This window comes from Salvia miltiorrhiza, chromosome 7, assembly GCF_028751815.1.
Source record: "Salvia miltiorrhiza cultivar Shanhuang (shh) chromosome 7, IMPLAD_Smil_shh, whole genome shotgun sequence".
NCBI lineage: Eukaryota > Viridiplantae > Streptophyta > Magnoliopsida > Lamiales > Lamiaceae > Salvia > Salvia miltiorrhiza.
In genome coordinates, this window is record NC_080393.1 from 19,578,097 (window position 1) to 19,639,665 (window position 61,569).

The window sequence follows — 61,569 nt, forward strand, 5'->3', positions numbered from 1 at the left end:
ACGCACAAAAAAACAGGGAGCCCTCATCCTCCAAAATCTGATCGCCGCCGCCGCTGATTCAAGCTCCGACGAGGCCAGGCGAGGCTGGCCGAGGGCGCCGCCCCTTTCCCTCTTTCCTGGGCCTTAAACCCGGAGCTCTCTCGGCTGCACACGCTCAATGTCAAGGGCGAGCCCTAATAATTCCCCCATTTTTCGTCCGAAATTGCCGCCGCGATATCCGGCAAACCGGCCACCTACCGCCAACGACACCCACCGCATGCTCTCTATCTCAATCTGTGACAGATCGCGAGCCCTAGCTTTTCTCGATGAGGAGTCGCATCTTTCTCTCAAATACGGCGAAATCGTCGCCACCGCTGCTAAAAGGCCGGCAAGCAGCCAATCCATGGCTCCAGTGCAGCCGCACCCGGCCAGAGAGCCGCCTCCTGCTCGATTCTCCTCTGAAGAGGATGAAGGATTGAACCTTAGCACCGGCCTGCCTCCACCGCTCGAATTTCGAACAAAGAGCGCCGTGCACGCTCCCCATCACCACCGGCTGCTCTCTCTCAAACTTGCGGTTGTCCTATGTGCTTTGCTTCAACAAAAGACAGCGCGAAGGTCGCCCCCAAATCACGCCGCAGAAGCAAGCCAGTCTCCTCGAAGCTTCGCGAGTTTGTGATGTTTGGCAAGGCGTCGGTGCCATCGCCAAATTTGACGCCTCTCACAATGTAACGATCATAACCTCCTTATTTTCGCTATTTCTATATAATGTCGATTTGATTGGAATTGGAATTGGATTAATCGTTTGTGTTGCTGATAAAAGATGATCCAACAACTTGGTGATTCAACCACCGTTAGCGGCGGTGCAATGGCCGAGAGAGAAAGAAGGCTGAGTGAGAGAGATGAGAGTTAATTAAAATAGGGAAAATGTGCAGATTAGCCCCTGAAGTAGTAGCCCCTATAGCGTAATACCTCCCTTAGTCACTGTGTGTGCAACTAAACCCCTGAACTCCGAGAAAATGGTGCAAATTCCCCCCTCTGACCTAACGTCGTTAACAGCCGTTAGTAAGATGGGGGAATTTGCACCCTTTTCTCGGAGTTCAGGGGTTTAGTTGCACACACAGTGAGTAAGAGGGGTTATACGCTATAGAGGCTACTACTTCGGGGGCCAATTTGCACCTTTTCCCAAAATAGTTTTTAATTGGATTTCAGACGAGTATGGATATATACGTTCAAAACGGGTTTGGGTAGTTAAATGATCTTAGTCTGATTATTTTGATTCATTGATTGAATTGTTAGGAAACTTTACAAATTAGAGATTGTAGATAAAGTGGAATTTCACATATTTTTAAACTTATATTATTTCATCCGTCTTCAAAAAACATGTGATACTTCTGGTGGCACGTGTTTTAAGAAATATTAGGTGAATGTGTGTGAGTAAAAAATGGGTCTCACTTTGTAAGTGGAGTGATGTTCAAAAATGAGGAATGTGTTTTTGGGAGAAGTCTCAAAATGAAAAATTGTATATGTTTTTCGCATATGGAATGAGTATTTATTATTAAAGTCTATTTTGTAATGTTCGGATTTTATTGAGACATATAGTCAATTATTATAGCAACTTATTTTTCTAAATTCAAATGAGTTTGGATAGTCAGTACGTTACTATACGATTTTGAGATTAGAAGGGCAATTAATGAGTTATTATACTTTGCAGTGTTATTAATGCTTACTCTGTAATATTCGAGTATTATTGATACAAATAACAAGCAACTTATAATTAATTATTTATATATTTTATAAATTTAAATGAGTTCGGATATTTAGTGGATTTTACTACTATACGAGTTTGTGACATAGTTGATAATAAAATTATTTTTTAAAACAAGTTAAAACATGTACGTGTATATAGATTCTAAACTATTTCTAACATTAATTGACATGCCTATATGATTTTTTATTTAATTTCGGGTTAATTGCCTGTAAATTCATGTTTTCTCGGAATTGGTTTTTGCTCCTAATTTAAAAAATCTACTTTTAAATAAATAACCTTTTTTTTCGGTGACCGATTTTTTCTTACGCCGGCGCCGAAAATGACACGGTGGCAGCCGGAATTGACACGTTGACAGCCGAAATTGATACATAGACATATTTTTGACATGTGGAAAAAAAATTCAAAAAAAAGTAAGTAAAAATAAACCCACATCATCATCTTCCCCAACCTCCCCCACTCCCAAACCCTAATTTTCCCTCCCCCACCCGCCACTGCCGCTAGCCGGCGCCACACGCCGGCGCCCGTCCCCCTGCCACTGTTGCCTGCGAGCGAGGATTCCGGCGGCTCACAACACAAATCCCCCAACCACAACAAGAAGAAGAGTGCTACACAATCTCAAACCTAAAAGACTACTGCACTATTTCAAATCTAAAGGAAGTGCACGCCAAGATTCTCCATTGATCAGCAATTCCTACAACATATTGTTCATTTCTTCACCGAGAGGCTCAAGGATCTGGAGGAGGAATACATTTATGAAGTAGACAATATGCCTGAACACGACGACGGCCAATCTATTTCCTCAACAATTGGGACCAAGTCTAAGTTGATTGGATTATCAGATCAATTCCAACAACTCAAAAAGGATAATATAGTAGATTATGCAAAGTTCAATTTCTTCGCACTTTCTGGAACTGCAAGTGTCGGGAAGCCAAATTCCCCCAATAGTTCATACTAATTATATGTTGGTGCGGTTTTTGAAGGAGATATCGGCGGCGGCGGGGAGTTGCCGGAATCCTCGCTCGTAGTCGGCGGTGGCAGGGGGCGCTGGCGTGTGGTGGCGGCAAGCGGCGGCGGGTGGGGGAGGGGAAATTAGGGTTTGAGATTGGGGAGATTGGGGAAGATGATGATGTGAGTTTTTTTTTTCTTTAATTTTTTTTCCACATGTCAATTTCGGTTGCGCCACCGTGTCATTTCCGGTGCCGACATAAGAAAAAATCGATCACCGGACAAATTTGAGACAAAAACAAAAGGTTATGGATTTAAAAGTCGATTATTCAATTTGGGAGCAAAAACCAATTTCGAAAAAACGTTATGGATTTACAGGCAACTACCCCTTTAATTTTTTATCTTTTGTTAGGTGTTTTATTTATTATTAATGTTTACTTTGTGATGTTCGAATCGTTAGTGTTATTAATGCTTACTTTTTAATGTTCGAATATTATTGATGTAAACAATTAATTATTGTAACAATTATATTTAATTATTTAGATACTATTATCACCATAACATAATATCAAATACGATACTAATACTATCTTATATGGTAAAAGATATTGTTGTTGCTACTCGTGCTGCTCATCCGCCTGATTTTATTACGGTTCATTGGTGGCATCTGGCTTCCTCGTGGATTAAAGTTAACACTGATGGGTCTGCTATGGGCGCTCCTGGTAACATTGCCGCGAGAGGGGTTTTCCGTGGTTATTTTAGCTGGGTTCGTGGTTGTTTTCACTATAAGGGTGGTGCTGGTTTTGCGTTTGAGGCTGAGCTTTTGGCGGTGTTTAAGGCTATTCTTATTACTCATGACCGGGGTTGGCATTACTGGTGGACTGAATTGGACTCTATGTATATTGTTTATCTGTTAAAGGAAGGGTCTAGGGCTGTTCCTTGGCGTTTCATTGCTATTTGGAATAATATTCTTCCTCTTTTCCATCTTCATATTTCTCATATTTATCATGAGGGGAATAAAGTTGCTGCATGGCTAATTATGAGGGTTGGTGGCCCTATGCTAATGAGGAGATCAAAGTGGTTGTGCTGCTTGACATGGCTACTCATAGTCATATTAGAATTCGTTGATGAAAAGTCTTTGGAGGTTGTGGTGTTGGAACGTCTCATTTGGCTTTTTACAGTTTTCTGGTGCTAGAAGCTGAGCCTTATGAGGACGGGTTCCGTTGGTTACGTCGTGACTTCCTTTTGCCAGCGACATGAGTTTTCTAGTAAGGTTTTTTACCTTTTCTTTTCCTCTGTTGTTTCCTTCGTTGATGATGGTGGGTACGTTGATTCTTGGCTTTGGTCGTGCTGCTGGTTTGCTGTGGTTTTGGGGTGCTTGGATGGTGGTGCTGGGGATATGGAGTTGTTGGAGGTGGATGGGTGTCGATTTAGCCTTCGGGTGCAGCTTGGCCCGGAGTCGCGGTTTGGCTGCTTCGCGGTTGTGTTGGATGTTGGGGTTTGGTTGTTTTCAGGTCATGGCTTGAGTTTGATTACGTCTTTGGTGGATTTGGTCACTCTAGTCGTTTTTCTGTCTATAGTACTTAGTTTTTGTTTATTTTTTGTTTTATTTCGGTACTTGTTGCGTTGCGTCGCTTGTTTTGAGATTAGAGTCGAGACTACTACAGGGCGATGGTTAGGCCGGAGTTCTGGAAGTAGTCTCACTTCCGCTCTTCTCCTTTTTTGGTTTGTTTTTGTTTGTAGACGAGTACTCTTTTTCCTCTTTAAGGTTTTGCCTATTGGGTTTTTCTTAATGAGGTGTTAACAAGGCTCGATCCTTAGTCTACTTTTCAGTGCTTTAAAGGGTTCTTAGGTTTTTTCTTTTTCTTTTTTCAATAAAGTCGTAATTTAGTAATGGTAAAAGATATATAAGGCAAAATATTTAAATAATTACCAATATAACGCATAAAATAAAATTTGATTGAAAATACTAGTTTGAATAAAAAATAGTCCAACCTTGATCAATCATCGCCTTCAAATCCCAAACCCCAAATTAAAAAAATGGAAAAGAAGAAGGGGAGAAAGGGGATCTCCATCTCCCCTACACAACACGCTCTCTCTCCTCTCTCTCTCATCATAGTCCATTATCGTTCCCATTAGGGTGGCTGTATGTATCTGTTGCAGCTTTAAAAGAAGAAGATAGCGACCCTGCATGAGATTATCCGCCTCAACAATTAAACCCTAGATCCCTCTCTCTCTCTCTCTTCCTCCCTTTTCTTGGTTAATAATGATTACTGGGGAGCTTGAGGGTGGGAGACTGGCGGGAGCTGCCGCACCTCAACCTCCTTCTGCCGAAGAAGAAGCGCTCAAGAAGAACACCGATTGTGTTTACTTTCTCGCTTCTCCTTTAACCTGCAAAAAGGTTTCTTGTCAAAAAATTCATTTTCACTTTTCATTGCTTTTTTGTCATGTTTTGTTTATGATATGATATGTACTCTTCTGCCTAAATAGCGTTCTTTGGTTTCCACACGTGGCATGATCGAGTGATAAAATTTCTTGTAATATTCGTGTTGAAGCCTTTTTTTGAATTTAAAGCGTCAATTTGATGTTTTCTTTCTGGCGTGTGAAGGCTTAAATTGTTACTGGTGGTGCAAACAGCTTTAGAGATTAGAGTTTTGTTTATTCTTGGCTTATTTGTTGCTGGAGGTCCTTGCAAGATAGAGTTAGCCTGGATAAACCCTACCTTTTGAATTGATATTTTATTTTTTTCTTTTGCTTTTATCCTTTTGATTTTTATCTTGAAAGAGTGTGGATGGAAAGGTATCTACTACAATCTATTAGGAAAGGTTAGGACCCTGAATTGGTATAAATTGCTGATAATCTATCAACCGTTTCATGTTTTGTTCCATTTGTTGTATTAGCTGTTTCAACCGTTTATTCTGATTGTAAGTTGAGGGATTGCTTCTTAGCATTGTTTATGCTGTTTATTGATACAAATCATTAGAGAAATTAGTTTCTTCCATCCTTCTACGATTTTTTTTTTATGCTGAAGCAACAATTGTACTTGATTTATAACTCTATCCCGATTGATTCAGTTTGTTTAATCAGTTCCGAGCATCCCGAATTAGGTAACTGAATTGGTTGAATTTTAATTGGTGCCTTCAAGTGCACTGCAGCTTCTAGACATGTATTAGTTTTGTATCATCATGCATTTTTATTTGTCATGTCCCTTTTCAAAAATGCTTATACCTAGTTTTATTTCTTCAGGGAAGTGAGTGTGAGTACCGACACAGTGACTTTGCCAGGGTAAATCCAAGGGACTGTTGGTTCTGGTTAAATGGCAACTGCTTGAATCCAAAGTGCGGATTTCGACATCCGGTTAGTCATTTACATTTCTTGATTGTAAATATCATTTACTCCCTCAATCCAATAGGCCATACTTTCTTATTTGGACGTCTCTATTCAATAGGCCACTTCCTAAAATGGAAAATTAATATATAACAAACACCCTCACTCAACTCATAATTTACACCAAATGCCATTGTCACTCACAAATATTCGTTTCACTTAAAAATGTATATCTCCATTCTCTCTCCTACTTTGTAGACAAATATACCCTAAAAAAGATATTTTCTCTCTCCTATTTTATTATAAACTATTAGTTTCTTAACGTCCGTGCCCAGGTCTTATGGCCTATTGAAATGGGCCGGAGGGAGTATTAATCAGCATCAAGTGAGCTGATTGAGATCTTTGTCATGGATATGATATATTTTTCATAAATAAAGTAGTTGATATGATATATGTACAGATGGGATTCTAACTCCAAAATAAGCACTTCGTGATTAGGTTGACATGGTTTCTTTTCTAAAACTATTTCTAAACTTTTGTTCTTCAGCCACTTGATGGGTTAATTGGGACGCAACTACCGACACCCACAGGGTCTGCTCAACCTCTACTGCAGACAGTTGCAATGACTCCGGTGCAGGTCGGGGATGCAAATAGCATACAAGGGGTGCCCTGTAAATTTTTCCAAAGTGGGTTATGTCTAAAAGGTGATTGGTGTTCCTTTACTCACGTACCAAATTCCATGAGAAATAAAGCATCAGTGGTGCCCGTAACAGCATCTGCGACTGAACCTTCAAATCTCAGTAAGGTTGACATCTCTATGCTGGGAAAGAAGATTCCCCCACCAACAAATAAGGGCAAACCAATCAAGGGTCCTGTAGATCAACAAGTAGCAGAAATTGTAGTGAAACCTGGTGTTCATATAAATGAACTTTCTAGAAACAAGAGGATACCTGACACATCATGCATCAATGAGCTTCTAGACTATAGCCATCCTGTTTCTAATGGAGACATGGTCAATCGGTTCATCAGTGTTAAACAGCCTCACCAGGTGGATGACCCTGGGATGATCGATAATAAGAATGTAGGAGATGTTTCAAGGGAACCCTCTCCTGGGTTTGACGTTCTTGTTGACGATGAGGGGAGGAATTCTGATTTTTATCACAGCGAAAACCCATATGGAATGTCAAGGGAATACGAGGGCCGGAATGAATATGATATTGATAATTTGACTGATTACAATATGGTTGCTGAAGCTGATAATGATAGGTATAGGTATCTACATGGGTATGACTCGCAAGGGTACCCCAACGGTAACTATGGTTTGGAGCGGGACAGAGCTTCTTCTGAGAGGATGTCAGGTCACAGGAGGCCTTATGCTAGGGCTGAATTAGATTTACGAGATCGTTTGACAAGGAACAAGCAGCCTCGTGTTTTGAGGTCTACAATTCGTCATGAGCAGGTTCATGACAAGCATGCCGGTTATCATAGCCACGAGGATCTGTGGAGGCATGAACGATATGCTCCCCAGCATGAAAATTCTCTTAGCAATCGCCTTCAAGGAAGAATAAGGCTTCCGCGAAGATCATCATCTCCAATTGATAGGAAAATGATTAGACGAGCTGACAATGGTAGACTGTCTTCTGTTAGGACACGTCTGCCCTCCATCCAGGGACGTATCCAAGACAGAATTAAAGGAAGGATAGAAGGCGCTTCTACTAATGGATTGAAGAATTATAGAGGTCCCCACTTTAGAAGAGACACATCTAGTGACGATAATGATGATTTTGCTGGCCCAAAAAGTCTAGCAGAGTTGAAAAACAGAAAAAATGCTGAACCTAGTGGACACCACGTGATGGGTCAAGAGCAACTTGGTAAGAGAAAATATGTGGTGCCTGATGCCCTTCAACAAAATGGGAGTCTTGTTTCTTTTGATGGGCCAAAGCCTCTAGAGGAGATTTTAAAACGGAAGAGAGGCGAAGCAATTGGAACTGTCAAGCACGGGAATTCTTCTGCAGGTGAAGATGTTATTGAAGATAAGAATCAAAAGGAAGGTAAGTGTGAGCCGGTTTCTTCTCTCTTGGCATCGATGGAAACGACTGGAGCAGAGGAGAGCAGTTACAACGATTCACAACCTGTTGCCAGCAAACTAGAAGCTAATACTGGTATAATTGCTGAGAGCCGGGTGGATGAAGCGTCAGAAGCATATGAACAGAGAGAGGAGTTTACTTCTGAGCTACATGGTGGGGCAGATTTTGATAGATATGGTGGTGATGATGGAGATGGTGAAGAAGAATACCTTGATGGTGATGGCGATGATGACGAATTTGCAAAGAAGCTTGGTGTTATCTACTCCTGAAAGGAAAAAGGAGAAAAATTGATGCTCTGACATTTGCTGATGATTCAGGTGTTTTTGGTTTTCTTTTTGTTTGGGCTTGAAGGGGTTGTAATTTTGGGGTAAGAAGTAGAGAGATGGTTGCCCCTTTTGTGTATTAGTGTCAGTGGGAGTTTTTATTGCTTTGCAACTCCTGACAGGGTAGATTTTTTGTGCTACTCATTTTTTTTGTTTTACTCAGTCATTAACAGCTACTAGCTAGAGAATTTTTCAATTTTGCTGCTGTGCCTTCCTTACTTGTATCTTATTTTCTCTATAACTTCTTTTTTTGTTTTGTTATTAGATTAAAATTTTTCCCGTTGCTAAATTTTAGAATTATTAGTTACTGAAAAAATTTCCAACTTAGTTTATCTTGTAAATTTAAAAATGTGATGGTTTTTTAGCTTTTAAAACTAAAAAAAAGAGAGCTAAGAAAAGTTGATATTAAGGTGGGCAGAATGTAAGAAAAGGTAATAGTGGCAAGAAATAAGAGTAGAAATATGGGAAAAAACTTGAATTTTTATTTCACATTCAACGATGCACAATTTCTCATAAACCTAGATTACAAAATTTCATACAAAAAATATGACACTACAAACAAGGTCCTCAAAAGCGCAAATTAAGGCAAATATAAGACTCAGAATTTGACATTTACCGCTAAAGTGAATTATGAGAAAATCCAAAATCCTAGCTGATATTACTCTCTCCCGCTTTGGATCATACCTCGTACTGCTGAGGAGGCCTTGTGCCATACCAGCCGGGCTCTGCAAAAGAGATTTCAACTTAAGCATTGTTCTTCTCCATATCGGAAGGGAGAAGAAGTCTTTGATGCCGAGACCTAATGAAACTTGATTGTCATGGAAAAACTACATTTCAGTACAAGTTTTCTCATTGACTGGAGTAGATCGGTAAGGATTTCCAACACAATACCATCAAACATCTGCTGTAGAATCCTAACTTGATCTCAAGAAACCCACAGAATCTCTATGATCAAATCAAACTATCCTTGAGAGATTTAGAAAGCAGAGTAGGTCAAGCTTATAAAAGATGTACTTTGAGCAAAATGATCGCTAATCACCGAGAAGCAACTCCATGGTTTTGAAATATCAATCCAAGTGAAAAGACTTTGGTGCAAGCACTGACAATCACATATCTGTAAAATGAAAGGGAATCAAGTGAACAAATAGTACCTGGGCTGGAAAGTCATAATTTTAGAAAATGGTGCAGCCACAGCAGAAACAGATACCTTTGATGCTTCTGGTTGGTGGAAGTAGTGAAAAGGGGGAACACCATGAATGCTTTTCTATGACACAAGCCACATGTCTACCCAAACCTCTCCAGGATCACCACAAAACACCCAAGCTGAAACCTTTTTACTACCACTTTCTACAACATCACCTGTATTCCAAGTTGATCAACCAATAGCTCTACAAGAATCAGTAACATGCAGTATGTGGAATTAAGAACATCAGACAAGATAAGAGAAAGACCATCTTTCTTTTTAACAACTACATTCTTCTCATCCAACTCATAGCAGCTATATCCTTTCATTTCATTACCAGAGCTCCAGAGGAAATCCAGTACACTTAAATAACAAAAAAGGAACAGATATGAATACTTCACCACATCCATCCATCACTTTCTCCATTGTAACGTATAATGCCCCTACATCATTTCAGATAAGTTTCTAAATTAAATCAAATCAAATGTATATGACCTAAAATGGAAAGACAAACGAAAATGGCAAAAAGATCGTGGACGGATGGAGTACAATATATATGAAACACTTTATCATTAGTAATTTAATATAATAATAGTAAATTTTAAATTTAATAATTATAGATTTCAAATAGTAACAAACAACAAAATACAAACATATATAAATTCAAAAAAAATTATGAGATAAATCTAAATAGTTTTGAAATATCAATAATCACAATATAGAGAAACTTGTTTCTATGCCGTCAAGATGATTGTTAGTATGATATAACAAACATGCATTAGAAAATAAAAATATTTCTGAATAAATCAGTAGTGCATTAGAATGATTAATTGTAAAATAAATCACAAACTTATACTACTTATTTTGTAACCTTAGTTTTAAACATTTGAAAATAAAAATTAAATTTATAATTTTTGCAATTGAGATTTCCTAGTACAAAATTTAAAAATGAATTTTGTATTATTTAAATTTTATATTTAGGATACCAAACATAAAACGATATTTTTTAGTTAGAAGTGAAAAGACAACAACGGCGGCGGCGGAAATGAGGTATGAGCGGCCTTTATCAGCTGCCGTATCACATTTTATCATTCTCATCAATCTCAACAACCCAAACCAGAGCTGCAATTTCTTCGCTCACATCACTTCAACTCTACACTAACTATAAGCTTTTCAAATCCCCATCTTCTTCGTCGGCATCTCACATTCAGCGGAGAAGTTTGACGAAAATGGAGCCTCCCAAGGCTAAGAAAGTGAAGCACGAGATGGAGATGTTCGGCGACGTACATTCAGCGGAGAAGTTTGACGAAAATGGAGCCTCCCAAGGCTAAGAAAGTGAAGCACGAGATGGAGATGTTCGGCGACGTTAGAGTCGACAATTACTACTGGCTTCGCGACGATTCTCGCTCCGATCCCGAAGTTTTGGCGCATCTTCGTCGGGAGAATGCTTACGTGGATCATATGATGTCTGGTCTGTTCATCTCTTTCACCTCTCACTCAGAGAGTTCGTTAATTAAGAGGATTTTGGGGTTATATCGATGGTTATACGAGATGAAGTCACCGGCATCCCACTATTTAATATCGTAGAATAATAAACACACACTTCACGTATATTCCAATCTAAGATCCTCCGGAACTACTTTTGAAAGTGTAATAGCTAAATTATTTTATCATTTTCAAATATCCAAGTAAGGTTATTTCTTAAATTACACGCCATGAGATATTTAACTGTTTAGTTGCTTGTTATTCAGGAACCAAAAAATTAGAAGATCAGATCTATAGTGAGATAAGAAGCCGCGTGAAGGAAGATGACATATCAGCACCTTTACGCAGGGGACCTTATTATTATTATAAACGCACCTTGGAGGGTAAAGAATATGCCCAACACTGCCGCCGTCTTGTGCCTGATAGTAACGCTCCGGCATCCGTTTATGACACCATGTTAACTGGACCCGATGCCCCTCCAGAGCATGTCATTCTTGATGAAAATGTTAAAGCTCAAAAACATGCCTTTTACATTATTGGTGCTTTCAAGGCAAAATCACTTATGCTCTCCTCTTAATGTTCTTTTTCTTTCTTCTTCTCAGTATACTGTCCCTAACTGAAAATTATTCATTGTTAATTTAACTGTATTGCCTCTCACTTGGTTATTATGATTCATTTACCTCATTTGTAGGTTAGTCCAAACAATAAACTGGTAGCTTATGCAGAAGATACAAAAGGAGATGAAATTTACACAGTTTATGTCATTGATGCCGAGTCTCAAACACCAGTAGGCAAGCCTCTGTCTGGAGTTACCTCAGTTCTTGAATGGGCCGGCGATGATGCGCTAGTCTACACCACTAGGGATGAAATCCTCCGGCCTGACAAGGTATGGATGTTGAGTTGAACATATGATGGGGGTGATATTCATTGTGTATGAAATGAATTGTATGTTCTCATTTTGATAATAAACAAGCTCAATTCAACACTACATATTGAACAAACTTTTTATGCCATGATATACTGATTAACAAGTAGCTGCGACATTATATTAAGAGATGTGAAAGTTCCATTTGAATTTTAAATTATCAAGTTCCCAAAGTCTCTTATCGGAGAAAGTACAAATGTAAAGTAAAGAACTTGGGGAGACATGACAGGTGGATGCTGAGGAAAAGGGAATGGCAATGCAGGGCTTGTTGATTAGGTGTAACCTAAGATGCTGTAATTGGCACTCAACAAATTGTGGATAAATGAGAGGGTAGTGATTAAGATTTGGTGTAAATTTGAACGGTTGACTAGATTTGAGTGATTGTGGTTGAAGGATGGGAGCGATGCTGCATAGAGGATGAGAAGCTGTCCGATTATGGGATCAGAGTGTTTTGTTTCTCCCTCCCTTACAGAGAAGAGTTGCCTTATCAGAGAGAAGGCATGCGGTACTCCAGGGATCTATTGAGACTTCCTTTTCTTATTTGAGGGTCAAAGCGTCCTGTGATCTTATTTAAGCAGGAGATGGAAATGTTTCTTGGTTTCTTAATGGATAACCTATACAGTAATTATCTTTTGTATATAATGTGCTTATTGTTTATTTTCATGTGTGCCTGCTTGATTTTACCAATATTTCAGACCTATTAGTGATCTTGTGTAGCTTTTGGCAGGTATGGTTGCATAAGCTGGGGACTGAACAATCTTTGGACCATTGCCTTTATCATGAAAACGATGACATGTTTTCTCTTCATCTTGCTTCTTCTGAGAGCAAGAAGTTCCTATTTGTTGAATCTGAGAGCAAAATTACAAAATTCATCTTTTACCTTGACGTCTCGAAGCCTGAAGGTGGGCTAACTGTATTGACACCCCGGTTGGATGGCATAGACACATCAGCAAGTCACCGTGGAAATCATTTTTTTATTAAGAGAAGAAGTGACGCGTGTTTCAATTCCGAAATACTTGCTTGTCCATTAGATAATACATCAGTTACCACAGTCATCCTTCCTCACCGGCCAAGGTAAAAACTTGTGCGGCTGAGATAGCCGTCCTCAAATGTAAATTATGATATTTTCTTATATTTATTGTCAAATTCTCAACTGTTGTGACTTCGAATTATTTCAACTTGACCACTGGCACTTAGAAATATACATAGTAGTAATTAGTTAGAACCAACTGTTTATCCTGTTACACTTAGTTCCCTTATCTATTAAGGGTGCGTTTACTTTGATGGATAAATTTATCTTAGAGGGCTAATATTATCCCACTTTGAAGTGAAAATAAGGAAGGAAAGATGGTGAACTTCTCTTTTGTATAAAATGTGGGAAAAGAAAGGAGACATTTAAAGGCATAAATTTTTGTTATCCCTCATTTTCCCATGATAAATTTATCCATCAAAGTAAACGCACGTGTGGGAAACTATAATCCAGAACAACTAATCATATTATTATACCAGGACTCAGGGATGAAAATTATCCATTTGATTGTTTTGCTTTTGCAGTACCTGGATTCTCATCTGTTACTATATTTTTCCTCCTCATAATTCTATAACAGATGCTAACTGAAGTTAAGGTGTGTGGATTAAAGTTTAATATTTGCTTGCCTTCAGTGCATCTTTTTTTTTTTTTATAGATGATGTCTCTAGTTGATTTATCACTGTGCTTTCAATACAGTTGTTTTTAGTCACTGCAGCAAAGAATTGTTCAAGAGACTGGAATTTATCTCCTTGCTAGTGTTTAAACTTTATTAATTTGTGGACAGAGATCTTCCAAGCTGCTTTTTTCTTTTCAGTTGACATCTAATGATGAATTAAGCTGACATTTTTGTACTTGTACCAGTGTAAATATTCAGGACATGCAACTATTTACTGATCATCTTGTGGTTTATGAGCGTGAAAATGGTCTGCCCAAGATAACAATATATCGCCTTCCTTCTGTTGGGGAGCCACTGGACAAACTTCAAGGTGGTCGGACTGTGGATTTTATTGATCCTATATATTCAGTAGATCCTTCGGAGTCACTGTTCTCTTCTAGTATTTTGAGATATCGTTATAGCTCATTGAGGACACCTTCTTCCGTCTATGATTATGATATGGACTCTGGTATTTCAGTCCTCAAGAAGATTGAAACCGTAAGTAAGCACATCACTATCTGTTTAGGATTGAATCTCCTTGCTCTTGTTTATGCTTTGAATTCATACAGCATTTCCCTCCCTTCTATGTGCACTTTATTTTATGTGTTTATTGGATTCTTCTTTACATTGGTTTCTACACAAAGCTATATAGCTGTTTATGATTCCATTGTCCTCCGTCCTCCCCTGAGTCCCCTCTCCCCAATATTTTTTTAAAAATAATTGTAATTATTATAAATAAATTATCTTTGGTGTTGCCGGGGGATTATCAATTGTATAATGTTATCTCCGTCTTCCTGTTTCCTTTTATAGGATATATTATTCTTCCTTTATGGGGTGGTTGGGGGTTTGAGTGCCCTGGGAGGTCGATGCCCAAGATATAATCTATCCAACCCTGATATAGTTCCCAGAAAGGGTCTAAGATGAGGATAGGTTAATGAGTTGCAAGTTATGCTCAAAAGTAGTGACTTAGGGCTCAGTGAATCTCGTTGTTGGTTCAAGGAAATACTTTTGGAAATAATGGAGTCTCAGTATTGGGATATGAATAATAAAGAAGGGGTGGGTTGATGGTGGTTATGAAATTGAAATTAAAAGGTCAAAATGTTTTGCTGTAATATCCTGCCTCAAGGAATACAAGGTGGCACAATGATCCTCCCATCTTAATCAATCAAAGGATTCCCACTTGATTATTCTCAGGCATAAATTGACTACCACAGCACCTCTGTGGGTTGATTTCATAGTCTTTTAGTTCAGATTAAGGATTCATTAAACCTACTGATGATTTTTTTAGACAAAATTTCTTGAAAATGGTGAATGAATTTCGTTAAAATGATATTTGTGTTTCTCCGATCAATACCACATTTTGATAAAAGGATTTTGATAGGTTTGTCCATTTTTTTACTAATTATTCTCTTGTAAATGAAAGTGATTCTTGATTATTTGTCATGAGCTGTATTTTCCTACAAAATAAATTTACTCAAAGGACGGTTATGAACATACACATATATGTCCTCCGGAAAGGTAAGTGGATATAGAAAGTCATGTATAAGGTCTATCTTTCGTAATTAAAAAACTCGACTTTCTCGTCTTTTTGCCCCTCTCACTGGTCCATTAACTTCAAAAAATCGTGATGTAGGTTTATTGAAATTGTAATGGTTCATATGACACTCTTCTCCTTAGTATGCATGTAATAGCTTAAGAAAATCTGACGCAGAACAAACCAGGCTCATAATTTATTGAAGATTTGGAGAGAGAAACTGTCTGCTCAAAAGTTAAGTTTATTCTGGTGTCGCAACTTATTGTTTGTCAGTTTGTTTGCTCTATATAGATATATATGTCCAAGTTTGATGCCCATTCTTTTGTCTTCATGGTACTCCCCCATGAGATGAATTATGTGACTGCTCCTATATATAGTAGAATAATGATGAAATTCATCAAATGGAGGAGTAAGATGGAGCCAAAAGAATGGGCATCAAATTTGAGCTTAGCATTTTTGTTTGATTTGTCTCTCCTTAAAGTGGATGACTTGTGCACTAAATGTTCACTAATTTCAAATTATCAAATGAACTTGGTTTCATCTTAAAATAAATTTTCCAGTACTGAGCAAAAAATAGTAAAATATGAATGTCCCATATAATTGTTTGCTCACTTTTTTAGGTCCTGGGAGGCTTTGATTCTACTAACTACATAACTGAAAGACAGTGGGCTACTGCTGGTGATGACACTCAAATACCCATTTCAATTGTATATAGAAAAGATCTAGTGAAGCTTGATGGTTCAGATCCATTACTTCTCTATGGTTATGGTTCCTATGAGGTAATTCATCTAAGAGTTAATTTCCAAATAAATTACCACTTTTGACCCATTCTGCAATTTTAAACCACTTTTCAAACATTTCAATCATGATTCCACTTTCTGATTTGTAGAAATTTCGACACTCCCATTATTTTTTCCTGAAACAACATTGTTTCACCATTGAAATTACGTTGCAATGCTTAAAAAATGGGAATGTCAAAATTGCTATATATCAATGGTGGAGTCGCTAATGAAATGTTTGAAAAGTGGTGTTTAAATTTCAAAAATGGTCAAAACTGGTGATTTATTTGGCAATTAACCCATCACCAAATGTTGATTGAAGGTTTATCTGAATTAATTGCATGAAACACTCGGCCCCTTGAAGGGAGATATATATTGCCTTTTATGTGGTCGGTCATCCGCAAATATCATTTACACTCAAAATTATTGGAAGCAACAACCGTCATACTTTCTGGGTGGCAGAATCTGTAGGACTCTCTTGATTCATCTTCTAACCGACTGACTTTTAACAGGAATGCATAGATCCATACTTCAAGCCGCCAAGGTTGTCTTTGTTGGACAGGGGCTTCATTTTTGCTGTTGCTCACGTTCGTGGAGGTGGTGAAATGGGGAGACCGTGGTATGAAAATGGAAAACTGCTCAAGAAAAAAAATACATTCACGGATTTTATTACTTGTGCTGAATATTTGATAGAAAAGAAGTATTCTTCCAAGGAAAAACTTTGCATTGAGGGAAGAAGCGCTGGTGGTTTGCTAATTGGTGCTGTTATTAACATGCGGCCTGATTTATTTAAGGCTGCTGTGGGCGGGGTGCCTTTTCTTGATGTATTGACTACTATGCTTGATCCAACAATCCCTCTTACAACTTCAGAGTGGGAGGTGAGGCTGCTTTTCATGGCGTTGACTTTATTTTCTTTTTTCTGAAGTAATGGCATAATTGATTCTTTAGTAAAACCCCTCTAAAGAATATTTACACAGATGATTTAAGGATAAGATTTTATAATCTAATGTTTTAAAACTAGCATGCACGGTAATTTCAGTATTGATTCATCACTAGCTATAAAACTATCCTAATACTAGTGCAGCATATATAACTCATAGAGCTTTCCCTCCTCTATATTCATCATGCCGTAAGTCTAGACACTGTGCTGTATTAGCCAGTGGGAAATACATCATAAATTGCATAAGTGCCTAGACAAAAGAAGCAAACCTCTTAAAGTAGGGTCCAATAGAGATTACAGAAATTGAGAACTTGGCTGTAATAAGGTTTCCGCTCCTGATGATATATACTATTCTTTGGGTCTTCTTCACTCGTAGTTGCCACCCGTATTCTCTTAGTTTGAATATGCATGTCTTGTTCTAGTAACATGTAAGCTTTCCATGTTTTACTCTGTTATTTCCTCCTTCAAGTTCTCATCCTAGTTGCTTTTTGGTTTAATCCATTATCAGTTCTTCCTTTTGAGAGGATTATAAGTTGCAAATAAAGCATCTCAACTTACGTTTCTTACTCGTTACAGGAATGGGGTGATCCTCGAAAAGAAGAGTTTTACTTCTACATGAAGTCATACTCCCCGATCGATAATGTGAGTTTGAACCTAGATCATGTTTTAAGATTTTCCATACCAACGTGAGCAACTATATTTAACTGGTTTATTTTCAGCTCATCAAATATGATAATTTACATTAATTTTTGGAATTGATTTACTATTCTTACAGATTAAAGCACAAAATTATCCAGCTCTTCTTTTTACCGCCGGATTAAATGGTAAGTATGGGAGCTAATGCTAAGACTTGTGCCTGTGGTCATGAAAGAATTATATCTCTTGTTAGCATACCAAGATAGAAAAGGCTGAAGAGTTCCAGCGTTTCTTCTCTTTCTTCCTTCTACTTCTACCTTTTTGTTCTGCTCTAAAAATTGTTAGCCCTATGTTTATATCATTTCTAAAATCCTGTCACAGTACAAGCTTGAAAGCATGTTATTCATCCAATTTTTTATTAGCATGGATTGGATTTATATGTGAATGGTTTTCCTTCAAGCTCGTTGAAGGCTCCTAGTTACTTTCTGATGAAAAATAGACATTTCCGTAGACTTCTTTAGATGTGAAAATTTCATTTCTTTTGATCCTCTTAATTATATTTGAGCATTGCCTTCGATCTTAAATTAGCCATTGCCTGATGTTCTGCTTTTTAAGTTTAAAATTCAAGACTAAATGAACATAAATGGTAAAACTTTTTTGATTGTCAACAGAACCAAGATCTATTTTATAGTATTACGTTATAACTGGACTCTGCTTATGTTATGCAGATACGCGGGTTATGTACTCCGAACCGGCTAAATTTGTCTCAAAGTTGAGAGATTTCAAGACTGATGATAATGCTCTACTCTTTAAATGCTTACTTGGTGCGGGGCATTTTTCGAAGTCAGGAAGGTGATGATGCATATTCCTTTTGTGCATTATTTGCAAAAAAGTTTTAAAAAGTTATTGTTTAACTAAATCGATACATTTGATGGTGGTGGTCTAGCCAAGTACACATAAAAAGGCATATTCATTTGATGTCAAGTTCTAGTCTTTAAATCAGCCCTTTTGCAGAGTCATATTCTAAAACTGACTTGAAGTAGTTGGCAGTTGATAAGTCGCTGTATGTCGTAGCAATTTTCTTACAGAAACTACCTATTAATTAATTAACAACCAAATCAATTCTTAGATCATCAATGCCCATGATTTTGATATTAATTCTTGGATAATCTGTACCTGCAATGTCAAAAATTTCCCTTACTATTATGTTTAAATTATTTATTTTGGTTTTGTTAGTATGGGGCTCTGATTTTCCATTCTATTGCAGGTTCGAAAAGCTCCAGGAAGATGCCTTCACATTTACTTTTATATTGCAGGCCTTAGACATGATTCCTGCCCCGGCTTAAATACACAGATAAGTTAATACCAAATCGACAAAACATAGCTAAGTAGCTGATGTTCACACAATTTCAAGACTTTCAATTTATTTTTGACGAACGTCAACATTGATTTTACTGTTGTCGATTGATCTTTAGTAAAAAAAAACAATGACATTGTGCTATTTAGCATATTTTCCTTTGATACTCTATTTAGTACTGAGGCTGGAATCTCCCCAAAAATACAGCGACTTCATGGAATCGTAGTATACTGATTCCTACTTTACATAGTTACCTAAATAAGTTAGTGAGCATTTGGGCTGAACAAACTTGAATCGAAATTCTTCTTTTTTTTCGCAAATCGAACCTGATTGATTTAGCAGTCATATTTCAATTTGGTTTGGGTTAAACTGTTTCTATTTTTTGTTTGTTTATTTTTATATATTTGTGTAGAAATTTTAAAAATCTTAACTCATCCGTCTCACAAAAATATGAACATTTGTGAATGGCACGAGTTTTAAGAAATATTAGATAAAAGTGTATAAGTGAAAAAAAAAAAAAAAAAAAGGTTTCACTCTATGAAAGTAGAGATAAAAAGTATAAGGATTATAGTGGAGTAGTGTTCAAAAATAGAAATATTCATGTTTTTATAACACGATCCAAAATAACAAAAAGTTGATGTTTTTGTGAGACAGATAGAGTAATATTGATGCATATCAAATTGGAAGCATACATGAACTTAGAAGTTAATTAAAGTTAGTTCTTATTCTTAGAATTAAGAACTAAATAGAAAATATATAGATATATATTGGAAATATTTGGTAGGTGGTAGAAGTGATTGTGTGGAGAGGGGATTGAAAATAGTTGGCAGCTATTTATAGGGTGTAAATTGAGTGAAGATGTTTGAGTTGGTGGAACTAATACCAAGAAATGAGGGAGATGAAGGTATTGTTTGTGCAAATGAGTGAGAAGATGAATAAGAAGGTGGCAACGAGCGAAAGAGGTTGGAATAACAAATTCCTAGTCCAAACATGAAGTAGCACGCATTGATGGATGGTATAGATGTTGAATGGATGCAGCATTCTTTACACAAGATGCAAATGGTGAGTTTGCTGGTCACATGGGCTGGTCTTCTAAGTCTTAATAAGACTTAGCAAGCTGGAACTCGTTAGTCAATCACTAATGCATTGGTGTTTGATGGAGGAGATTGCTAAGACTCATTTCCAGTTGTAGGCATTTGAATGTTCGTTATGTAAGAAGAGCGTTTATTGAGACGACACATAAATTTGCATATATTGTCACTGATAAAGTTATAAAATTATTTTATTTTTATGTTTTTTAAAAGGTGAAGTTAGTTTAAACACGGAAAGAGAAGGTTTTTTTGTCGTGGCCACATTTTCTAAGCTTATCTAGAAAACTTGCAATTCCCAAAACAATCTTTCAACACAACACTATCCATGGCGCCATCTTCCAACACTCTACAACACGACCACAGCCTCCAACCACTGCTCCAATCAGCCCGCCCTTTCCTGCGCGGCGAGCTCCATCACGTCGACCAACACCTACCGCGCCTCGTCTCCGTGCTTCAGGCCACCGGCGCCGGCGAGTGCTGGCACAAGCACGGCAGCTTCCTCGACCACCTCATCGGCGTCTACCGCATCCTCAAGCTTTGGAACGCCCCCGACGCCGTCTGCCTCTGCGGCCTCTTCCACTCCGCCTACTCCAACTCCTACGTCAACCTCGCCATCTTCCCGCCCTCCTCCACCGGCCGCGACACCGTCCGCGGCCACGTCGGCTCCGCCGCCGAGCGCCTCATCCACCTCTTCTGCATCGTCCCCCGCCAGCCTCTCATCCACGACCTCCTCCTCTTCAAATACACCGACGCCGAGCTGGTCGACCACCTCCGATCGTCCGAGATCGCTCTCCAGAAGTTTCGCGGAGGCGGAGAGCTTGGAGAAGACGAGAGCTGGCGCGCTAAGCTCCAGTCGATCTGCCCCGCGGAGGGGATCAACGTGAAGCACATCAAAACCGGCGAGGATCTGCTGATCTCGAGGCGGCTGGTGGCGATCTTCCTCTTGATGACGATCGCGGATTTCAGCGATCAGCTCTTCAGCTTCCAGGATACCTTGTTCGACAACCACGACGGCCGCCTCGAGTTCGTCGGCAACAACACTCTCACTTCTCTCTGGCCCGGCGACGGCAAGCCGGGGCTGTGGATGAGCTCCGCGTCGCGAATGGCGGCGATCTACACTCTGATTGTAAGAGAAGAGGAGATATACCTAAAAACTGCGGGCGAGGCGGTGGCGGCGGATAGAGACGGAGAGCTGGAGCTGGTGGTTCCTCCGGTGTTCGACGGGTGCACTAGGGTTTTGGATCGGAAGGAACAGATTGCGGCGAGGGATCTGTACTGGAAGGCGGTATGCGGCGCGGCGGAGATGGGGTTGGAAAGGGCGGAGGAGATGCTGGTGGAGAGCGTGGCGAAGAATCCGTTCGTAGGGGAGGGTTATGTGGTGTTGGGGCAGATATATTTAGGGAAAGGAGAGTTCGAGGCGGCGGAGGAGGCGGCGGCGAGAGGGCTGAGATTGCTGCTGGAGTGGGGGAGCCCGTGGGATAAGAGGATGACGTGGCAAGGATGGGTTGCGTGGTGTAGGGTGCTGCTCATGAAGGCTAAGGACAAGTCATGGCCTCAAACCTCTTTTGGTATTCTCAACTTGGGCCTTGTTGCCTAGAATCATACTACCAACAATTATTGTCTATAACAACTTGGGCCTTTTTTGGCTCTCTCTTATTTTCTATAAAATAAATTTCAACCTTTATCATTATTATAATTCTATTCATTCTCCCTGTTTTATTCACTATGACCACTCGTTTCATTTAATAAAATAATAAAAATAATAAGCAATATACTATTTTATCCTTAACATAGCATCTAATCTATATTAAATAATAAATTCATTATTAATCTCAAACGTTTAAATACAGTATTCAGGGGCTCTAAGTGTTCATCGTCTTCTTCATTCCAAAAAAATTCAGAGTCCACTGCAATCGAAATCTCAATGCTAGATTAATCTGACAATTGTGCTAGCCCTGAGATGTGGCAGCCTTAGATAGCAAGGGTAAATGGTGATGAGTTTTTTTGGAACGAAGAAGACAATGAAAACGTATAGCCCTTTGTAGAAGCTAGATCTACAATTGAGGACGACATCTGCATGTCCAGATCGATTGGGCACTAGCAACCTGTCAACATAAGAACACGTAAGAGTTCTAAGTTGAGCACCAGAAGAGAGTATCGACTGTAGAGCCTCTGATGCTCAAGTTAGTAACGGAATATCGAAGCAGGATGATAAATAAGATAGAAAGATGGGTCGGAATGAATGGTTATTCCAAGATGTCAGCTGCGTTCGGAGGGTGGAAATGGTGACGTTGGGTTGTGCTAATGGAAAGTTGGAGGTGAAAATAGACCAGGTTGGCTATTTCCAACTCGTGAGAGCAATGAGCTTGGCGGCGGAAGTAGAGAGAATTCAAGAATATGAGATATTTGCAAGTCGGATTTCATGTCCCCTTTAGTCACCTAGTCGGACTGTTTATATAGAGGATATCCAGCCGCTAGGGTTTTACCAGCTGACCTTATCCAAACCTTCCACTTCCAAGTTGTTGCGATTTGGACGAGATCATGTAGATTCACCCTTTAACTATGTTAGCTTGGCGGATCAGATAAAGATGCCTCTTGGGTTGACATCGGGATCTTTTGACTTCGTTAACTAGGTTGATGGTAATCCTTGGGCCAAACGTGATGTATCTAGCCTAGTTGTTGATTCAAATTGATCCGTAGCTTGTCGGGCTAGATGGGCCAATCTACTTGATTGTTTGGGCTTTTAAGGTCGTGTTAGATTGTCAGGCTAGCTTGACGGGCTCAAGCTGAGTGCAAATTATCCAGCCTGACTGTTAGACAAGTTGGACTTGAAGTGAAATATCCAACCTGGGTCCGGTCCAGATTGATCTTGAAATGAAATATCAAACCTGAATCGGTTCAAGCTAAGTGCGAATTATCCAACCTGAATGTTAAACAGGTTGAACTTGAAGTGAAATATCCAACCTGGGTCTGGTCCAGGTTGGTCTTGAGATAAATCCAACCTGATTATCGGGCTGAACGAATAAGTTTTCTTAAGTGATTGGGCCAGCCTCGTTGTCGATCCAAGTTGGCCCGAAGCTTGTCGGACTAGACGGTCCGATCCGCTAGAATGCCGTCCTGTTGGCGCACCGATGAAGCTCAAGGTGAGCTCTAATTTTGGAAGCATACTTGAAGGCAGATATATAAAGCATGTGCTATGCACACACCATTATTATTATTATTATTATTAGAAAAAAGAAAAAAGAAGGGGAACATGGGGTGTGGGTAGGGATGGCAACGGGCCGGATCTGGACCGGGTCTGGCCAATACCAGATCCAGATCCAGATCCGTTTTCATATACCAGATCCAGATCTGGATCCAGATCCGTGGATCTGAAAGTTTTGGATCCAGATCCAAATCCGTCAGATCCGCGGGTCCACGGATCCAGATCCATGGATCTACTGTTTTAAATTAAATTCAAAAAATAATTCACAAAATCAACATCTAATTTTCATTATGAAAAATATTGCACAAAATACATTCATGCAATAAAAATGACGCCACAAAACTGCCCCAGTTCTTTCTTCCTCTTAGGGGCCATTCAAAAACCATGAAAAGGGCAAATCATACAGCAAGACTCTAATTCTTACTCCAGCTTTATTCTGTTGATATCAGTCATTATCCCTTCAAGCTTGACAATTTGGCGCATAAAGTAATCACCATATTTCTTTGGTGCTTTGGATTCAACAACATGAACCTTGTCATCATCAATGTATCACAACTTCATAAATCAGAATTTCTCACAATTTCAGAAATAAAATCCAAAATCAGAATCTAACACAACTACATAAATTAGAATCAAATCAAAATCAACATCTAACACAATTTCAGAAATCAAAATCTAACCCTGGATTGAGAGCATCATGTGGATTGAGAATATCATGTGGTAGACATGTCTAAATGGCAGCGGCAGTGGAGTTAGGCGGCGAGCTGGTCAGCGAGATGACGGAGGAGGCGAGAACTGGAGTGGGTGGTCGGGTGAGTGAGGCGGCGGCGAAGGGCGATCTGGAGAGGGAGACGGTCGGAGATGGGAGTGAGGCGGCAGGCGGGGCGTGAGGCGAGACAGGCGGCGAGCGGGAGAACTTTAGAGGGGCGGGGCGTGCGGGAGAACTGGAGAGGGCGGCATGCGGCGGGCGGGCGGGAGAGGCGGCGGCGGCCGGCGGGTGAGGAAGTGGCGAGTTGGAAATGGGGGTGTGACACCCAAATCCATTTTAATTTTAAATGAAAACGCACGCGGAAAAACTATGCATATAATTAAATATTTAATGTGAAAAATAACAAAATAAATATTTTATTTAAAATACTTTACTAAACATAACATTTTTCAGAAAAACTAAATTCAAAATATTTGACTCGCCATTCGACCTTCCACGCGCCTCCGGCCTTTAAAAACCTGAAAATGTTAAGTATGGGATGAGCATACAGGGTACACTCAGTGTGGGAACATGCAATCATTGTCCACGTTAATAAAATGAGAATCACATATGATCAATACATTGGTAACTGAAAGTCGCACTGTGGCATACCAAGGACCTTTCCGTCCTGGACCGATTGAGCCGGCCCCTGGCGACTGGTTGCAACCATAACTTTAACATGAAATCACATTGTAGCATACCAAGGACTTTAATGTCCTGGACCCATTGAGCGGGCCCCTAGCGATACAATTTAATGCAACTCACATATGGTAAACACATGACATTAAAATGGACAAGAATTAACCACGGGCATGTACTGAAATAAATCCCACACCTGTATTTGAACTTTAACTTGAACTTCAACTTGTATGCTAACTTGAGTAAATCAAATAAAAGTAACGTCCTAGTCGCGCCGCACCTAGTCAGATAAATTCAAATAATAATACATAAGGGCCTAATTGAACTTTAAAAATAATAATAATAGTTTAAATCTTAAGAATTTATTATCATAAAATCATTTTAAAAAAAAACATTGGTCTAATAGATTATATAAGAGTTTTTCTTGTAAAAAGATTTGGGCTCAATATTTAAGTAAAACTAAGTTCAAATTAATAATCTAGCCCAAATATTGTATTAATGACATCTTTTGAAAAATAATATGCAAATGCAAGTCTTTTGATAAAATAAATTAGTGCAACAGCTAATCAAATTATAGCCCAATCATTTAATAAACCTGGGCCCATTTAAAATATAAACTATCCTAGGCCCAAGCCCAAGTCCACTCTTCCAACTCCCCTAATTTACACACACCCACACCCTAATTGCTCACAAAACTCACGCAGCCCCCACTTCCCTTTTCTCTCTCCCTCGGCCCCCTTCCTGCCGCCGCCACCGGACGGCAGCGCCGTCGCCGGAGGCCGGCGGCTCTGCCTCCCCTTGTCCTCTCCTCAACCTCTCTCCCTCTTCCTCATCTCTAGCTCCCCATCGACCTCTCTCCCTCCTCCCTCGGCTGTTGCCTACCTTCTACCCCTCGCCGCTACCATTTCCTTCCCGGCGTCGCCCTCACCTTCCTTCTCTCTCCTGGCCGATAGCAGCACCACCATCGCCGCCCTTGCGTTGACAGCGGCGCTGCCCAGGCGCCTTCTCCCTCCTCCCGATCAGAAATGCACCGCAGCAGCCGAGTCCATAGCGCTGCCGCCCCTGCCTCTCTCCGCCGGCCGCCGTGGCGCATGCAGCGCACGGCGCCGACTCCCCTCTTCTCTGTCCCTATTCTATGCCACGAACTCCCACCTCCAGTTTCTTCTCCTATTTTTCCTTTTCTGTGTAGTTAGTAAAATCTCTGTTCTATTTGATTTCCTTATGGAATTTACAGAAAATAGTTTCAATGATATGTATGCAAGTTTGGAAATAAAACAAGAATTTCTTTTGTGGGAGTTTTGGCTGCTGCGTTTTTGCAAGACAAGAGAATAACTTGGATTTTGCTGAATTAAAATCAGGAAAAGAACTTATCATACTGTGAAAAAGCAGGGAATGAAGTTACCGAAAAGAGAAATCTGCTTGCTGTGTAAAAATTATGATTTGTAAGTTACAGAGCTAGGAATAAGATGAATAAATATGATACAAAAACAATGGCGGTGATGAAGATGGATGTGGATAAAAAAATAAGTAAGGCGGTTGTTTGATGCTTCGGTGCTACGGTTAATACGTGGGGATTTGAAGTCCACAAAATTAAACTTGAAGCAAACTTAGTTAAATCTCTAACAGAATTAAAATAAAAATTTATATTTAATATAATAGCTAATGTTTTAAAATTATGCAAAGTTACATAAATATACGGCCCAACATCATAAATCTGGTCCAATATAAATAAGCAATAATTTATTGAGGCCCAAATTCATATTAAAAGAATATTTAGGAAAATAAATTTCTATTTTTATAGGTATAATTTATAGTTCAAAGTCACATCTAACTAGGGGCCCGACTAGATTCATCACAAACTCGACTAATATATATATATATATATTAATAACTCAAAAATATACTAATTTTCAAATAAAATTTGCAAAGGAAGTAAATGGTTTTGGGCTGTGACAGGGGGAGGGTTGAGGCGGCGGGTGACTCGTGAGTGAGAGTGAGGGAGAGGAAGTGAGGTGAGGAACCGAGAGTATAGGGTTTGAGTTTGACTATTTTGTTTTTAATGTTTTTAATTTTAAATGTATCTAATATTATTAATAAAATAACATATACTCCCTCCGTCCGCCAAAATTATATCAAATTGCTTGGGCACAAGATTTAATAAAATTGGTGGTGATTTTGATGTAGTGGAGAAAGGGTCCCACCACTTTATGGGATGTGTGGTTGAGATTGAATTTGAGGTGGGTTTTTTGTAAATAAAGGGTGTTAGTAAGGATAAAATATTAAAGAGGATGGTGGGACCATTGCCTTAAAAGTAAAGTGACATAATCTTGGCGGACGGAGGGAGTATTAAATAAAACGGATCCACGGGTCGGATCTGGGTCGAATCCAGATCTCAAATTTTCAGATCCAGATCCAGATTCGTTTGAAAAATTAAGATCCAGATCCAGATCTGCGGGTCCAAGAAATTGAGATTCAGATCCGTAAAATCGGATCTGGATCCACGGATCTGGACCGGGTCCAGGATCCACTGCCATCCCTAGGTGTGGGCGACTGAATTTGCAGAGAAGAAGACATAAATTTTAACAGAAGGAAGAAGATGATGGGTGAGAGCGGCAATGGGTTGGATCGACAGGAGGTATTCTTTGAAGGGTGGGGCGACTGAATTTTAAATTTTGATTTTTTTTTAAAATTTTAAAATTCTAAACTTTTCGATTCTTTTATTTATTTCTTTATCTAATTTTTAATTATTGTAATATTTTTATTTATTGTATTATATTTTAATTAATGTAATATTGATATTTTTAATTTAAAATTAAATGTTTGATTTAAAATTAAATAGGTTAATTTGTATGAAATGAAAATGAAATAATTTCGATATGTTTTTAATACAAAATCAATTTAATTTAGCTTCTTTTTTTACCTAATTTTTAATTATTGTATTTCTCAAATTTAAATTTAATAAAAATTTTGTTTTAAAATATAATATCTATTTTAATATTAAAATATACTCCCTCTGTCCCGTAAGAGTGTATCACATTTTCTATTTTCGTCCATCCCATAAGACTTAAGAGTATATCACAACCATTCATTTTTATATAACTCCACAATCAATTCAACCACAACCACTCATTTTCACTCAACACTTCATCTATCAATTTTTTTTTAAACCCACACCATTCTTTATGTGATATAGAGGTGGCCAAAAAAATTGGAATCGAGAATCGAACCGTGAAACCGGACACTCTGAGACGGTTCCGAACCACAAACGAAATTGTGTTCGGCCGGTTTGATTACGGTTCCAAGTTTATAAAACTGGCGGTTCCCTGTTCGGAACCGGAACTGAACCGTAGAACCGCCCCTAGAACCGACGGTTCCCAATTCGAACCGCCATTTTTTAAAAATGTTTACTATATTTTAAAGTGTTGTATGAAATGTAAATAATGTTGAACCATTTATTTAAGTTATAAATGGTTGGGTTTAGTAAGAATTAGATATGAGAATGAGAAATGAGGATTGACCATTTTATTTAGGTTGTGAATGATTGAAGTTTAGTAAAAATTCGATGTGGGAATCATGTGCATTGAAAAAACCTAAGTTCGTGTGCTTCCTTTATATCCTTTACTTTTATCTATCTCAAATTTTTATTCCCACATCGAATTTATACTAAACTTCAACCCTTTGTAATCTAAATAAAATGGTCAATTCTCATTTCCACATCTAATTCATACTCCCTCTGTTTTTTTATAAGTGTCCCATTTAGCTCATTTTTTTTTGTTTCTCAATAAGTGTCCCATTTCAAAATTTGAGAGTATATTTATGACATTTTTCTTATTTTATCCTTATTTAATACTTGTATCAATGTAATAATTAGTTATATATATATATATATGCATTTATTATGACAATTACTAAGGTTACAAATGTAAAATATCTTATTTTATTGGTATGTGTATTTTGACGGCTGTGGACATTTAATAAAAAACGGAGGGAGTACTAAATTTCAATCATTTACAATCTAAATAAATAGTTCAACATTGTGTACATTTTATAAACTTCAAATCAATACTTTAAAACATAAAATAAAAATAAAAATATACTCCCTCCGTCCCAACTTTTAGTATCCAACTTTTCTTTTTTGGCCGTTTCACAATTTAGTATCCATTTCTATTTTTGGTAAAAGTAGATGAAGCCCTCACTCCACTTTAATTATTTTAACTCTCACATAAAATGTGGGACCTTATTCCACTCACAACACATCAATCACTTTATTAAAACCCGTGCCGTTCTCAACTGGATACCAAAAGCCGGGACGGAGGGAGTATAAAAAAATGGTTCCATCTTTTAGAATCGGGAACTGCCGGTTCAGAACCAAAACTGGAATCGACGATTCACGGTTCGAACCGAAATCATGACACTATATTTTTGATTCGGTTTCGATTCCCGTTTTTGAAACCGTGGAACCGACGATTCCGATTCGAACCCGAAATCGAAAAGTGGGCACCTCTATTGTGATACACTTGACGATGGAGTATTTAAATTGAAAAAGTAAGAAAACTCAAAATCTTAATTATATTATAGGTGGAGCATAGGCTTAAAAGTGGGAACCACTCATTCTCTAGGGCTGGAATGCTCTTATGCCAAATAAATTTACCCCCCGTCCTTGAATTCAAGGCCTACATGAAAAAATGCGAATTTTAAGAAAAATGGTATTTTTATTAGTTGAGTGGAGAAAGGGTCCCACAAAATATACTCCCTCCGTCCCATAAGCTTAGGCTGATTGAGATTTTCACAAAGATTAAGAAAAATCATTGGAAATAAAAATATATAAGTAAATTTCCTTGTATGCCCATATTTATTATTTAATGATGTATTAAAGTGGGAGTAAATTAAAGAATTAAATAGAAATATAATAGTAAATGAGTAAAAAAAATATTACTTTTTATGGAAACAAGCCTATATAAATGGGACATTCAAAAAAGGAAAACAAGCCTAAGCTTATGGGACGGAGGGAGTATTATTTATTGGTTAAGTAGAGAAAGGGGTCCACAAAGTGTATTGTTTATTAGTTGAGTGGAAAAAGTATATTGTTTATTGGGACCCACCAATTAAAATATGAATAAAACTTACTAAAAATAGGTAGGCCTTAAATTGGTGGACGGACCAAAAAAAAAAGTAGGCCTTGAATTAGTGGACGGAGGCGATTTGGTACTTTAATTATGTCACCACTGTCGATTCCTAATCGACAAAATTGATTTGATGTAGTGAGAGAAACGAAAAGTTTGAAAAGATATATCTATATTGGAGTATATGGAATAGAATCAAACGGGATCAAATCTTGGTGAAGTGAAGAAATAGGTCCTCTTTGTAGGTGAATTTCTTTGGGCAAATTGCATGAAAATACCCCACTTTTTTTCAAATTTGATTTTTTGACAAACTTTTTTTTTGTTGCAAAAATTTGAACGAGCTTTCAATTTGTTGCAATGTCCGGCCCGTTAAATTTTCGGGCCAAATGAAATCTTAGTTGGCAGCCCGGAATGCCAACGTGGCATTAAAAATGCCACATCACACTCACAAACCCCCCACGTCACCCTCTCTCCCTCTTTCTCTCTCTCTCCACGCCCTGTTTCCGCCCCCTCCAAACAACATCGCCGCCACTTCCTCCCGGAATTCTGGGACCTCCACAGCAACGGTCACCGCCCCCAAATTCCAAACAACTCGCCGGACTTCCTCCCTCCACCGCCACAGATACCCAACAACCACGCCGTCCCGAAATCAGAAATTGAAGAATGAAGAAGAAAAACTTTCAATTCTAGAAAAAAAAAACTTCAAAAAAATGCTCCTAAATCAAGGAAAATCGAGAATTTCAGGGGGAGTGGTCTCAGAGATGTTATCATCTCATCATCGACCTTTTTCCCGGCGAGGATTTCAAGAAAAATCGAGGGGCAGCGGCGCTGCTTGGTTAGGGTTTACAGAGGGGCGGCGCCGCCCCAAATACCTTTCAACCCCGTCGCGCCACTTCCTCCTCCGCCCAAATCTGTCCAGATTCTCGGGTCTCCCCACATCACCATCTCCGACTCCCTGTTTTCCACCGCCCAAATTCTCGGGTCCACCGGCTTGAGGGCCGACGTTTTCTCTAGCCGAAGAGCGGCGAGCAAGCGAATTAGGGCTCACCCCATTTTCTCAGGCGGCGGCACTGGTTTCCATTTGGACACCACTACCTGTTTTGTTCTCAGAAGAACGGCGACCGGCGATTTGAGAAAATGAGGAAGCAGGAGAGACGACGAGAACCGGCGATTTGAGAAAAGTAGGGAGCGGGAGAGACGATGGGAGAATTTGGAGGGGGGCGAAACAGGTCGTGGAGAGAGAGAGAGAGAGAGGGAGAGAGGGTGACGTGGGGGGTTTGTGAGTGTGATGTGGCATTTTTAATGCCACGTTGGCATTCATTTGGCCCGAAAATTTAACGGGCCGGACATTGCAACAAATTGAAAGCTCGGTCAAATTTTTGCAACAAAAAAAAAGTTTGTCAAAAAATCAAATTTGAAAAAAAGTGGGGTATTTTCATGCAATTTGCCCAATTTCTTTTAAATATTGGTGACGGAAATATGAACTAATTGTGGGTGGGAAGATCTTAATTCAGGCATAAATTTGTGCACTGATTCAATTAATCCATTATAAAGATTATATTTAAAAATTATTAATCCTATAAAAATTACAATCGAAATAGTTCGTAATTAAATAGCTTGATACCTGATAGGATCAACTCGAAATTAACCCGAAATTCTATATGATTGACCTGAAAATAATGTATTTCCTTAAATATATGAAAAAAAAATTGTTATTTGATTTTCAAATTCATTACTTTGGTTATGAAAATTAGTATAGTAAGATGTTTTTTTCAAAAGTTTGTGAAATATATTTTGATTCAATATTAGAAAGTTATACTCATCATTTCACTTCTTTGTATTTTTTATTTGATACTATAAAATATTTAGATGTAAAAATTAAAAATTGATACTTATTTTAGATAAATTACATAAGTAAACAAAGAAAATTGAAAATTGATATTTGTGGGGGATAAATCCAACAATCACGGAAGTGACGTCAGACACGTCTGGATCGACGGGCACTAGCAACCTGAGACCACAAGCAACGTTAGAGCCCTCCGAAGAGCACCGGTGGGGGTGTCGATGGAAGGGCCTCCGACGCTCAAGTCAGTAAATAATTGTAATAAAAATCGTATTGAAAGCAATTGAAAGTAAATGAAATATTGAATCGGGTCAATTTGGTAGACGGAGTTGAAGGCGATTGAGCAATGAGCGAGGGCCGTTGGGTCGTCCCGGTTGATCTGATCACCGGAAAACCTAAGGCTGGGAGCGTGGAGGCAAAATAATGCTAGAGAATGTGTTAGAATGGGAATGATCGTAAGTATTAGTTTTAGTGTTCATGACGGCCTCCCCCATTGTGTTAATGAAGTAGTATATATAGGTATAGGCCTGACGGCTAGGGTTTTGCTGGCACGTCCCCTTAAACCCTGGTCGTTTCGATATTTGGGGGATCGTATCCCTGACCTCGTTCCTTTCTTTCTCTCCACGTCGCTGTCCTTCTAGGGTTTGTTGGAATGTTCTTTGAAACCCTAGCGGCTCCGAATTTTTAGGAAATGATCTTCCGCGACTTTCGTTTGACCTAGTCACCCACGTTTGACTAGGTTTTCGTAAGCGTATAATTCCGTTTGTTTGCTTTCGTGTTGAGATGTTTACTATGATGCCGCTGCCAGGGCGGAGGGGTCACGCCTCTGCCCGAGCAGAGAGATCATGCCGCTGTCAGAGCAGAGGGGTCGCTCCTCTGCCAGAGCAGAGGAATCGTTGATTCCTCTGGCGAGGGCTTCGCTGATTCCTCTGGCGAGGCGCCAGAGGAATCGCGGCGAGCAGGGGAGTCGCCCCGAGCAGAGAATTCGCTGATCCCTCTGGCGAGGGTTTCGTTGACTCCTCTGGTGAGGACTTCGCTGATTCCTCTGGCGAGGCGCCAAATGAATCGCGGCGAGCAGGAAAGTCGCCCCGAGCAGAGAATTCGCTGATCCCTCTGGCGAGGGTTTCGCTGACTCCTCTGGCGAGGCACCAGAGGAATCGCGGTGAGCAGGGAGGTCGCCCCGAGCAGAGGAATCGCGGCGAGCAGGGAAGTCGCCCCGAGCAGAGAATTCGCTAGTCCCTCTAGCGAGGGTTCCGCTGACTTCTGGTCAGTCGGATTTTATCCACTACAGTTTGTCCCCCACTCCATAGTTGGAATTTTTTTAACTATGGAGTGCAATTTAACTTGTATAGAGTGCGCATAGTGAGCAGGGCGTTGCCCTTTTCTTTTATTCCCGGCAGTTCGCATGAAATAGGTGAGCCGGAAAAACGTGGTATTAAATGGTCAAGGTGACATAACGCTGGGCGTCCTAGACCTGCGGCTCTTTCAGAGGCCCCAATGCATCTAATGGCGCTGGGCGTTACGGTGGCGTTGAGCCATAAATGAGTAGATATAGAATTAATTGGTGAGTTGTCGTTGAACCGCGAGTTGTACCTAGTGTTTGATTGGAAAGGTGAGAGAGGGTAATTGGATTGTTGAGAGCACGAGAGTAAATTGTTGTAGTGTTGCAAGCAAAGATAGCGTAGATTTCAGATTACGCGTACATGGCTATTTATAAACCCATGCTGGGGGTAAAATAGTAAATTCGTTGCTAAAACATGCGCCTCGCGTGGTCGAGGGCATAAGAGTAAATTTGCCCTTAGGCGGGAGATTTCCCCGCTCTTTTGGTGATCTTTCCGGCGAAGGCCGTTTCTCTGACACGAGCCATTCCTCTGGCGAGTGCGATTTCTCTGGCGACGGCCATTTATCTGGCGAGAGTCGTTTCCCTGGCTAAGGCCATTTATCTGGCGAGAGCCATTTCTCTGGCGAAGGCTATTTATCTGGCGAGAGTCGTTTCTTTGGCGAAGGCCATTTCTCTGACACGAGCCATTCCTCTGGCGAGTGTGATTTCTCTGGCGAAGGCCATTTCTCTGGCGAAGCGAAAAAAATTTCAGTTTGGGAGATGCGCTCTTTGCGCTGATGGACACGACGGGTCTTTACCTCGGGTTTTGCGTGAAAACGGGCTTGTGCCTCGTATATGTAAGTTCTTCCCCCCCCATTTAGACTTAGTTGTTGAAACTTAAGTCTAAATTCAGGACGTTCGGGGTGGGACGGACTTGCGTCTTTGACATGAAGTTTTCTTCCCCCCATTTAGACTTAGTTGTTTAAACTTAAGTCTAAATTCAAGAAGTTCGGGGTGAGATGGGCGTGAGCCTTTAACATGAAAATTTTCTCCCCCCATTTAGACTTAGTTGTTTAAACTTAAGGCTAAATGCAGTATATGCGGGGTGATACGGGCTTGCGCCTTTTACATTTGAAGTTTTTCCCTCCTGGGTGTGGAGGGGGAGGGGGGAGGGGGGCTGCGCTCCTTAGAGCTGCCTACATACCCAATTAAGGGATCAAGCCCGAATGTAGCTTTGACCTGCATGCAAAGGTCAGTAAACGTGTAGTAGATTGAGTTGGTCTCGGAAGACCTTATGAAATAGAGTAGAAGCGTAGAGATCAAGCGTGATATTGTTTGAGATGGATGGCGTTCCAGCTGTTGTTGATGTCACGTCCGTCTGTCGATCGTAACTTGTATGTTCCACGTCCAATCACTTTGGTGATCAGATATGGTCCTTCCCAATTCGGGGCCAGTTTACCCGCACCTCTGGTTCCTTGGTGTTCTGGAACACTTTTCGTAACGCCCAATCGCCCGGCTTAAATGTGCGGGTGCGGATATGTTTGTTGTAGTGTCTGGCGATGCTTTGTTGGTAGGAAGCTAGTCTGATATTTGCTTTGTTCCGTTTATCATCGAGGAGATCTAACTCGTGGCACATGGCCTCTTGATTTTTATGGCGAGAGCCATTTCTCTGGCGAAGGCCATTCTTCTGGCAAAAGTTGTTTCTCTGTTCTGACATTACCCACTTTATTTCTTTGCAGATGGAGTCCCGAGTCTGGGCGGCCATCCAGTGCATTAATAATTATGATGCATTGGAGAAAGAGAGAGAAAAAGAACAAGAGGAGGTGGCCAAGCGTGACGACGACGTTACCAGCGTAGTAGAGCGCCTCAGCAAAGCTGAGGCTGTACCTGTAAGTACTTTGAATTTCACTGTGGATGTTGTTGAGGGATGATTTTTCCCCTCTGGTTGTCAATATTATCCACCCATCTTTTGATCTGACTTTGCGTTTATTTATCTTTGATGCCATTCTGTCGCTTTGTCTTTGGAGCTTTGAGATGTGATGATTGTTTCCTTCATGTGAAATGGCGTGTTTATCCTTTTAATCAAAGTGCTGAAATTTTTCCTTAGAAATTTTGCTAACTCCTCCTTTGATGATTTCGCTGACTCCTCTGATTGGATTTCTCTGATTTTGATATGGTTGAGGGTTTCCTTATGACATCTTTGCATTCGTTGACTGGTGTTGCCGTAATTTCTCTGACTCTTCCTTTGGCGAACTCCCTGTGATTGCCTTTCTGTGGATTTCTCTGGTCCCGCCTTTTGGGGATTTCTCTGATTCCGCTTTTTGAGGATTTCGCTGACTCCTCTGGCGAGGACTTCGCTGATTCCTCTGGCGAGGACTTCGCTGATTCCTCTGGAGAGGACTTCGCTGATTCCTCTGGCGAGGATTTCGCTGATTCCTCTTGCGAGGACTTCGCTGATTCCTCTGGCGAGGATTTCGCTGATTCCTCTGGCGAGGACTTCGCTGATTCCTCTTGCGAGGGTTTCGCTGATTCCTCTGGCGAGGACTTCGCTGATTCCTCTGGCGAGGATTTCGCTGATTCCTCTGGCGAGGACTTCGCTGATTCTTCTGGCGAGGACTTCGTTGATTCCTCTGGCGAGGATTTCGCTGATTCCTCTGGCGAGGACTTCGCTGATTCCTCTTGCGAGGGTTTCGCTGATTCCTCTGGCGAGGACTTCGCTGATTCCTCTGGCGAGGATTTCGCTGATTCCTCTGGCGAGGACTTCGCTGATTCCTCTGGCGAGGACTTCGTTGATTCCTCTGGCGAGGATTTCGCTGATTCCTTGGGCGAGGATTTTGCTGATTCCTCTGGCGAGGGTTTCGCTGATTCCTCTTAAATTTTACTATCAAATTTAATTGTCATGATTCACCCCCCATTTAGACTTAGTTGTTTGAACTATGGAGCCCATTAGGGGTGATAATCTTATGCATGATAATTTTAGACTTGGGCCCATCGAGGCGATAAGGGCAATAGCTCTTGCTTATAATAAATATGGACTTAGCCTTTTAGGGTCAATAGGGGCGATAGTTTTCATGTATAAAACTTAAGAATCGGGCCCAACAGGGCGATGAGGGCGATACCCATATGTGTAATAAATTGAAACTTGGCCCCATTGGATCAATAGGGACAATAATTTTCATATAAAAACTTAGGAGTCGCCCCCAACAGGGCGATGGGGGTAATAACCCTTAAGCGAAATAAATTAGGACTTAGCCCCATGGGGTGGATAGGGGCAATATGAACTACATGCTTATCATATATAAACTAAAATAAGGGCAAATAGACAACGTAGCCAACACTTTAAATGTATGATAACAAATGATAAGCCCCGATGGGGGTGAATTGGTTGATGACTTTCAAATATGAAAAGTAGAAGCTAAACCTCATTTGGGCAACACGGTCAATAATATCACAATATTCATGGTAGTGTAAAGGTTAAGCATGTTCTTAAAGATGATGTTGGGCAATGGAGTCGTACCTGTTTATTTGACTGAATCGCCCTTGTACGAATGCATTCTTATTATTCTTAACACTACTTGATTGGGTTGGGGCGGTCCTTGTGCTCACATGGCCTTCATCCTTGCTACTTTAGGGGCTGGTGTGGAGATTGGGGCATGGCGATGGTGGTGATTGAACTAACTGTAGTTGAAACTTTGTTGAACTCTTTTTATGTGATAGTAAGTAGGGTATTTAGAATTTGATATTATCTATCATTTTCCCTCCAGTTTGAGTCTATGCCCTTTTGGCTAGGCTTAAACTTGGTATTTGTAGGACATATGATTTTCCGGTATACCCGGCCCGATCAGGGGGTTTGATTGTTCGTCGGGAATGTTCGTTTTGGGTACTCATGGTAGAACTCGATGATTGTTCGTCGAGAATGTTTGATTGCTAGGGCCCCACGGTGGGCGCCAAATTGTGGGGGATGAATCCAACAATCACGGAAGTGACGTCAGACACGTCTGGATCGATGGGAACTAGCAACCTGAGATCACAAGCAACGTTAGAGCCCTCCGAAGAGCACCGGTGGGGGTGTCGATGGAAGGGCCTCCGACGCTCAAGTCAGTAAACAATTGTAATAAAAATCGTATTGAAAGCAATTGAAAGTAAATGAAATATTGAATCGGGTCGATTTGGTAGACGGAGTTGAAGGCGATTGAGCAATGAGCGAGGGCCGTTGGGTCGTCCCGGTTGATCTGATCACCGAAAAACCTAAGGCTGGGAGCGTGGAGGCAGAATAATGCTAGAGAATGTGTTAGAATGGGAATGATCGTAAGTATTAGTTTTAGTGTTCATGACGGCCTCCCCCATTGTGTTAATGAAGTAGTATATATAGGTATAGGCCTGACGGCTAGGGTTTTGCTGGCACGTCCCCTTAAACCCTGGTCGTTCCGATATTTGGGGGATCGTATCCCTGACCTCGTTTCTTTCTTTCTCTCCACGTCGCTGCCCTTCTAGGGTTTGTTGGAATGTTCTTTGAAACCCTAGCAGCTCCGAATTTTTAGGAAATGATCTTTCGCGACTTTCGTTTGACCTAGTCACCCACGTTTGACTAGGTTTTCGTAAGCGTATAATTCCATTTGTTTGCTTTCGTGTTGAGATGTTTACTATGATGCCGCTGCCAGGGCGGAGGGGCCACGCCTCTGCCCGAGCAGAGAGATCATGCCGCTGTCAGAGCAGAGGGGTCGCTCCTCTGCCAGAGCAGAGGAATCGTTGATTCCTCTGGCGAGGACTTCGCTGATTCCTCTGGCGAGGCGCCAGAGGAATCGCGGCGAGCAGGAGAGTCGCCCCGAGCAGAGAATTCGCTGATCCCTCTGGCGAGGGTTTCGCTGACTCCTCTGGCGAGGCGCCAGAGGAATCGCGGCGAGCAGGGAGGTCGCCCCGAGCAGAGGAATCGCGGCGAGCAGGGAAGTCGCCCCGAGCAGAGAATTCGCTAGTCCCTCTAGCGAGGGTTCCGCTGACTTCTGGTCAGTCGGATTTTATCCACTACAATACTTAATACTTATTTAATAAAAATGTTGCATCTTTATATCTCTAACACTTGCATATTAGTTATTATCTAAGTCGATGTTGAAATGTTACTTAATTATTCGTGTATATTTATTTATTACAAATATAATATTATCAAAAGAAATATATTCTCTCCGTCCACGAAAGAACTTCCTAGGAGGAAGTGACGCGAGTTTTAAGAAAAATATTGTTGAGTGTATTGAAAATGATGAAAATGTGTTAGTATTGAGAGTAGTGAAAAGTAAGAGTAATGAGATATTTATAAGTAGTGGAGTATAATCCAAAAATAGATAGGAAGTTTTTTTGTGGACGTCTCAAAAAGGAAAAATAGAAAATTCCTTCGTGGACGAAGGAAGTATTAGTTAATTTTTTTAAAATAAATTTTTGGGGTCGACTAGCCAATGAGCTAGCTCAAACCCGAATATTTAGGGCTAGGGTTAGAATTTTCTAATTTGAATTTTTTTTATCCCTATTAGCCCGTACACGAATAACCCGTAATCTGATAGGACTAACTCGAAATTCGATGGGTTGGTCCGATTGACATCCCTAATTATGAGTTAATTTCTTTTATCCACTCTTAATAAGGAACCTATAAAAAAATCCATCTGTATAATACTTCATAAAAATAGCCATTTTTATGGATTAATACTTGTTTAAATATATTAATTAGACGTATGATATAGTAAATTATTACTTCTCTTTTGTGAAAGAATAAAAATTGAATCATCGTGTAATGGTAAACACAAATAATAGACATTTAACCTTAGATATTATCAATTTACCATTAGACAACACATCTACACTAGAATAACCTTCACAATTATAGTTAAAATAAAATAACAAAGATTTATATAACTAAATTAAAAAAAAAAATTGTTGAATGAGATTATATTTTTTAAAATAATTTACTCCCTTCGTCCAATTTTTATTGTCTCGTTTTTTTTTTTTTTTTTTTTTTTTTTTTTTTTAAAACAGTCTCTTTCTTCTTGTTCTATTCTACAAAAAGTAATAATTGAACTTTCAAAAATTGTGGATTCTACCACTTTTAATCAATATATATTTTCTTCTTAATTTTCCTATCGAAAAGAAATGAGGCAAGAAAAATGAGATGGATGAGTATAATATATACTAGGGTTAACGGCCCGTGAAACCACAAACTTTGGGCATATTATGGTTTTAATCTATAATAAAAGATTCTGCCTGTAAAACCACGAACTTTGGATATATTTTGGTTTTTACCCCTAACAAAAGATTATGTCTGTAAAATCACGACCTTTTAATTATTTCCGATTTCAAATACGTGACCAATATCCGGTCACATATATGGCATTTTAATCTTACACAACTTATAACAAGTTGATGTGATTAATAAATGTTAAACAATGTTAGTTAATGCTTAAAAAAAATAAAAAAATTAAATCTACCCAAATTATAATCACACAGAATGTACCCTAATTAAATCTATGTATGTGGTCGTATACTGTTCCCATAGTTAAAATCAGAAATAATTAAAAGTTTGTGGTTTTACTGACAGAATATTTTGTTAGAGGTTAAAACTAAAATATGCTCAAAGTTCGTGGTTTACAGACACAATATTTTATTAGAGGTTAAAAGCATAATATGTCTCAAAGTTCCTGGTTTTAAAAGCCATTAACCCTATATACTATGTTATAATTATATAACAATACATAATTATGTCACATTAATAATTTTTTTACATAAAATAAATAGAGAAACATAATTACAAATTAAAATATTAAAATTAAGAAAAAAGAAATTAAAAACTATTCTAGTTACAAGAAAATTTATTATACCTCCCGTGCAATGTACATCATAATGCATTGCAAACATTTTATTATGCTGCACATGTGACATGTGCAACGTACATCAAACATTTTATAGTTGGCAATTAAATGTCGTCAAATAAAATTTAATGATGGGGACGTTTCATAAAATTATTGATTAATTTGAGATACTTGTTATTATTCATGATATAAATTTGTAATAGATAGAATATTGGGATTTTTTAAACAATAATGTGGGAAGGTAGACATGTAGAAACGAAAATGAAAAACATCTCTGCAAGTCTGCAACACATTGGAAAAAGTCGAAAAAATTGAACTATTATACATAATTGATTAATATAAAGTGAGAATTACCCATTCCATCGTCTCAGTGTATGTTTTAATTTGAATTTTGAACTTTATGCATTTGATTACTGACAATCGCGTTTGAAAAATATAAGAACACATTTAATTGCTTGTTCAGAAAATTCAATTGATCATTCATGGATTTTACTTATCTTAATGTTTCATAACTTGATCACTTCACGGCGTTTACTTTTATGAAAAATACAAAATATGATATTAGACCTTTTATTTATTTCATGATAGAATTAATGCACATAGATTTTGATTGTAATTTCTTATTACTCATCTTGTTTATGCTAAATAAAATGTCATATACCAAGTAAAGTTATGAAAGAATTGCGGAACAATAGAAGTCTAAGAATATCGTATATATCAAAAGATCAGATAATTTATTTGATATTTTCATTTTTTTATTTTATTCTATTTTTAAAAAGTACAAATAGTTATGATATCTTGAGCCCTATAAAGATCAATTATTTTAATTAAATGAATATAATATTTTTGAATCCAATTATAAATACATATAAATATACAAATGTGTACTCCCTCCGTCTCACTGTATCTGAGACTCTTTCTATTTAAGGCGTCCTAGTGTAAGTGAGACTCTTTTCCTTTTTGGTAAAGATTTTATTCTTTAAACATATTTTCATTTTTCTATTTATAAATAAAATATATTTTTCTTAATTTTCGTGTCTAAAAAAAGATATCACATACAGTAGGACGGAGGAAGTATTTGTTTGGGACCTAAAAATACCAACTTAAATGACATTTTTGATATGGAGATACATGCAAGTACGAAAGGACAATTTTGGGCCCGAGGAAACACTTTTGTAGCGTGAAAGACAATTTTCACAGAATGCACATCTTTTCCACATATTCCAGAGATTCCCACTTTTTCAAACCCAATTTCATTATTTTAAAACCACTATTTTGTAGTACATTTATTGGTTCTTAAACAACATTATGTTATCAAATTGATGAGTATATAAAAAAAGTTTGTACCTTTTGTATCTCGCCGCTTAATCATATGCGGAAATAAGCTTGTGACTTTGGATTTATTTGACAGTCTACTTTCAAAGTCAATCAACTAAAGTAAAAGATATTTGACATGTGAGTTATCTAAATAAAATGACACAACATCTAACCTTTTTTCTATGGCTTCTGAACTACTCGAAACTTTTTTTCCTTTGCATTAATTTTTTCAACTTTTATTTTGTTAACATTTAGATGTCCTCTATAACAATTTTTTAGCGTGTATAATACACATAATAGTCTTTGTAAAAGTGAATAAACGGAAAATGCATAAATTAACTACAAGTACTAAGAGGGTGTTTGGCTAAGCTTATTTTAAAGAGCTTATAAGATGTTTCAAGAACTTATAAGATGTCATTTTTAAGAGCTTATAAGTTGTCAAAGCAGTGGCGGAGCCAGGATTTTTTTTTGGGGGGGTGAACTGTTACGGGGGTTCGGGGGCGGTAGCCCCAGGAATTTTTTTTTGGAGACATTCAATACATTTTAGACATTTTTACTAAAATACAAATATAATAATAATAATAACAACATTTTCATAGATAATATAGTTCAAAACATTTACTAAAAATTTTTTTGGGGGCATTCAATACATTTTAGACATTTTTTACTAAAATACAAATATAATAATAATAATAATAATAATAACAACATTTTCATAGATAATATAGTTCAAAACATTTACTAAAATTTTTTTTGGGGGCATTCAATACATTTTAGACATTTTTTACTAAAATACAAATATAATAATAATAATAATAACAACATTTTCATAGATAATATAGTTCAAAACATTTACTAAAATTTTTTTTGGGGGCATTCAATACATTTTAGACATTTTTTACTAAAATACAAATATAATAATAATAATAATAACAACATTTTCATAGATAATATAGTTCAAAACATTTACTAAATTTTTTTTTTGGGCATTCAATACATTTTAGACATTTTTTACTAAAATACAAATATAATAATAATAATAATAACAACATTTTCATAGATAATATAGTTCAAAACATTTACTAAAATTGTTTTTGGGGGCATTCAATACATTTTAGACATTTTTTACTAAAATACAAATATAATAATAATAATAACAACATTTTCATATATAGTATAGTTCAAAACATTTACTAAAATTTTTTTTGGGGGCATTCAATACATTTTAGACATTTTTTACTAAAATACAAATATAATAATAATAATAATAACAACATTTTCATAGATAATATAGTTCAAAACATTTACTAAATTTTTTTTTTGGGGCATTCAATACATTTTAGATATTTTTTACTAAAATACAAATATAATAATAATAATAACAACATTTTCATAGATAATATAGTTCAACATTTACTAAAAAAAAATTGGGGGCATTCAATACGTTTAGACATTTTTTACTAAAATACAAATATAATAATAATAATAACAACATTTTTAGACATATTATTAATTTTTTTTTTCAAAATGTGGGGGGGGGGGGCTCTAGCCCCCCCTAGCTACGCCCCTGTGTCAAAGTGTTTGGATAATTGACCTTATAAGCTAGAGAGAGAATTTTTTAGAGAGAGAAAATCGAAGAAAAATGAACTTAAATGATACATGATGAAAATAATAAATTATAGTTGAAAATATTTGTAAAAAGATTGTTGCATATGAGATTATAAAAAAATAAGTTGAGGTAGATGAACTTATTTTTTGGGGAGCTTATAAGCTCTTGCAGCTTATATTTGGAGCTCATAAGCTGTTGAGGAGCTTATTTTGCCAAACACTTTGAAGGGACTTATAAGCTTTTAAACAGCTTATAAGCTGTTTTGAGGAGCTTATAAGCTCAGCCAAACACCCTCTAAAAAGGTTGAGCGCTTACTTAATAAAATGAAAATATAAGTTCAAGAACTTAACATAGCATTAATAAACGGTTTAGATTTCAATCATGCGAAAATCTAATGGTTTTAGATGCGGAGATTAAGAAATGTGTTAATTACTTTGAAGCACGGAGATAAAAAAATGTATAATTAGTAAATGAGAGAATATGTTGCCAAAACATGAACGAAGACATTTGTAATGGGACATTCCATTATAAAAAAATGGGACATTTATAACGAGACAAAGAGAGTATATCCGAATAAAAAGTACTATTAGTATTTTTTAGTATTAAATAGAGGAATATAAAAAAAAAATGTCCCTTGTATTGTATTATCCAGCGGAAAGGATAGTGCAACTGGTGAGAAGAGAGCAAAGAAGAAAAGTTGGCAAAAGAAAAGGACATAAGAAAGAAAAAAGTAGGCCAAAAAACAGGGGCCCAAATGAGAATAAATTTTGGAAAAAGGTCCCCTCATTGTTAAATTTTTTCCTCTTTTTAGTTGTGGAAAAGAAATCAGGTATAAAGATGTTGACCTTATTCTCTACATAAGAAAAAAGATTCTTATGCTTATGACAAATTTAAGATAAAAGAGAGTTTTATTTCTACATACAAAAAGAAGAAGATATCCATACAAGAATGGGGCCAACACACAATCCACCCTCTCTCTCCAGGGACCATCTTTATAAAGAACATAAATATATTTTCATCTTCGGCTTCACAGTTTTATCTATAAAAGAATTGTGAGATGTGACACAAACTTATTAGTCCAAATCAACATTATTTTATTCTATAGCATTTTAAGTGTAATTTGCTTTTTTGGGGTAACTTATAAATTAGTGTATAAAAGCGGAATTCATCCGATATGCACTTTAGATAATAGTCACGAGGGTTTCACAATACTTATAAGAGTAGTATATTTTATTTTATTTTATTTAATGGATCTCAATATAGGAATAGGGGGAGGGAGAGGCACCAAATCTAGTCACATGTCTCAAGATTGCGACCAAATCTCAATGTAAGAAACTTTGGCATATAATTTCAACTTCCAACATGTCTACGCACCTTGCCCTATTTATAGGATAGACACTTGCTTTACATAGAAATGATTTAATTTCTACTCCAAAAAGCTGGTTTCCCATTTTTGGGCTTTCTGATTTTATTACATTTGCTAGCTTATAGACTCGTGGATTAGATTTTGACCCATCACAAATGTATTGGAGATACTACTATATTTTCTACAAAAAATAATGTCTCCATATTAGATACTATTACCCTTCACTATGAAAAGTATAAACACAAATTCGCATATAGTGTGGTCCACTCAAATTCTAGTGTGTTTAATTGGACGTACACTTACAAGTTACAATTGTTTTGTTAGAATACATACATGAATTGTAGGCATACATCCATATCAAAAACCTACTCAAAGTTAAAGCTGAATTATACGAGTTATTGCATAATCCCAATATGTGTAATATTTGAAGATGGAATTATAAGTATGAGACAATCGCTGAATTTCCTAGTAGAATATGTCAACTTTTAATTTTATCATTATTTCGGTGTAAATTATCTATTTTATTTGATTTTTCATGAGGCAAGAAAATGAAATTATACACTTTCTTAATAAGTTATGACTGCAAATGACATTTGCATAACACAACCAAATACTCCTTTCATCTTCGATTAAGTGCCCTATTTGAAGATAAATTTTATCCCCAAATAAGTGTTTGATTTCAGAATTTCACTCATGTTATCAATAAAAATTCTTTATTTTTTTGGATTATTGATTGAGAGCAAATAGAGTTAAATTCCCCACTTTTTAAGTTCTAATAATTTGAAGATCATCATTTGTTCAACAAGTCATGATCTTCCTTTAAAGAGTTTAATGCAATGCAAATTATGAGGCAATCATTTAGGAGCAGAGAAGGGATAATATCATAGTATTTCTCCTCCAAGAATATGAATATAATCAAGAAGAAGATTAAGATAAAAGGCAGTTGAATTCCCACATATGAGAAAGTAAGATGAAAAGTTGATAGTATATAAAAGCAAGAAATCTGCAAATGGCAAAGCAGAATTGCAGAATGGACAGAGACAGCACAAAGAGCATCATCATCTGTCTCTCTCACTCCATCTCTCAATCTACATTACACACACAGCTAACTGTACAAATAAAAGTCACTGTCACACTCCCCCCCACCCCACCCCACCCCACTCAACCCACATACACCCTTTTCCTATATCTATCTATATAACCATACTCCTCCCATCATTTTTCTCTCCTTAACAAGAAATTATAGAGAGAGAGAGAGGGAGAGAGCTGTTTTGATATCAAGAATGGGAGAAGGAGGTGTAGGTGAGTCAAATTGTGGGTATGTTTATGGGAAGAAGATGTTGAAGAGATTGGTGCGGAGAGTGAGAGCAGAGATGAGGAAAATGAGGAAGAAGCAGAGGAATGATTTCACCTTCTGCTATGATCCATTGAGCTATGCTCTCAACTTTGATGATGGAAATTTTGGGTTTTTCTGCACATAGATATTCTTCTTTCTTTCTTTTCTTTTTTGGGGGTTGAGTTTAGTGATGGAGTTTTAAGATTATTTTGAGGAATGCAGTTTGTATCACTTGCCAACTAATGCTTCCAGCTTTGGATGTAATTATTTCTTCCAATATATCAATCTTATGCATATGCACTTGCACATCATCATTAATTCATAGTTGCCTAAAAAGTAGATATCTTAAATACCCGAATGTTGTAAATATTTGAACTTTTTAAGTTTTTTTCTTTCTGTAAACCTTAGTATTATGAGTATATGTGGATGATGAATCATATGCTAAATACCTACCTTGCCATGTCGAGAGCACTGCAAACGTGTAATTCACGTTAACATAATTTTTTTATATTATTTTATTTTAATTTTATTATTAATTTTACAAATTATATAAATAAAAACTTTAGTTTTTTTCATTTTTCTTATAACTTCAAATAAATGATAAAAATGAATCAAATAATAAAATGACATTTATTTTTTGTGTAATTTATTAAAAAAATTAATGACGTCTATAATAACTTGTGAATTATAGTACTATTATTCCTCGTTGATAGATATCGAACACCATAATATTAGTGGTAATGAGAGAGTTAATTACGGTATGATGAAGTAGTTCTAGGCCCTGTGTAGGGTGGTGGACTGCACAGAGCTCCGAAAAAAAAAGGGACTCCAAAAATATGTTGATTAATATATGTATTTATAATAATTAAAATTGTGCAATGTAGTGTAGCGATGAAGGGCCCTGTTAAATTTTCTTGACCAAGGGATCAATACTTGTTAGCACCGAATATCATTTTTTTGGTTTCAATCCCAACGTCACTTTAGCTTTTTTTTTTTGTAATACAGTATTATCTTTCAATTCTAAAGGAAGTTAATTTCTTTAAAAGTTTTAAAACTATATTTTATACCTTTCAATTTTTTATTTTCATTAATTATTACTATTAATAGTTTTAATTGATGAAATTCTAATTTTATATTTAGGTTGTATGTGTTAATATCGTGGACATTCTAAGTTCATCATATTCATGTAAAGATTATTGTTATATTTTCTCTCTAAATTTTTATATTATTTGATTATTAGTTTTATATATTTATTAAGTAAATTGATAAAAAAATGTATTCTTTAATCACATATTTTTATAATATAATTCTTTTCTTAATTATAAATAAATGATCCAAATTTAAGAATTTGCACGTGGCCTATGTTATCGTGGGCGGACGTAGGCCGCCCCTGCTCTTATACTATTGCTAAAATATGAATATAGTCTTGTTATGTTAACAACCGTAGAAAATGAGAGTTCCGAAATTATCTGAAATGATTTCCTAGAGTTAATTTATTAGATTAAATAAGTACTCTCAAAATTGAAGACTTTAATCACAAATTTTGTAATTACTAGAAATATCTCAGTGAAAAAAATTTGGGGTTTAATTAGAAAATGTTAAAGATATATATATATATATATATATATATATATGTTAATTTTTAAAATAGATCTTTAAAGGGAATTACTTTCATTTTTCTAACAAAAAAGAGTTACTACTATAATTGATTCTCTCGAAAATTTAAAAGAAGAAAGAACTACAATTCGAAGAATTTCGATGCAAAATTCTCAAACGAACCCGTGTCCTTAATTGAATCCAAAAGTACCACAAAATCAAAAATATGTGAAGTTCTTTAAAAAATAAAAAATTTAATGATTAGCTCCAGAAAATAAAAAATACTAGCAGATAAAGTAGTTTCTGTTGTGATTTCATTTCTCCACAACATGCCGGGACCAGCTAATAAGTAATGGAGTAGCAGATAAGTAGTTCCTCTTTTCAGAAAAATTAAAAATAAAAAGAAAGTGCTCCAAAGAAAAAACAATAATTTTCCAGAGTTTCCTTTGCTTTCAACAAAAACCAAACTGAAGATTGTTTCATATAATATGGTACAATCAAAGCAGTTCTTCTGTAAAAACTATACAAGATAAAAAGAATAACCAAAACTGTAAAAAAGGTATAAACTTGAGGAACTACCACAAGTGATAAGCCTATACATCCCTCCCATAACACACAGCAAATCAAGATTTTCGCGTCTTAATTGCTCGCCTCACCCTATTTAGTATACTGGAATTAAAGCATGAGAACAATGTGAGTGAAATGTTTTGTAATATCCATAAAAAATTGAGCATGTTTTTCCAGATCGTAAGGAGACAAAAACAAGCATATGTGCATTATTGGAGTGCTTACCTATTACTCCAGTTTCTAGCGGAACTCGTCATGTACTACATATTCACCACCGTCGTCATCATCATCTGTAAAGACACCTGTATAGAAAACATATGGACTCTCAATCATCTCTGTTAAGGTCAGACGTCCATCATTGTCTGCATCAGCCTGAAAAATTCAGGAACAGGAAACTTTACCATTGTCCGATCAATTGCATTTTTACCAGCATGCAGTGTTAACACAGTTCCAGGAGCACAATTTAATGTTAAATGTTAACATTTAATATATTATTGACAAACATTCTAATATCATATACCAGTAGCTGGACCTGGATTCTTCCCAACTGATTAAACCGAAAAGCCAAGGCCAACTAGCATTTTCTGTTAAAAATTGGAGTATCCGAGATGAAGACCTTCTGAATTATATAATGCAGTCATTGAGAGATTCCTCCCAGCAGGTACATGATATGAGTTTTAATCCTCACATGCATCACTTCAGTTTCATAAGAACAAGCCTAATAAACTTATTCCCTCCCGTGTGTGTTTCCTTTTGCAGAAAGCAATATCAATTCTAACATATATTTTGCAGAGCACACATATAAAATCCTATTTTGTAGGAAATGAGGGACAAGAAAGGAGGAATTTAAAGGGTGAAATTTTTTTTATCCCTCCTTTTCTCATTATAAATCTACAACCAGAGAGAACACACCCTGAGAGGAAAATAGTAGCTTCATCCTTCGTCCTCATGTAATAAAAAGGTTAATTCAAAATCAGTGCACTTAGAAGAGTACCAGGGCGATCTAGGACCGGTAATGTCAGCCTTGAATGCATCAGCAATCATATATACTATCCATATAATGCATGTAAGTTCATGAAAATTGTGATTTGCTCTAATGCCCTTCCTCAAAATCAACTCATTAAAATGTTTAGGATATTAAAGCATATTAGCAATAAGCAAGTAATACCCAAACTCATTGAATAAAAACTATAAAACTCATTAAAATCTTAGTGCGTTAAATACCTGGTGCAGTATATGGCGTGTCTGCTGTTTAGCATAGTAATACTCCGGCGGGTGGAGCTTTCCAATAATGGGTAGTAATTCTACGTCGGACAAATATCTAGAGCAGACAAATAAGTTTAGCTACCATTCTAATCATAAAAGCATTTGATTAAATAAATCAATCAATTAAAAAAAAGAGATCCTCGGCTGATTACCCATTGCCGTCTTTGTCAAGCTGAGCAAACAACATCTTAGCTGGGGCCTCAAGTGAATCATCAGAGTCATCACTATCATTATGTGTCTCCTCATAATTTCTGACCAGGTCAAAGATCCCGTGGAAGAACTCTTGGAAATTAACCATACCATCCTTATCTCCATCTCTTTCCCTGAAACAAACAAAGGATAGTAAAATATCATACGAGCAACATAGCATGATGTAATACTATGAGCTCTCCAGTCAGCTCATGGAGATAATGGCCAAAATGTAAATCAAACAACAAAAAATCACCAAAATATGGCAGTTCACTGTCTACTTATTACAAATCTCTGTTGAATGGAAATCATTCCTTGTCGTGTAACACCAAAATTGAAGACATTAATCATCTATAATCAGCATCTTCAGCCCATGTTTATTAAATGGTCCATACTTGAATCAACACCCTCAATTAGCTTGATAAGATAATCGTATGCAGGAAAAGGCGATCATGTGACAGTAAATATGTATCACAGCGTTCCACCAAAACAACATGAAGGATATTAACTTGAGTATAATAAATCTAATACCATAGCAACTTTTGTTCGTATATTAACTTGATAAAAATATGAACCAATTATACAGTCGCACATTCCGAGTATGGGACATTACCAGCTACATTTATTAAGTATATGCATAACTCTTCTTAACTACATAGCCACAGTCCTCTGACTAGCAAATGTTATGTATCAGTATAAAATGTTAATAAGTAACTTATCTTCGGAAACATGCTATTGTTAGAAGAATTTCATCTGGTATCAAGGATTACAGACTACAACATAGCTAGAAAGATTGAAAAGCCAAAATCATTTGTGGATGGTATCAATCAATACATTAAATAAGGGGGAGTCGGGAAGAGGATATAACGAGAGAAAAACTAATGATTTCCCTAAATATGCAAATATCACCAGAAAGAGCTGTTCAATTTAGCACTTAATGTCTTGATACACACCTTTAACAACAACCACGACACTAGGCCATCTAACAAAGGTATTTGACACTAACTGGGCAAAGAGAGTGGGGTTTGATCAGGCGAGGACATTTAATCTATACATCCTTATGGATACATCCACAAAGCTAACAAAAAATCCAGAAAACAAGGGAGCAATGGGACCAAAGTATCAAGCAAAATATATTATAGAAATTGAAGCACCTTATCTCTTCCTTGCACAACCAGAGAAGCAGCTTGGGGTTGGTTGCATCAGCTGGATGAAGAAAGCTACAATAAAAAGGAAACAGAAAACAGCAGCAGCTAAGCCAACACTGAACATAGAAATGGTAAAACGGCTCTCATTCCTTGAGATAGTTAATATTTCTAGTTGGTCGGAAACCCACTCATTAAATTCTGTGATATTCAAATGACCATCTCCATCGGCATCAGATGCATTGAAATGATCCTCTTTCCACCAACCAAAATCATATCCAAATGCAGTATTATCTGGAAAGAGGCATTGTCAGCCGCATTAGGCTTTGTTGCTACTAATAATTCAAAGCCGAAATTAATGAAGTTGATAGAGTAGAAATATAGGAGAAAAAATGACCCGCGTTTGCGTTTCTAACCCAGCTGGGAGCCTCATACTCAGCATAAGACACCAAGCCATCATTATCTTTGTCGTGAGTGTTCATCTCCCTTTGGCTCCGATGCATGGCCTCCTTCCGGCTCTGCTGCAAATTCCACTGAATGAGCTCGGACTCGCTGACGTAGCCGTTGGCGGGGTCGACATCGATCTTGGGGAACAATAGCATCAGCCTGTTGGTGACATTGAAGCGCTCCTCGTCATTCAAGTAGTCCTCGGCGTCGGCGAAATCCTCCCACTCCGGCTGCGACTCGTGAGCCGGCGCCGGCAGCGGCGCGGGGGACGCCGACGGCGGCTCGTGGTGGTGCGTCTGGAAGTAGAGGTGCTCCCATTGCCTGTCCTCGCGGCGGAGCTCGATCTCGGACACGATGGGATCAAATGCGGGCGGGGGGTTGTGGTGGTGGTGGGGGTCGGCCGGCGGGGCGAAGGGGAAGTGCGTGCGGATTTTGAGGCGGCGGCGGTGGCCCTGGGGCTTGGATTTGTGGGAGGAGCGGGAGACGAGGAGCAGGAGCCCTACGGCCACCGTAATGTAGATGATGAGATTGTATTTCCCCATCACAATTGCATGCCAATGCCAATGTGTTTCTCTCTAGACTCCCATGCGAGCTCAACTCGATTGTTTCTCTCTCTGACTCTAGGGATTCAAGTAAAAGCCAAGCTGAAACCGAATTCGATTCCTTCGCTTTTCCTAATTTGCATTTCTTTTTTATCTTTTCTAATTTGTTGTTTCTGATTACTGCCTTTTTTAGTAATTACACTTCAGATAACTAAAATTAGAGGGATTCAATTATAGTATGAATGTTAGACCAATAATCATTAATGAAATAACTTATTAATTGAATCCCAAATAGCTACAACTAGTACTTATTTTAGGCGATGATTGAATTCTAACTTTTAGCTTAAATTTCCACCGCAATCAATAATTTTAAAAATTTAATTACTGTAAAATAATTAGTCCATCAAAATTGGACAATAAATAAATTGATATTGAAAGCCATGTCAGCAAAGGAATAGATCCAAATAAGCACAAGAAAGCCAGCTCTTGCGGCGGAGTACTCAATCTGCTAAACCTCCCAACTACTAAACCTCGTTTTCATCGAACCCCATTTTCTTCAAATCTCCTCCTTCCCACTCTCTCTCCACAATTCATTTCTCTCGTTTCTGCTTTCTACCCAGAGAGCAAACCCCACCCCTCACCAAGATTCGATTTTTTCAAGCTCACTTCCGAGGTACATGCCCTCTTAATTCCCACCAGATTGCTGCATTTTTCGATTCTTGATAACGCATTTTATTTTATTTATTTTTTGTTATTTACAGGCGATTTAACTAATTAGCTTGATCTGAAAATGGACTCCGCGGCCATGACATTTTGCAGCAACTCTGTCTGCTCGCGTCCCGTGAGTAATCCGATTTATAATCTTTATTGGCACATCTCTTGTTGTGTATAAAGTTTTCGTTTTGCTTTCTTCTAGATTATTTATTTATTGCATGCTGACTAATATATACGTTTTTATTCATGCGATGCAATTCAATTTAGAAGGGCCTCTTTCCCAATTACATGCTCTGTTTCTATTTTGATAGAATTACTTGAACTTCTTGAGATGTTTGGCGGTTGAGTGTTTGATCTGTCTACAATAATGGAGAATCAAAAAGTTACCCATAATTTTTAGCTCCTTTTGCCTGTGTAGATGCTTTTGTTGCCTGTCGCATTACGTTTTCTTGCAACTTGGGCTGTTCATTATTATTGGCAAGCAAAGGCATTGGTACATTTCTGGCTAAGTAAATGCCGTGACAGATCCACAATGTCTATAGTTTTTGGGGGTTGTTAGAAGCCAGTTGGATTGATAAATTTGAAGCTATTGAATGAAGTCATGGACTGTCATGTCTGTGGCTGTGTGATCCAAGTTCAACCTTGTTATTATGCATGTCTGCTTAGCACGGTCGAGTTATATTTCCTTTTAAGTTGTATATCTATAGTGACGTGTTCTCCCCTAAAAACACATGTATCCACAAGTGCTCTTTTACTTGTACTGTACCATCATCTCGCAGTTGCATTCTTTCTTACTGAATCCTTATAATCTTCCTTCTGTCCTTGCAAATTTTTTAATTGTATACAATGTGTGTGCCTGCCATGCTGAGGGCGTTTCTGCCATTTTTTGTGTGCTCTGTACACTATTTTATCCTTACTATTCTTAAGTAAATTTGATTCATAGTTTTCGCCTGGAATCTAAACTTCTGATATATTGTGCGTTGAAGGGTTTATTCATGGAGGCTACGCCTGGAATCAGGAGCTCCCAGTGTAGCTTCATGACAGGGAATAGGTTTAATTTCCCTCGTCAGAGAGTCCAGGCTTCTCGAGCTGGTACTAAATCTGGAAAGCGTGGTGGAGCGCTTGCTGTTACATGTCGTGGTGATAAAATTCTGGTGGCTAACAGAGGAGAGATTGCTGTTCGTGTCATTCGGACAGCCCATGAAATGGGAATCCCTTGTGTAGCGGTTTACTCGACAATCGATAAAGATGCTCTTCATGTGAAACTTGCTGATGAGTCTGTTTGCATTGGAGAAGCACCAAGCAGCCAATCGTAAGGAATCTTGTTTTTTCATCATCAAATCATACCAGTCCATCACATTTATAGAAGGATTAAAACATAATGTTCCTGATTGCAGTGAATAAACTATATCTCTTTTTCTTTCAGTTACTTGGTGATTCCAAATGTCTTGTCTGCTGCCATCAGCCGTGGTTGTACTATGCTACATCCCGGATATGGGTTCCTTTCTGAGAATGCTGTTTTTGTTGACATGTGCCGAGAGCATGGAATAAACTTTATTGGACCAAATGTAAGTTTTTTTAATCAGAGGATTTATATAGAGTCAACATCATGCCGTCTATCCTTAAACTTGGAAAGCTTTCTTTGCCAGCAGAGTTGACCACTCTGTTGCTACATTATCAATGCAATTTGGTCAGAATCATCTATTGCAAGAAGTTAGGATCTTGTACGTACATCACTTTATGATGGGTATGCTAGAGTTATATGCTTTTGTAACTTTTTTAAAACAGATGCATTCCAGAAATCACCACCGCCAGCAGAACAATTCCCTACACTCTGGCTTTCCAGTCCCCCCAACGCCTAATACATTGGCGATTCCACCACCATAGAACTGTCTCAGTTGTAAATTTGCTCTTAGGCTATGTGCTTAACCTCATTTTGCTTCAGAACTCCAATCTAGTTAAGGGTTAAGAGTACAGAATTCTTTTTTTTTGTGTGAGCTTTCCTAGTGTGTATTAAATCTCGTAGTTATTCTGTGTTAGTAGTAAGATTTCTGTGTGAAGTGAGTGCCCATGAAGTTGGGATAATTTTGGTAGAGAAGCCTGGATATAGGGTCTTCCCAGTGGGAGCATTACGAAGGAGACTCTAGATGATGTTCATATGTAAGGGTGGACACCGCAGATAAGCTGGATCTAGTGCTCTGTGTTCTGGTAGTAGGAGGAGATGCAACTTGTAAGGCGTTGGTTGTTGTTGATATTTGGATAACTGTTCTAGTATGTTATGATTGCTAACACTTTGATCCTTTATTTAGATTTTCAGAATGCTTCATAAATATTCTTAGGATACACAATTTCCTCCCATGGCTATTAGGTTTTTGCCGTATCAAAATAAACCTCTAAATGGGAGAGAAGTAGTATATGGCATCCTAATATGGTTAACCTTCTTCCAAATGAGATGTGGTTCTTCCAAATTATGGTATTCTATGAATGGTCGCCTAAACGCCCATAACGCATTAAAACCATGGATTTTGAAACTTGAAATGCAGCCTGACAGCATTCGGGTGATGGGTGACAAATCAACTGCCAGAGAAACAATGAAGAATGCTGGAGTTCCAACTGTCCCTGGAAGTGATGGTTTGTTACAGGTACTGCTTTTTTGTAAAGAGTGTTACTTCATAAAAAAACTTATTGTAAGAAATCCAATATTGAACCTTCGTTCAATTCTTCACCTTTATTTTTTCTTCTTATGAACTACTTTTGTATTACAGAGTACTGAAGAAGCAATTAAACTTGCTGATGAGATCGGTTATCCTGTCATGATAAAGGTATGTTTAACATCCCGACACACCAAAAGTATTAATGCAATACTTGTTCATCTTATCCACAATATTACTGTCGCACTTGTGGACGCAAATTAACTCAAGGCATGATTTAATAGGTAGAATAAATACTCAAATACATGGAAAAAACCACAATTATTTTCCATCTGCTTAATTCTTTTTATATTAATCCCCATATGCTCAGCTAATCTGCTTATATATCATAAAGTTCTCAAATATTGTGCTTGCTTAAAATGTTACATGGACTTCTGCATGGGAACTCTGGAAGAAAAAGATATGCTAATTTAAGGCTTTTATTCTGCTGAAGGCGACCGCAGGTGGTGGAGGACGGGGAATGCGCCTTGCAAAAGAGCCTGATGAGTTTGTGAAGTTGATGCAGGTAACTCCATTTTTTACCTACATGTTTGTTATGCGATGGTTGAGTAATATTTTCCCCTTAAATTGCTAGGTTAGTATTGTTTCAATAAATTGTATTTCTCCATAGTTCAAAAAGTGTAATCTGAAAAAAATTGATATAGTGAGAAGCAAAAACTGCTTATCCGATCCTCGTAGACCCATTTTTTATTTATGGAAATGATTGCTCTTCCACAAAAGGTCTATTTTTGGATGCCGATACTCATAGTTGTGCAAGCCAATTACTGTTTGAGGTCCTGGTTTATATGTTGTGAGTCTTGTGACTGACTATTTGTTGCTGTCTGAAGCACACTATTTATTCGGTTTCTGTTTTTCTTTGGAGTCACATGGTAATTGAACAAAGCTTCACAAATAGTCATCAAGGTTGAACAAAGCTTCACCTTGATTCATTCGTTCAATTACTTTGTTCGAAACCATAATTCGTCAAGGTTTCTACCTGTTGCAGGAGTATGGTTTTGGTTATAAAATTCGGTTGTTGCTTGTTTGCTATTTCTAGAATGTGATGTCTCTTGAAACCTAACAATTTTTTTTTTTTTTTGCAAATTCATGTATTTGAGTATTTTATTGTGACGAAGTATCTGCCTCATTTTGACAGCAAGCTAAAAGTGAGGCTGCAGCTGCATTTGGTAATGATGGTGTATACCTCGAGAAATATATCCAAAATCCAAGGCATATTGAGTTTCAGGTACACTTGTATTGTTATAACATTATTATAATTTTATACAATGAAATAACCAAAGTCAAAATGTGGATCGTATGTATAAACCTAATCGTCCTATATATATGGAGTATAAACCTAATCGTCCTATATATATGGAGTATTGCATAGTGAAACTTTTCATTGAAAGTATTTTAAATGTATGAGATTTTATACACCTTTGGTCCTTGTAAATTGGATTAACTTACATAAAATGGCATTTAATAACATATATGGTAATACATTTAACATCTTCTCTTGTAAATAAAATAAGTTATATGGTAATTGATATTTGATCTCTCTAAGGGTGTGTTTGCTTTGAGGTATAAGGAAGGACAAGCTCCATTTACCACCTTATACCTTGTTTGCTTTGACATAATAAAACATTCAGGCATGCCGTATAAAATTCCAGACAGCACCTTTTCCCTTGGGCAAGGTATATTTTTATACCTAAGGGAGGGTATTATAATTTTATACCACCTTATAAAGAGTGGGATAAATATATTATCATTCAAAACAAACAAGAGATAAAATATGTGGTCCCCACTTTAAGTGATAAATTTATACCTCATTATATTATCCCTATAATTAGACATTATCAGTGACACCTTATGGCCTCTGCTGCTTTGCAGGTTTTGGCTGACAAATATGGTAATGTTGTACACTTTGGGGAGCGTGATTGTAGCATTCAGGTAATATAGCCTTTATTCTAGGTCAGACTTTTGCAGCTAGGCTTCATCGTGCTTGCTTTCGTACGTTTTCATTTTTAATAGTGTCAATATCATATATTTTAGCTGTTTAATGAAGCAAAGTTGACAATATAGATTTCTCTCTGTACATAACATAACAGCCACTGTTATTCGTTTGAGGTTTCATCAAACATCGTATTTAGGTCAGTCTCGGTCCAGTCGAATGTGGAATCATCACTTATTAATTTATTATTTAATTTTCTATTATAGAGGAGAAATCAGAAATTGCTAGAAGAAGCACCTTCTCCTGCATTGACACCAGAACTTCGGAAAGCTATGGGTGACGCAGCAGTTGCAGCAGCCGCATCCATAGGCTACATAGGTGTCGGCACAGTCGAATTCCTTCTGGATGAAAGAGGCTCATTTTACTTCATGGAGATGAACACTAGGATCCAGGTGAAAAGATCGAGGCTCGGATTTTCTACTAAATTAACTACTTATCTCATTTCGTTCTCAGCATTCTCAACTGATCTTTCTCCTTGGTGTGATGTTAGGTTGAGCACCCTGTCACTGAAATGATATCCTCTGTTGACCTAATTGAAGAACAGATTAGTGTTGCACGGGGAGATAAACTCCGTTACACACAGGTAAACTTTAAGGATCTTTACAACACCCATAAATCAAAGTGGGATCTTTAGTTGATGTGAGCTTCTTGTCTATAGGATGATATTGTGCTCAGAGGCCATTCGATAGAATGCCGTATTAATGCAGAAGACGCTTTCAAAAATTTTAGACCCGGACCAGGTATCACTCAAGTGTGCTGCATCATAGCATCGTTATATGCGACTGAGAAACTACTATCAGCAATGCTTTTGATATGTTTCGATGCATGATTTGATAAACTTTTCTCTTGATTGACGACCTCAGCACAAAGTTTGTGTCGTTTTGAAATTCATCCTAAAATCAAATCTATTATCAACTAATGAAATTATTCCATCATGTTTACTTGAACAGGTAGAATAACTACTTATTTGCCTGCTGGAGGTCCATTTGTGCGAATGGACAGCCATGTTTACTCAGATTATGTGGTTCCACCTAGCTACGATTCCCTTCTTGGAAAGGTCAGCTAATTATGTGTTTTAGATGCTCCTAATCTTTCTTTAGTTTTAACTTTTTATTATTTACGCATTTCGTGACCATCTAGCTGAACTGGTTCTAATCCTTTAGCGTGTTTGAGAATGTGCATCGTTATAATATACTGTTTGATGTATTCTTATATATATCCTTGCTTCTTTTATAAATTCAATAACGTTATCTTCTAGATGTCCTAATATTTCTGATGAATGTTATACTTCAGCTTATTGTCTGGGCTCCAACGAGGGAAAGGGCAATCGAGCGCATGAAAAGGGCTCTAAACGACACCATTATTACAGGTAAAAATGACGTGTTTCATTTATCTATGCAACCTAATCCTGATCTTGTCTTTATATTTGAAAATATCCATCGCTGCTCGTGCATCTGGTCCCTTCTGAAGGGGGGCTTTCTACAAATCTCCGACATCGTGCATTCTTATACTATTCATTAATTTTAGATATCTTTTCCATGCTGAAATCTTAATTCTGTGGCCAGGGGTTCCAACAACAATTGATTACCATAAGCTCATCCTAGAAGTTGAGGTATTCATCTGTTGCAATTTTCTTTGTATTTGCTTTATTTAACAGTCTGAATGAACTGACATATACGCGTTCTGTCTCTACGTGCTCCAGGACTTCAAAGCTGGCAAGGTGGACACTGCTTTTATCCCAAAACACGAAGAAGAGCTCGCTGCGGTAAGCTACCAATTCTCCTTCATAGTATACAAAAGCCAAAAGGGCCTATCCAGAAACACTTGAAATAATATAACTTAAAGAGATACTATAATCTAATCTTCATACAAAAATCACTTTCTTGTTTGTTCAGCCGATCTAGTTCTTTTCACAGTCCATGATATCTAGTTCGTATCTTTCGAAAACCAAGCCAAGCCTCGACACTCTTTGAAAGAACAGTGTTAGAGAAGCTACAACTAATGACCATAGTCAGCCACACACACACACCACTGCATTCTTGGATTGCTGATGTGAAACGTTTTAATGGCATGATTGGTTTGTTATTTGTGATTGCAGCCACTGCCGTCTCACCCTGCTACGAGCCAGAAGGAGTTGATCAACGCGGGGTCTTCTTAAGGTAGTCTGCTCCTAATGGTAAAAGCTTTTGTATGTGGATCCATGCTCAATTCTCAAATCAAATGTATGAATGGATTTTGTTCCTATTTTTCTCTTCATTACATTGTCAAAAAAGCTGCATACTATTTATTTGCATCATCATTACTTTCATGTTTCTATCTTGTTTTGGAGATGATTTAAAATGAGCTTAAAACGACCATTTCTTTTCAAATTTATTGTATACATGTATTTCTTTTAGTAACAGAAATGAGAAAGCTCATGCATTACTTTTTGCTATTGGATTATATATTACACAAAATTAGTAATGGAAAAAGTATATTTAATTTCTTAATGCAGTATATGCGTTTTTCGTTGAATTAATTCATCTCAAATTCTTCAACTATCCATTCTTAAAATCATCACCATCATATGGTCCACAATGGTCTACTAACTGTAGTTAAATTATTTAAGTGTAATTGTGACAACACAAAAGTAGAACATTTCACTCTTCAATTTCCTTAACTTTCAAAATGTACAAAATCAAATGAGGTTATGGCGAAAAAATACACACGAACTTTGGAAAAAGTTGTAATTTTTATTTGAACTTTCAATTAAGTAAAAAAAAATACATGAATTTATGTTTTTATTGCAATTTTCACCTGAGTTTGATTTTCAACGAAATTAGAGTTTAGTTGGCTGGCGGAAGTTTACCCGATGTTGGTTTAACTTCTGATGATGAGATGTATATTTTTATTGCAATTTTCACCTAAAAATTGCAATAAAAATATACATTTATGGAGTATCTTTTTTTGGCTTAATTAAAAATTCATGTGAAAATTACAATTTTTTCAAAAATTGTGTATTTTTTTACCATAACCCCATATCAAAATTCATCTTTATAAAACTGTGTAATGCACGGCCAAACATTTAATGTGATAAATTTGTACAAATCAAGAATAGGTGATTTTAGTTAAGGTGGGCTCGAATTTCTGAATCTCTAACATCTACTCAGAAATCAGGTATGACACAACAAAATCGTCAAACTTGATAGTTGATACCGCTAGCCCACAAATCAACATATTTTGATTTTTTTTTTTTCACATATTGAATTAATAACGTATTGTGGTTTTTTTTTGTTAGATACTATGAACAAGATTTATTATCAAGTGCATCACTCTTTATCTTGAATTTCAGTTATGCTAAATTAACCCAATAACATTTAAAATATTTTTGTGTTGATGTTGCTTGTAGGTTTTTATTTTTTAAGCGTGCGGGAGCAAGAATTTGGCTTTTGACAAAAAAAAAAGTTTGAGAAAACTTACCTTCTCTAATTAATGTATGAATATTCATGAAGATGTAAGAAATGCACTTGTTGGATGTTACTACTAGTGTTGTAGTTTAATATGGTCTATAGATCTTGATTAAATGGACGACCACGATTGGCTTTCACGGTGAATAATGTATATTTCGTAATAATGCATTTTATATATTATGATAATGTATTCGTTTATAACAACCTTAAGATCATATAAATGATTCACGATTCAAAGATGAACGAAATATTTCGAGAACTTAAATATTGAAATTTTGAGGACAATTAGTTTTTGTTCCCTTTTAATCTTGTGTCCAATGTGTGTCTTTTAGTTAGTCTTCTTTTAAATAAAGATTTTCGAATTTATTTGAGATGTCGACATTATTTTACATTTACCATCTAAGTATACAAATATTTTTTTTTTCAAATGTTATGATATAAATATTTTGAATCTATTATAGCATAATCACCTAACAATTTATTGTGCATGTACCGTATCTAGAAGACAAGATTGCAGATTTGCAGAGGTGGAACATTAATTTTTCGACTCCCAAATTTTAAATTTTGTCACTTTGTTATTTTGTTTTCCTCACTTCTCAAATATTTCAGATTTTAAATATAAGAAACCAACATTCATAAGTTCAATGATGAAATTTTTAAATGACGACAGTAAAAGTATAGTTTTTCATCACTAAAAATGGTCAATATAAATTTCTATTTTTTTATTCATCTTAACTTTTCGATGTGGGAATTTGTTTCTGAAATCTCAAAATAAATTGAAAAAAATAATATACGAAAATGAAGTTAAATGGAAGAACTAAAGTGAAGCTAAAACCACAAAATATGTAGTTTAGATAGAAAAATGCCAAAAGCCGAAAAAACATAAAATGGTAATTATAATATTAAAGATAATTTATAGCCCAACTCATAAAAAAAGGAGCATTTATTCTAGCCAACTCTCACTTCCAATACCAATAATTCAAAAATTCATACTATTATATAAAATATGAGCAACCAACATTGTCTTATAATTCCATGGACTTCACCAAATTACAATCTTTTATTGGGATTACAAAAGTAAATGTAAGGTATTGAAGCTGAAAACTCAGATTTTAAAGCACAAATATTTAAAATTGGAGTTTGAAAAATTGTTCGAAATAAAGAGCCAATAGTAGAATCAAAATATACATCTTCCGTCCTCAATTCTAGTAAGTGTCCAATTTCATATAATAAATAATAGCGAAATGATGTCAAATTTTCCACTATTCACTTTCATAGTCAACACAAGTTCTTTAATTTATAGGAGTAATGAATGAGTCCGGTATCATATGTAGGGCTGTCTAAATGGTTATCGGGTTTTGGGTATCCAATTAACCGAACCGAAATTTCCGGGTTTAGGTATCCAATAATCGAAAATTTCGGGTAATGGATCGGTTTCGGTTATTATTTTTTGGAAATTTCAGTTATCGGTTAACCCGAAAAACCGATCGGGTTAACCGGAAAACCGAAAATTATTTTATTAATTATTTAATATATATTACTATCAATATA

At 37.3% G+C, this 61,569-nt stretch overlaps 5 protein-coding genes and 1 long non-coding RNA gene across 9 annotated transcripts; 4 read left to right on the forward strand and 2 right to left on the reverse strand.

The window, feature by feature from the left end:
• The first annotated feature begins 4,689 nt into the window (after positions 1–4,689).
• On the forward strand, positions 4,690–8,718 carry LOC130993227 (zinc finger CCCH domain-containing protein 17-like). Its single transcript, XM_057918038.1, has 3 exons — positions 4,690–5,093; positions 5,939–6,049; positions 6,567–8,718. The coding sequence occupies exons 1-3, from the start codon at positions 4,959–4,961 to the stop codon at positions 8,373–8,375; spliced, it is 2,055 nt and encodes a 684-aa protein (XP_057774021.1). The 5' UTR covers positions 4,690–4,958; the 3' UTR covers positions 8,376–8,718.
• A 2,165-nt stretch (positions 8,719–10,883) lies between these two features.
• Positions 10,884–19,119, forward strand: LOC130993249 (uncharacterized). Its single transcript, XM_057918075.1, has 11 exons — positions 10,884–11,083; positions 11,364–11,647; positions 11,789–11,983; positions 12,750–13,096; positions 13,914–14,205; positions 15,862–16,020; positions 16,533–16,898; positions 17,537–17,602; positions 17,736–17,784; positions 18,325–18,448; positions 18,864–19,119. Exons 1-11 carry the CDS (start codon positions 10,924–10,926, stop codon positions 18,940–18,942), a joined length of 2,121 nt encoding a protein of 706 aa, XP_057774058.1. The 5' UTR covers positions 10,884–10,923; the 3' UTR covers positions 18,943–19,119.
• A 712-nt stretch (positions 19,120–19,831) lies between these two features.
• Positions 19,832–21,734, forward strand: LOC130993233 (uncharacterized). Its single transcript, XM_057918052.1, has one exon. It carries the CDS (start codon positions 20,370–20,372, stop codon positions 21,639–21,641), a length of 1,272 nt encoding a protein of 423 aa, XP_057774035.1. The 5' UTR covers positions 19,832–20,369; the 3' UTR covers positions 21,642–21,734.
• Positions 21,735–23,508: 1,774 nt separating this feature from the next.
• LOC130993250 (uncharacterized) lies at positions 23,509–26,187 on the reverse strand. 2 transcript variants are annotated; one of them, XR_009091603.1, is made up of 4 exons: positions 26,039–26,180; positions 24,833–24,916; positions 23,930–24,476; positions 23,509–23,780 (listed from the first exon to the last, which is right to left on the reverse strand). It is a non-coding gene; the product is annotated as an uncharacterized LOC130993250 (long non-coding RNA). The 2 variants fall into 2 exon arrangements; XR_009091602.1 differs by having other exon boundaries at positions 23,509–24,476; positions 26,039–26,187.
• A 21,232-nt stretch (positions 26,188–47,419) lies between these two features.
• On the reverse strand, positions 47,420–51,431 carry LOC130993236 (uncharacterized). Of its 2 annotated transcripts, none has more exons than XM_057918055.1 (7): positions 50,563–51,431; positions 50,357–50,459; positions 50,175–50,240; positions 48,984–49,154; positions 48,790–48,886; positions 47,791–47,937; positions 47,420–47,667 (listed from the first exon to the last, which is right to left on the reverse strand). In XM_057918055.1, the coding sequence occupies exons 1-6, from the start codon at positions 51,152–51,154 to the stop codon at positions 47,806–47,808; spliced, it is 1,161 nt and encodes a 386-aa protein (XP_057774038.1). In that variant the 5' UTR covers positions 51,155–51,431; the 3' UTR covers positions 47,420–47,667; positions 47,791–47,805. The 2 variants fall into 2 exon arrangements, with proteins under 2 accessions (XP_057774038.1, XP_057774039.1); XM_057918056.1 differs by having other exon boundaries at positions 47,791–47,867; positions 50,563–51,382.
• A 178-nt stretch (positions 51,432–51,609) lies between these two features.
• LOC130993228 (biotin carboxylase 2, chloroplastic) lies at positions 51,610–60,204 on the forward strand. Of its 2 annotated transcripts, XM_057918040.1 has the most exons (18): positions 51,612–51,827; positions 51,916–51,995; positions 52,855–53,180; positions 53,295–53,436; positions 54,412–54,510; positions 54,634–54,690; positions 55,013–55,084; positions 55,715–55,804; positions 56,449–56,508; positions 56,776–56,961; positions 57,060–57,152; positions 57,228–57,309; positions 57,520–57,626; positions 57,863–57,938; positions 58,135–58,181; positions 58,272–58,334; positions 58,668–58,728; positions 59,958–60,204. In XM_057918040.1, exons 2-17 carry the CDS (start codon positions 51,945–51,947, stop codon positions 58,725–58,727), a joined length of 1,611 nt encoding a protein of 536 aa, XP_057774023.1. In that variant the 5' UTR covers positions 51,612–51,827; positions 51,916–51,944; the 3' UTR covers position 58,728; positions 59,958–60,204. The 2 variants fall into 2 exon arrangements, with proteins under 2 accessions (XP_057774022.1, XP_057774023.1); XM_057918039.1 differs by lacking the exon at positions 59,958–60,204 and having other exon boundaries at positions 51,610–51,827; positions 58,668–58,883.
• The last annotated feature ends 1,365 nt before the right edge of the window (positions 60,205–61,569 follow it).

Coding starts and splice junctions, on each gene's coding strand:
- LOC130993249 (XM_057918075.1), top strand. CDS start 10,924: ATGGAGCCTCCCAAGGCTAAGAAAGTGAAGCACGAGATGGAGATGTTC. Junction 16,021..16,532: donor ATGGTTATGGTTCCTATGAG/GTAATTCATCTA, acceptor GACTTTTAACAG/GAATGCATAGATCCATACTT. Junction 18,449..18,863: donor CATTTTTCGAAGTCAGGAAG/GTGATGATGCAT, acceptor ATTCTATTGCAG/GTTCGAAAAGCTCCAGGAAG.
- LOC130993233 (XM_057918052.1), top strand. CDS start 20,370: ATGGCGCCATCTTCCAACACTCTACAACACGACCACAGCCTCCAACCA.
- LOC130993228 (XM_057918039.1), top strand. CDS start 51,945: ATGGACTCCGCGGCCATGACATTTTGCAGCAACTCTGTCTGCTCGCGT. Junction 57,939..58,134: donor AAACGACACCATTATTACAG/GTAAAAATGACG, acceptor TTCTGTGGCCAG/GGGTTCCAACAACAATTGAT. Junction 58,182..58,271: donor AGCTCATCCTAGAAGTTGAG/GTATTCATCTGT, acceptor TACGTGCTCCAG/GACTTCAAAGCTGGCAAGGT.
- LOC130993227 (XM_057918038.1), top strand. CDS start 4,959: ATGATTACTGGGGAGCTTGAGGGTGGGAGACTGGCGGGAGCTGCCGCA. Junction 5,094..5,938: donor CTCCTTTAACCTGCAAAAAG/GTTTCTTGTCAA, acceptor TTATTTCTTCAG/GGAAGTGAGTGTGAGTACCG. Junction 6,050..6,566: donor AGTGCGGATTTCGACATCCG/GTTAGTCATTTA, acceptor TTTGTTCTTCAG/CCACTTGATGGGTTAATTGG.
- LOC130993236 (XM_057918055.1), bottom strand. CDS start 51,154: ATGGGGAAATACAATCTCATCATCTACATTACGGTGGCCGTAGGGCTC. Junction 49,155..50,174: donor TTGTGCAAGGAAGAGATAAG/GTGCTTCAATTT, acceptor TGTTTGTTTCAG/GGAAAGAGATGGAGATAAGG. Junction 48,887..48,983: donor CTTGACAAAGACGGCAATGG/GTAATCAGCCGA, acceptor TGTCTGCTCTAG/ATATTTGTCCGACGTAGAAT.